Genomic DNA, 72089 nt, shown 5'->3' on the forward strand with positions numbered 1-72089 from the left:
TAACATTTAGGTGTATAATTGAACGTAGCACGGTAATGGCAGACTTGTAGCAAGAATGTTCGTGATATTGAAAATCAATAATGTTCTGAAATGATTAGATAAGGAATTTTCCAGGGAAATTGTGCGTGCGCGTTTGGTTGGAACACCTTGTGACGTTGAAAGATGTGTCATTCGTGCTCGCCAGTTGTGCGTGCGTGCGGGCGTAAATCACAGAAGTATAGATCGGCGTAAATTAGGAAACAGCTTTTAAAATCAAATTGACAGGAAACAGCTTGGAATTTTAGTAAATCACGAATAAGTAATGTCAATCTTGGTTTTATGTAGTTTAGGCGTGTATTTCCTTTGTAATAGCAGATAATTAGAATCACTATCTTGGAACAGAAGTTATTGGGAACGATTGAATGCAGAAAGTTCACATATTGTATAGATTATAAATTAACGCAAGAAATCGGAAAGATACAGTCGTATTGATTGTCGAACCAGCGCTCCGCAGAGATTGTCCTTGGCGCAGTGGAGAATTCTGCAACAACAACCACATTACATTTATAGACCGGGGCGAGATGAAATCACTTTTTATGACCATTAACTCATACAAATTCGTGCGATAAGTAGTTGAAGAAATAATAATGGATACTTAACTCCTGAAGCTTAGCCGATCCTCGGCGAATTTGCGTGCAGACAAATCCGTATTGGACCAATCTTCACGCTTCGTAGTTTCTTTATATGGCTACAACTTTTGTTTATACATTTCGGAGAAACTGGCCAATCTATGACGTATGGAGTTAAAATGGTTTATTAACCGGAATACGCTTGATTTCAATAAGCTAGATTTGAGAACAGAACCGAAGCACTTCGGAAGTGGCGGCCATTGTCATCGATATTTGACTTCCAAGCAATGTAAGTAAACTTAAGAAAATGCACGCAGTTGTTCAAAATTACGATATTGCTGAAAATAGCAGCTGTTTTTCTGTGAATTGCTTTCACCGTGCAAAGCGTAACTCAGTTGCAAGTACCTAATTGCTTGCTGAACTTAAAGTTACGATGCTTCTTGGAACATAACAATATCTTATGAGAAGGTCAGCAAGTGTGTTTTCAAAACCTTTCCCAACACGTGGAAGAACGATTAGATATCACGAACTTTAAGTCATTTAATTATTAACCTCCTAGATAAATTAAACAAAAAGGGAGTCGTTTGCACCTGTCGCGGTCGAGTGGCAGCGAGAGAGCGTGAATATGCGTGGAATGTAATCGGTTTTCACTGTCTGTTGCTGTTGCTTTGAAGGTTAAAAACTTTTCACGGGCCTGCACGACTCCTGCTATTCCTCAGTGACAAATTCCTCTAAGAAAGCCACTGGCGAGATTAAAAAAGAATCGAAAGTGCATTCTTGTCCAAGATCTACACAATTGGCAGCAATTACACTCTCAGCCGATGGCTGTGTGAATATAAATATTTAAGAAGAGTTAACCCTTGAAATACAAACACATTTCAAAAAGACAGAGTCCTTCTGATACACGAACTCTTTTTCGTGCTATCCACTTAAAGGCGTAAATAAGTGGTTTATTAAATGAGAAGCCTTATGCCTCCTAGTAACGAATTCGTCACGCTCCACGTTTAATAAAAAAACGCTCAGTTTCGAATACGCTAAAGAATAGAGGATACCTAAATAGAGCCTATGTTCTGGCCGCATTTGCGGTTCAGAGGGAACGAATTGAAGGTCTTGCGGATTTTAGCAAAATCGCTGTTAAGTGCTTGTCATTGTTCACTTGACATGAAGAGGTTTGGAGATTAAGACTTTGGAACAAGTTGATAGCATGACAAATTGGAAATACTAAAATCGCTACATGAAATGCGGGGACTAACGTAAGTACCACAGCAAAGTCAACAGAAAAGGAATAAGTCACTTCGTCAATTAGCTTGAGTCACGGAGAAATCTAGAATGATGGTAACCATTCAACTCCGAAGAATAATGACGACATACCTCGGGCGTTAAAAAAAAACAAATAAGAAATAGAATCCTCCGTCTACCAAATTTTCGGTTGCATAATTCATCAAATTTTGACGCTGCGATTCAAATCTTTCTCTACCTGCACGAGCCAAATTTCCTGAGTCAAGTTTCGCTTCACAGCCGCTCAATATATATTTGTATTAAAACGCAATGATCTTTGTTTACCGGCTTTTCTCCCGCTTGCATCTGATAACAAATCTCCGAAGTTCTCTGTCACGGAACGATATACCACAGAAGGCATTTCATGGACCGCAAGTTTTTCGACTGATTACAATTGAAGATATGTAGCGGTGACTTTCACAAGTTTTTTTTGTCAGATAAGTGTAGTTTTTCGTCCGCTGAAGTAATCTACTGATCGATTCCATCGCCAATGTTTACATAAGATAGTTGAATTAATTAATGGAATTAAATCATTCAGCCATTAACTTTAACTGTTAACACGATTGTCGTTTTTCATCAATACGTTAACAACTGAAACAATTCGCAGTATTAGGTTTGTGCTTGAAATAGGTATTTTAAAGTTTACTCCAAAGATAAGTGTAAACTGTAACAAGTTTGGTTACCGTTTATGCGCGGCCTAGCACTTCAAGCCTGAATACACTCACCCAGTCCCTCATCTTCTGTATGCTCTGTACGGTCACCTGTTCAAGTACAGGATACCAAGAATTTGGATTTGTAAAATAGTACACCGCCCGAGGGGTTGTCCTCTTTAAGCTGTCTTTCCTGCATTTCCAAAGTTTCTTGGGTAATCTAACACCGTGGGGGTTTCGATACCGTTAAGCATTTCAACTGACGTAGCAGTCTCAGATGCCTTGTTACCCTTCCGGCCACTAAGGATTTTTGGTAAATTGGCAACTTCGCTTCTGATATACTTTTCATTGCCGCGCAATAACTCAAGAGTGTCGCTGAACAGCCCGACCACCTGCTGAATGCTAGATAGCCTGTTCGCCTGGTGCTTTTCGTGGACCGAGAAGATCATTTTTTTCCACAAATACGGACCGCGTATAGAACCAATCAGATTACAGGATTCGTTACCGTGTCCTCTAAAAAAAAAAAATAAGTATAAAAGGTGATCAAAATCGAAACATTCGGGAATTCGAAGTGGTGGTAAATTTCAAAAAGGCGTTCTTCTTCATCGGCCTACCACAGAAACCTGTCAGAGGTTGTCATCAGTATTTCACTTCAATCAATGTAAGTAAAGCTTAAGTAGTGTACGAAATTGTTAAAAATTAAGGTAACGTTTTTCAAGTGAATAGAGATTTTGCGTGATGATTGTCACCCTGTATGTCTTGTGGAACTTCTGCCACATCATTCATCGTTATGAGGTGAATCCGGAAAACTTGAACATGTGAACTTGACTAACTAGCAATTCTAAGATGCTTCTTGCAACATAACACCGTTTGACATATGACGACGAGAATGTATTCAAAACATTTCAAAAAGTTATCAACATGGGGAGAAACGAGAGGATATCGCGTTCACTTTGTCATTTATTGGCCTTGTTTAGTTATGTGAAGGTGCCATGATATGAACACGCAGACAGGCAAATATATTTCAAACCTCGGGTATAGATCATTTTCAGCATTTTCAGCATTTACCCGTAGATGCGCTTGATTTTGGCCGGTCGGTCTAGTTCAGTAGAGAGGAGGCTCTTTTCGGGGGAATGGCCTCACTAAGATAGGCTTAAAGGTATAAAAGGCAAGTTATATCTAATACTAGGATATCTTGTGAGGAGTAACGTGCACCAATTGTCCGTGAAAGCTTCCACAAACAGCCGAAAAAACAATAAGCAGTGGTTATTTACCCATTAACGACAGACTTCCCTGGAATTTAGGCAGGATTAATGGAAATCGAATTTTATAAAATTCAAACCAAGGATGGGGTTCTTTCAAGTATGTTTGCAAACCGCTATTTAATGCGTCTTTTGATAAAAAAGGGTTTTAAAGTGTTAGAACGGGATATAAGAGGTAGTTTGGAGAAGAAAATGACATTTGTTTTTTCACATGCATTACGAAAGACCACTAGTCCAATACTTCCAATTAAACAACAGCTCGTCTGCCTTGTTCAATGTTTATCGATCTTTAAACTCTGTGGCTCTCATTTCCTAAAAGAAATAAGAATGACGGACTTCCTACGGGGACACTGTATTAGGCCCGTTCCGAATGTGCTCGTAAAAATGCTAGAAAGTTGCTCACTTGAATGCCAAAAAGTTGTTTAAAAATTGCCAAAAATGAAAAAAGTTACTCGATATAAAATAAGCCATCTACTCCGTTCATGGACAGTAATTTAACAGAGACAGCCATTTTTGTGCGTCGATTATCCGTTCTAATATTAGACAATATGCCTGCGAGACTTTCAAGAAATTTGCATGCTAAGAAATTGCTCAGAAAGGCAAAAATTGAACGAGGTTGCCAGGAACGCAAAGAGTTGCTCCAAACACCAAACGTTGCTCATAAGTTGCCAAGCACAATCGGGACAAGGCTTCGCTGTATCGTTCGAATATAGTGATTGCTCTTACATGAAGGAACGCAGGTAACCTCAACTAAAATAATCGCATCCCACGGAGAATATCTTCTTTGCCTTTATGGGAGGTGCAAAGGAAATACTTTGTAAGGAGGAGTTCTTTTAGTTGGACTTTGTTTCCTCAGGCTTGTTATTATATCATTCAACTTCCTGAATAATTGATTAAAACTCAAAATTGATTCAAGGGTCCTGATTCAGGCTAAAATCAACAATTATAAATATTCAAGTTCTTTGTGGACCGAGTAGTTTTTCAAATGCAATACAGGAAGTTTTTTGTTACTTACTTAACTGGTGATGGAGGGCAAATTTGTGTAGGCACGGAGGGGAGAGGTTAAACTCTTTGACATACTCTGGAACTTTCGCGCTATATTAGTCCATGACAAAAGCTGAAGTTGTTGTTTGTAAATAAAGGCGGTTTCTATCCATCTATTTCCGTTCATGGAAAGTAATTTAACGGAGACAGTTGCTAAGAAATTGTTCAGAAAGGCAAAAAATGCACAAGGTTGCTAGGACCGCAAAGAGTTGTTCCAAACACCAAACGCTGCTCATAAGTTGCCGAACACAGTCGGGATAGGGCTTCGCTATATCGTTCGAATATAGTGATTGCTATCACATGCAGGTGACCTCAACTAGAATAATTGCATCCCACGGAGAATATCTTCTTTTCCTTTATGGGAGGTGCAAAGAAAATACTTTGTAAGGAGGAGTTCTTTTGGTTGGACTTTGCTTCCTCGGGCTTGTTATTACATAATTCAACTTTCTGAATAATTGATTAAAACTCAAAATTGATTCAAGGGTCCTGATTCAGGCTAAAATCAAGAACTAACATAACTCTAAATGTTCTAGTTTTTTGTGGACTGAGTAGTTTTTCAGATGCAATACAGGAAGTTTTTCCTAACAATAGCTAATTACTTACCCGGTGACGTAGAGCAAATTTGTGTAGGCAAGAAGGAAAGGGGTTAAACTCTTCGACATACCCTGACACTTTCGCGCTATATCAGTCCATGACAAAAGCTGAAGTAAAAAATCAATGACTAATTTACAATTCAAAACTTAACGCACTTTCCCACTAATCACTCAATTAACAAAGCGTAATTACACGTCTGTATATTTTCAATCTAGTTCGCGTCTTTATGAAAAGCTAATTATTTCGTGCTTTTGTTTCTCTGACCAAAATAACGCTCTTACTGCGACTCACTAAACATTCAAATTTGAAAAAAACCCATGCGCTACTGTCATACGAGCTTGCATAATTTCCCGCTAGGTTTGACCCAAGTCAGTCTTGTCTGCTCTCTAGGCTTCCTCTACAGTGCTTTGTTCCTTTCTCGGTAAGATGAAAGGTTTACGGTCAATCCGCCACCACAACAAACTCACTGCATCAAATTTACATCAAACGAAGTATAAGATATTGTAGCAAACAAAAGGCAGATGAGCATATTTACTCCTCTTTATATTCAAAATAATAAAAAAAAACTGGTGTACGTCGGCAATTTACCTTGTGGCTTTGACTCAGTGTGTTTGAATAATTTTATAATTCTTAAACAAGGCCATAATTTCACAATTCTTGAACAAGGCCACTATTAGTATCCACTGAGCTTTGACTCAGTGTGTTTGAACAATCTCACAATTTTCAAACAAGGCCATTATAAGTAGCCGTTAAGAATTAATTATCACAATGGCCACGGACATATATTAACGCAACTTCATGATTTAGTAGACGGGGAATTTAATAAAGTGGTAATAATTATGATAATTATGATAATGAATTTTTAATGAATGGCACAGCTTAACCTTACAAATTATATCAGGAATGATGAATTACACTTTCCCGGCTATGTATAAAACACTAAATGCTGGTTGTATTACACATGTATTAAACTAAAGTTTTCTTAGCGAGAAAGCCTAAGAAAACATATGTATCCTATTAAAATGGGACAACGATTTTAAGCAATATAAGAAACATTACGAAGAAAAAAAAAACCTATTTTTCTGCTTGTGTAAAATGTAAAATGCTCAGTTGTAATTGATCCAGACATGTGCATGCAAATTTTTCATAGGTCTTTCAGTAACGTGGCAAAATGTAAGATGTCATGTAATAATTGATGCAGACATGTGTATAGAAATTTACATAGATCTTCTATTAATACGGCAAAATGAAAGGTGATCAATTTTAAATTGATCTAGACATGTGCATGGAAATTTCCAAAGATCTTCTATTAACATGGTAAAATGTAAGATAAGATAAGTGCATAGAACTTTCCATAGATCTGCTAATAACTTGGTAACATGTAACATGATTATTTACTGCTTTTAGTTCAGACATCTCTCTATATTTGCAAAATTATCAGCAAAATCGTTGTTGATATTTTATTTTCTCTATGCATTTCTCAAAAGACAATTCCTGCATGTCTATGCTATAATAGTTATCTATATATTTGTGATTTGAGGAACTTACAGTTGATGGTCTGTGTTTTGACTTAATTCATGTTCTCCTTCTTATCTTAGAGTGCAGCTTTACTTAACTGGAGATGACAAGGCACGGGTATAACAAGATCTCGCAAGACGACGAAAAGGCTCCGCAGAAGGTTGGCTTTGTTTCTTATGTTCTCTACCAGTGGATGAGCAGTGTCTTCAAAACAGGCAAACAACGAGCGTTGGAGCAAAGTGATTTTTTACCTCTTTCAAAAGAAAATCGTACGTCATTCGTAACCGAAAATCTTCAGGAGAACTGGAGCAAGGAAGAGAGAAAATGCCATGAAACTCCACGAGGACGACCAAAGCTTTGGAAAAGCGTCACACGAACAATCTCCTTTAGGGAAGTTATGATCCTCATTTGCATGGGTATTTTTCGCTCATTCTTCCGTATTCCCTCTCCTTTGCTCCTTGGATATCTAATTTCATCGCTGATGTCTACGGAGCCACAGCAGAAAATGTTTCTCTATGGTTGTGCGCTGGCTCTGAGTATCAGCTCTTTGATGCAGAAAGTTTCATCTCAAACGCTTATGTACAGGTGTGAATTAATGGGAATAACCCTGAGTAGTGCTCTGAATGGTCTTATTTATCATAAGGTAGGTACCTTACTTCTATAAAATGTAGAGGATGTAATAATTCAGTCGTCAGGCGAGGGTCTGAATAGGATAATTGTTTTCGTAAAAACGCACACAACTGATCATTAGCCCTTACTACTAACAAGCTTTTCTTTGGTTTGACAACGACCGATAGAAAAAAGCAAATTCCATTACAAAAATAAATATAACACGATGGACAACTTCGTACTTGTGAAAGAAAGTCGACGTTCTTAAAGTTCACAAAGCTTTGCGCAGTCTGAAGTAGCCAAAACTGAGACGTTATCACGTGGAAATTAATCTGTTTACATAGGGGAGGCGAGCAAAGAAAGAGATCAGTGGCTACTCAGATCGATTTGAGTTAGGATGTTATGTAAAATGTGCCTTCTTGTTTTCTCGCGGACGTGTAAAAAGATTTAGGACAATGGAATACCTTCAATGCGTGTTTTAAATTTTTACGCCCTGCTTCACATAATTGACCATATTTGTCGGAATTAAGCTGTGAACTCGGAGCTACTGTGTAAGCTCACAACATGACTGCGTTTGCCGATCAGAAGGCTAAAAATTCAATAACCGTGCTCACGTTTTATTAAAAAGAAATTATTCCTCTTTTCCAGACACTTTTACTCAGCAAAGACACATTATTACAGTACACAACAGGTAAAGTGATTGACCTGGTTTCAAACGATGTTCAGCGTTTGGAAGGAGAGACAATCAAGTGGATCTTTTTTGGTTTCTTTACATTAATTGAGCTCCTCATTCTTCCGTTTTTGATGGTGTATTACATTGGCTGGCAGTCTCTTATGGGAGTACTCTTTTTGTATCTTCTCCTTCCATATTTCGTCTTACTGTCCAAAGGGGGCGCAGTTCTGCGATTGCAAACAGCAGCGGTCTCTGACCAACGCATCTCTCTGATGAATCAGGTTGTCTCAGGGATACGTGCTATTAAAATGTATGCGTGGGAAGATGAATACCGCCAACAAATCAAGAAACCACGAAGGTATGTAAAGATATTATGAAACTAATTGCTCGATACAGAACTCAAGTTTCATGCAGGCTGTTTAAGACGCCCATTGATGAAATAATGTTGTTTTCGTTCTTACTCGATTCCAATTGTACTTCTGGCCAAATGAAAGCAAGCCTATTTCTTATTTAACAGCCCACCATTTCCATATTTTGTGCCCACTATTTCCATATTTCGTGCGAAATGAGTTATCATGCATGATAGTAGTTTTTTCTGAATGGTACAAACTTCATATATTGAACCAATAAGATCGCCTGGAACACCAAGACCACTAAGTATGTATGTCATCGACTAAATCGTTGTCAAAATATCCCAATTTTACTTGTCCTTTTTTCCAGAGATGAAATTGCCATTATTCGAAAGATGTGTGTTCTACGCGCAGGTGTTTTGGCCCTAAGATTCACTTCTGTTATCATTGCAACACTGTTGTCAGTCATTACCCTTGTGCTGACTGAAGAAACTCTGACACCATTCAACGTTTTTGTGTTGGTTTCATTTAACAACATGCTCGCGATAGGTATCGGCACTTTCCTCGGGTTTGCCTTGTTAGAGGGATACGAAGCTTACGCCTCGCTTGGCAGAATTGAGGAATTTCTCCTTTTGAAAAATTTGCAAATCAGTTCAAGTGATCGTTCAAGCCGAAAAGAAACAGATAATGAAGCGAGGAACTCATCTGAGATAAAGAGGAGTTCAGTAAATTGCCAGGAAAATATTGGAGGTTCTTCCACCTTGAATGAATCACAAGATCAAACGATATTGCGTGTAAGAAGTTTGGCGTACAAGCAAATGGAGCGACAAGACTCCTACATTCTTCAAGATATCGAGTTTTGCACACCTGCAAGTAGTTTAACAGTCATTACCGGGCCAGTTGGTAGTGGGAAATCTACTCTTCTATCTGTGATCGCTAGTGAAGTTCCATGCACACACGGAGAAGTATCCTGCCGAGGATCTTTAGCGTATGTTCCGCAGACAGCTTGGGTATTCTCTGGAACCATACGAGCCAATATTTTGTTTGGTTTGTCATACGATGATTCAAAATACACCAGAGTAATTGAGGCCTGCGCTCTGACTGACGACTTCCAGCAGTTTCCTGATACTGATCACACGCTTGTCGGCCAACGGGGTGTTGTTTTGAGCGGAGGTCAGCGGGCTAGGGTTAGTTTAGCACGCGCAGTGTACGCTAATGCAGATGTGTATCTTTTGGATGACCCTCTGAGCGCCGTGGACTTCAAAGTTGGACGACACATATTTGAAAAGTGTATCAAAGAACTATTAAGCGATAAAACTCGGATGATGACCTCTCATCAAGAAGACCACATGAAAGACGCTGATGAAGTGATCGTGTTGTGTAAGGGGCGTGTGCTGGAAAGAGGGAGTTTCCTGGAGCTGCAAGACAAAGGAATCCTTAATAAAACTATTGACCCGCTCTATATGAAGATTTCAAAAGACAATGCAGGTGAGAAGTTTGTCAGAGAGAACGAAAATGAAAGTGTTGGAGCTGCTGCCTGCTTGGCTGGGATGGAATCTCCGTCGAAGGAAACCAGGAGTCTTCTGATGCCACAAGAAGATCGGGAAATCGGTGCAATCTCTTCCAAGCTTTACTGGGACTATTTCAGAAGCGGAATGTCAACTTGGATGATTTTGGCGATAATCCTTTTCTCTTTAATAGCCCAAGGTAAGACTTAAAAACAGCCTCTCAAAAGGAGCTTGCCATGATTACGCAAATTTCATTTTAGAGTCCAAAGTAATCCAAGACTGGATTGCATTTGCAGCATGCTTTACTTAGAGGGCGTAAATTATCCCTCGAAAATCTTAACATTCCCATCTAGTATTGACCTACCGGCAAGGATAAAAAATGTTGAATTTGTTCCGATTTGAAATACATTGGATGCAAAAATAGTTTCTTCGTCTTTCCTAACGAGTATCAGTGTGTGTGTATCTAAAGTACATCAAGTCAGCAATTAAAATCTTCGTTCCGTTTTATACGAAAGACAATCAACACATAAAAAGTTTTTGCCTGCTTTCTCTTTCCACCCAGGGATGTTGGTTGCTCCCGATGTGTGGCTCTCGTTCTTGACAAAGCAACTCCCTCAAGATCAGAAAGATCAATCAAACTTAGTTATCTATGGATGTCTTGCTGTTGTATCCCTCATGTTTATATTGACGAGAACATATGTATTACTCTCCTGCTTCTTGCGATGCTCTGAGCGTCTTCATGACAAGATGGTCGTTGGCACTTTACAAGCTCCTGTTTTATTCTTTGATTCGAATTCCGTGGGAAGAATCCTTAATCGATTTTCGAAAGATATCGGCTGGTTGGACGAGCAGTTACCAAGGAAATTTCAACTAGCGATCGACTCAACCTTAAATGTGCTTGCATCACTAATTGTCCCAGCTGTTATGAATCCTTGGCTTATTTTCATACTTATACCGTTGATTTCGGTTGCAATATACCTGTCCACGTATTATTTGAAGACATCCAGGGAACTTAAGAGGTTAGCGTCCATAAGTCGTAGTCCAGTATTCTCTCACATTTCGGAGACCCTTGATGGACTGGAGACGATTCGGACCAGAGAGCGACAAAGTGATTTTGTGGATCAGTTTTACAGGTGGGTTTGCCTCGTCTTAATTAATTTTAGACAACTTGCATCTTGGCTTAGTACAATGGATTCTCAGACATTAACTACTTGATTTATAGAGATAAAAGAAAGACGTCATATCGTCATTTCCATAAATAGTTACTGCAAGGTAATAGTATTTCCCTCAGAACAAAACGGGCACCTGACATCCTCGGCTCGATTTCCGCCGATCTCTCGTGTCCGGTCTTCGCTCCTCCCCGAGAAGAGACGAGAAGCTGATAAAGAGCCTACCGTCATCTCAGATAGACGTTGTTTCTGATCCCCTATATGTTCAAATGATCAGAAAGCAATGAATAACCCACTAATTTTGTCCTGTTCACTTGCTTTCTTAAAGACATCATGATGTTCTGAATCAAGCAAACATCTTGGTAATGGCCGGTGGGAAATGGATCAGTGTGCGATTTGAAATTCTTGCATCCTTATTTGTTGGTGCAGTGGCTTTCTCAGCTGTTATTATGTCTCAAGATGCCGGTGAGTTTGTATTACAAAAAGAAGCCAGTCCCTAATTCGATTGAGTGACCGAAGGCGCAAGAAAACCCAAATACTTACAGAGTCTTATCAGATTGAAGGTGATCAGTGGAAGGTGTAGTATATTACATTCGCTCAGAAATGAGGGAAATCAAGGATTAATATTGTGCGTAATTTTAAGTACTAGTGGTCAATCGAGTCGTTAAGTGGAGTAAATACTTTGTTACATCCATTTTTGAAATCACTGGTGATCCTTGCAATCTGATTGACTCTTATCGGTGTAATTTCCTCGCACCCATTTTTTGCTCTAATCGCATCTTTTTCCCAACAAACAGGCCTCCCTCATGCCAACTTTATGCAGTAGTCCGCATAAATGAATCTTCTCAGGAAACCCCCTGTATTGCCTTGTTTAACTTTCCATGGCAAGGGCGTGGCAAGGCTATTTTTTGACTATTTAGTGTGGAAAATCAGTTAAAATCTTCTTTGGTTAATCTTTAGTTTCAATTTTTCATCTAATTAGCTTTTGCTGGACTTGCCTTGGCTTACGTTGTTCAAAGACTTGCGCGGTCTCATTACGCCATCCGAACAACCTCAGAGGTCGAGAATCTAATGACGTCAGTTGAACGAGTTATTACATATACCAAGCTTGAATGTGAGCCAGGATACATGATCGAACGACGACCCCTGGAAAACTGGCCAAATGAAGGAAATATCATATTCAAAGAAGTATCCTTGAGATATTATCCGGGAGGACCACAAGTGTTGAAGAATATCAAACTCAATATCAAAGGAGGAACAAAGATCGGTGTCGCTGGCCGTACTGGTGCTGGAAAGTCATCTTTTGTGGCAGCTCTAATGCGCATGCCTGAATCGTGTGATGAAATAGTCATTGATGGAATTCCAGTGAAGGAAATCAACCTCCAGGAAACTCGACGATGTATATCCGTCCTTGGTCAAAGTCCAGTACTGTTTAATGGATCACTGAGGAAAAATCTGGATCTTGTTGAGCAGTTTACAGATGCAGATTTATGGCAAGTTCTAGAAGATGTGCAACTGAAAGAATCAGTGAAAAGTCTTCACGGGCAACTTGATCACGAACTGTTGGAAAATGGTGCAAATATCAGTGTTGGAGAACGACAGTTGATTTGTTTGGCTCGTGTGCTGTTGCAACGAAACAAGATCATCGTCTTGGATGAGCCTACTGCAAATGTAGATCCAGAAACAGAAAAAACAATCTTGGGCGTAGTGCGTGAAAAACTGAGAGACTCTACGGTCATCACTATAGCTCATCGATTGAACACCATCAAAGACTGTGATAAAATTTTACTTTTCAAACGTGGAACGGTAGCAGAGTTCGACAAATTTGACACTTTGGTGAACACAGAAGAAAGTGAGTTGCGTGAAATGGCGCGAATTGCAAGTTCCAAAACAACGTAACTTCAAATAGCCTGTTAACTATTTCTCAGCCACTTTCTGTTATTCCTTTATTAGCTATCTTATGTAAGCACGTTTTGTTCACAATATACTGAACTTTACCAGCTGGTTTTTATATTTTAATTATTTGTGGCTCGTGCTACTTTACCATAAAGAAGTGTTCCTCACTGTTTGTCACGTTGATTCGTATCAGAAAGATCGCTGTTTCAGTATACTTGTCGACCAGTATCAAGAGAGCTATAGTAGCAGCTGGAATATTCCTTTAGAACTTTTTTTTATCCTCATTGAAGTATTTTCTGTATCGTAATTTAAGGGCATAATAATAATGTAGGGCTTTCTGTAGTTTACGATAACGATCTCGACCTCGAATTTCCTCAGAATAAACTACTTTGAGGATCAAGCACAGTTGACTGAATCTCATTTTTGAAAGCAGATTACGGCCAAAAAGTAAGTTCTTGGGAATATTGGAGCCTGTGTTGCACAGGTTTACAGGATTCGCTGCTACTTATCTCCAGGGACGACATGCTAGGGATAGAAAAATGATATAAATATAATACAATCACGAAATGCCAAAGATGATGTTCGTTGTACTTGTTAGTGAGCCATGTGTAGGAATGCAAAAAATACAGCAAGCAATTTTATAGATGCTTTTCGTATAAGGTGGTGAACGCTTCATTGGGTAGGAATAGTCCAAGAACAAGGAAAATTTCACAAGCATAAGTTAAACGTTAGAATCCAGCCCTTATTTCTACTCTTCTACCGGCTGAAGCGAGTGTAAGAGGGCATAGTACTGTGATGTTAACCAAATCCATATTCTAAACGCACGAAATCTTTAACAAGTCAAGAGGTGAACTATGGTGTCGTAAGACCACCATAACAAAAAACCCAATGTCTCAACAATTTTCTTGTATATCCGTATTTTATTTTTATTTTATTTTTTTTGTTTTCTTTTTTATGTTTTTATGCCTTTGGTTTTTGTTAAAAACAATTTAAAATGGAATTAAAAAAGGTCAAAGCAAAATTGTTCATGTCCTATCGTTGCCATAGGGGAAAAAATAGCTAAAACGAAAAAGAATTGGTTATGGCCTAACATTGCCATAGCGAAAAAAATAATCTTCTTGGCCTAGCTTTGCCACAGGCCAGAGAGCCTTTCGGGTAAAATCGTGCTCCTATTTAAAATGGCGACTGCTCGTATTAGAAACAACGATTAGCAGACGAGGAGAAGACAAGGAGTTAAATGACGCGTTAGGTCGTTATGTGAAGCAAAACCTTCGTCGAATTGAACTTTTAGACTTTGTTTCAAGGGATTTGAGTGAATATGCGTGGAGTTTAAGGACGCCAGACAGAAGACTGGAGTACTCTGGAATCAAATACACAGACCAAACCGTTCAGGTGGACGAGGTTGAAGAGGCATTAAAGAAAGAATTGGAAGGGCCGGGAAAATTTCTTGGCCACCGAGCGTTGCACAAAAAACTTAGACAGGTCCACGAGCTTAACGTTCCGCGGGATCTTGTATATGCCGTAATCTACAATGTAGATCCAGATGCTCTCGCCGAAAGGGTTCCCCAATTTAAGAAGAAGGCCAAAGACAATTTCACATCACGCGGTCAAGCCAAGGTAACATGGGTGAGTTTCACTGTTTATATCATCACCAGCATGCAATGCCTGCAGTATTGTTGCAGATATATGCAGGCGCATGTTTTCATGCAGTGTGATTTGTGTAAGTTGCCATCTTGTTGCCATGTTTGGGTAAACCCACTGTCTTTTTTGGGGGACTTCTTTTGCCATGGTTACTGAAAGGTAGATTACTTCATACCATAAATGACCAAATAAATGAGTCAACCATTTTATATTTAAGTGGGGGCGTAAGCTGCAAGCTGTTTTGGTGCCAAAAACAACAACAACATAACAAGAAAAAAATTTCTCCACCCGCCAAAAAGAGAATTAAAATTATAACTTGCAGAAGGAAGCATGCAAAAAAAAAAAGCCAATAATCATGCTTAACTGAAATTTCCTCCCCTCCCGCCCCCCCCCTCCCCACTCTCCGATGTGAAGCAATGATGTCGACCGCAGCCTTTTCTAGATACCTCTTCACCACCCATGTTGAGCCATTGAATCCTCTGTCATTGGAAGTCGCTTTGAACGCCTTACGAAATCCACCAATTCCAAATGGCTCGGGTTCAATAGAAAAATCCACGGTTGTTGGTCTTCCGGTGCGCGCCATTACCGACATGTCAACATTGAAGATCTCAACGGAGGTTGTGGTATCGGTAATGAGCTTTCCCAATTTTAGCATGTCAACAACCGACAGGCTCTGCGGGACAAACTTGCATGGAATTTGAAATGACGCTCTTTGAGGTATGTTCCCCTGCAAGTGCATCGCAGAACATCGTTTCCGACATACCGTAGTGCTTCATGCATGCTTTCTTGATGTTCCTAACAGAGATTTCGTTGATTTCGTCGAAGTCTTCGAACGAGACTGCCTCCATTTACAACTTCATTTTCTCGGCCTGAAGGTAGCTATATTAACAAGGTGCTTTTAAAAGAATTGGTCCATGATTAGCGTGCGTGTATCGAGTTATGGATGCACGTGGGAAGTTTAGAGAGCACGAGAGAACTTCTCGAGACGAACTCTCAAAATAAGCACTTTTCTGCGCTTTTTAGGTTCACTCACGACACATGATTTTGATACAATTCATTTAGGTACGCGCGAAATAAGCGGTAGGGATTATCGCGACTTTTTTTGTCACTACCTTAAAAAAACAATAACAAAAACAACAACAACAACCATTTAGAGCGGCTGGCAAGCCGTTATCAGTGTCTATTTTGGGGAAACCGAAAAAATTGGCCTCCCTCGGATTTTTAACAGCTCCCTTTTTCTGGCCATTGTTTTCGGTTAGGTTTCCTTAAAAAAATTCTCCTAGTCGAAGTCTGTTCTGTGGATCTAAAATCACGCGCGTCATCTAAAGCTTTTTCACGCATATGGTAGTGTGGAGAATCAGCAAATGGGAAACTATCCCTCGTCTTGTCACATAAAGTAAAGATGAAATCAGGCACAAACTTAAGTCGCTTTTCCTCTATCTTTTTCTGTAATCGTCAGCAACTTGAGTTGCACAATTATATTAGACATGCGCATTCAACGTCTATTCTACCACACGGAAAATATAAATGCAATTTAGAGGAAAACAGCTCTGATCAACCGGCGGCTTTAATTTTCGCGTTCTGTTCTACAATCGAGTAAATTAATTAAATTCAGTTACAATTGGTTAAAATTTTCAAGAGACTTCAAGAGAGTCGCTACATCCTGACATCTTTTCCCTTCAAAACCCATCGGGCAAACGCAATGGGGACCTGTGTACATGTACGTAAAGGAAAACATTTAGTACTAATGCTACAAATAACCTCATAATTCCATTGAACAAATATGGGTTCTTCGAATCGTTTCAATCAGAGATGGCTTCAAATGATAAGGTATCTATAAATATAAACTTAGAAAGTGATGACCATGTTATTTTCAGAGCAGCCAGCGCTGCAGAAGGTAGATATGTTATTCCGAGATTTGTTTTGTAGTAGCCAAAGATGATGTTCGATTATAAAGGTGAGAACTTATTCCTTAAAAGGTATTTGAAAAAACACATATGGCCCTGTCTGAAAGAGAGAATAGAGATCGGGGTAACAACATGACAACAAATTCCCGTGCTTTCAATGACCTCACACGCCTGACGATTGATATTGATTTGTTTCAGAATCCATTCGGTGTCCTCTATTTTGATTTACGAAACCAGAAAGAAGAATTGAAGTCGGGCTCTACGAAACTTGAATTGAAATACATTTTATCTACTACACCTAATGCAGAGTACAACATGTTTGCCTTGATCCTGCATGAGGAAGAAATCAGTGTAGATGTGATGTCAGGAAAGTTTGTTCTGAGGACTGTTGTTTTTTTAAATTGAATATGCTTGATTCCTGATTGTTTTGAAATGATGTAACATATATTATCGTATTAACTACGGATATCAAAAAGATACAGAAAGCAATGTCAACTGGTGTTGGTGTGGATATCAAGATAAGCAAATCACACATAGTATTCACGTCATTTTGTGAAAATATGTGGCACTCTGTTTGGCCGTCTTATGACTCTGGCTCCAGATTATCGTCTAGCGTTGGCGCTAAAGTTCTTTCTGGTTTGGCAACAGTTGATAATGGAACTATCAAGTTTCAGGAAAAGGTCTAGATGAGCAGAGAATTAATTATACAAGACGCTGACGATGCTATTAACCCAGTTACAAAAAACCCCCAAGGCTTCAGGCTTTATTTTCACTACTGCTTAAGCAGTGTTCACTGATTATCTGAATAATAAGTTAACTCCGAAAAGTATATATCACTCAGTTAACAAAATTAAATATAATAACAAGTTTGCTGTGAAGTTTTTTGACATTAGAACACAGGATTATACAGATCATGTTATTGTGTCTAATGATGGCGATTTTGGATGAGATTCATTTCATGAAGTTTTGACCATTACCATCAAACGTATGCATGCTGGACGTTACATGATTACTTGTAATGACGCTCTGAAAACAGATAAATCAAGCGCCTTAAACTTACTTGGTGAGTCTGTTAAGTCAGATCATTATATATGGGAATATTTAATCGAAATTCAGACAAAGACAAACACATAAACTCAGAATCTGACGTTGACACTCTTCTCGATAACAAGGATTATAAATCAGATGTGTATACGAAATTAGACATTGACACTCTTTTCGATAAAGAAACCTCATAAAACAGACGTCTACATGAAATCAAATGTTAGTACTCTTAGATATATGAAAATCGTATCTTTTTTTCAGGCTTTATTTTCACTACTGCTTAAGCAGTGTTCATTACTGCGAAGATCTCTCTCATATTCACTTCTTTATCCGCATTTCACATCTACGATTTTCATATATTCTGCTTTCAAAAACGATATTCAGTAATACCACAACTATAGTTGATTAAAAGGTCGAGATCGTAATCGTAAACTACAGAAAGATCTATATCACTCTTTTCCATTAACTACGAAACTACGATGAGGAAAATATTTCATTAAGCACGTGAAAATTACCAAGGGAAACTCTATCTGCGACAACAGCTGCCTTCATACTGATCGACATTGATACTGATACTTAATCAGCGATCCATTTGATGCAAATTTAACAGTCAAGAAGAAGTTCTTAAGATAGAATACCCGATACGAGCCACAAATAATTGAAATATAAAAACCAGCTAAAGGGTATTCCCCGTAAGAAGTAAAAGTGTGCTTATTGAAGAAAGCTAGGAAAGGAATAACAGATAAAAACTGAAAAATAGTTGACCGGCAATTTGAGGTTACGTTGTTTTGGAACTTGCATAAGATAAAGATTCTAGAATCCCTTGTTAACTTTTTATTTGACCGTCTTCAGCCGCTTTTTGCGCATTTATTGTTGACATTGTCTTTAAATGACGAACTCTATTAGTCTGTTCCACACAACTTTTTTTTCTTACGCGGGTCAAAAAACGGGCAAACACGAGCGGCACTCGATTGACCATTTAGTACACAGGATTCATTTCAATATGCCGACGGACGCTGTCGGATGTATATATCTATATATCTATATTAAAGTTCGGATATAACGCGTGCTGTCATTGGTTAAAAGAGCGTGCTCTATGAGAGTATGGAACATAGAACTGAGCTAAAGCTGTCACGCCATCTGCCAAATTGTACTATGTGCGACCTTTTCCGGGACTTCTTTTTAGCTTTTCTATCGTCAATTGAAAGTGAAATTTCGGAACAAGCGAGAGAAGGTTTGCAAAAATGCCAGGCGCAGTAATTTACGTTACTGTAACGTGAGCTGAGACAACAATCCTCAAAGATAAAACAAAATGGACAGTCCGAATTTTAAAGGTTTTGACGCTCAGTTAGATTGCAAGTTTACGTACGGTGATAAAAATCAAATACAGCTAACACTTGTATAGTATATAAAGTTTCGAGTTCAAAAACAAAATAGAAAAAAAAACAGGAATGATGAAAAATATAACCTGGCATAACTGTTAAAATTCATTCTAATCATGACGGTGTCAAAGAGACTGCGATCATGCTGAGGTCTATCGCGGCTAGCTTATGATGGCGATCTTCGGTCATCGCAGTGGAGCAAGCCTCAGGAACTAAATCGACAACCCTTCGAGTGGAAAAATAAGAGCTTGCTCTGATAACCTTTCCGATGCGTTGAGTGGAAGGCCACATCAGTCACTGCAGCCGAGTTTTACGGCGCTGTCATTCCGAGCGATCTTCATGTCCTAGTGAATTCGGCTGTCGTTCATTCATAAAACACTCGCCTTGAACAGTTTGTTTTTTACTTGTCAGGTGAAATAACTTGCGTATTTTTGTGAGCCACGATTGGGCCGAGTTTCACTGAACATTTCACTTTCAGATTCTGTATTAGAAACTAAAAAAACTTCAGGAACAAGTGTTAAATTCGACATGCCGAACTATTTTAATTTGCAAACTATTGCGGAATATGAACTTTGATGGTTTTTGAACTTTGATGGTTTGACATTTTTGACAGCTTTAGTCTTGTACAGCCAATCAGACTATTTGAACCATTCTAAAAGGGATTCTGATTGGCTTATTGTAGCGTGCTTTATGAGAGTATAGAGCATGCTGACGACACTGTTGTTCGCTTTGGAAATAAAGTTTGTTTCGAAAATTGAAAGTAATTCTTAGGGAATTTAACGGATTCTTTATTATAAAACAAATAGAGAAGCCTTGACTGTGCTCTGTTCTGTTGTAAAGCACTTAGGAAGCGGCTAGAGCACTCAAGAAGTAGGGAGAAACACTCCACTACGTCTCGTGTTTCCCCCTACACTTCTTTCGTGCTCTAGCCGCTACCTGCGTGTTTTACAACAGAACAGAGCACAATCAAGGCTTCTCTATCTGTTAAATATATATCTTATTAGACGTTTTGGTGTGTAGTATCACTAAGTATTTTAACGCGTAGTGAAGTATTTTGATGAGCCCGTAGGGCGAGTCAAAATGCAAACAAAGATTTATTTATTATCAAACTGCTTTTTTTCTTCTGAGTCTTTCTGCTCATTTCTTATAAGGTGGGAAAAGCAAAGCAGATAGGGAAGCGTAGCGCGCGCAGCCGACCTGTTTAAGAGGTCTTTTTTACATTGTAAAATAACTAAATTTACAATATCGGAGGATATTTGTACTCTATTCGCGCGTTTTTACTCTTCTTTGAGCATTCGGCTAATAAAAAAAGGTTTTCTAATAGTTAAAAAACTGACATTCATGTAAAGGAAGCTGATTGGTGTTGCTTTAGTTACTAAGATATGCTGGGATGTAGAGAAAGCTAGTTTTACATGATACTAAGATATCTCGTGAGAAGTAACATACATCAATTGTCTATCAGTGAAAGCTTCCGAAACTTCCGAAATAACAATTATTAGTAGTTACTCACCCATCAACAAGAGACAGACTTCACTGGAATTTAGGCAGGATTTATGGAAATCGAATTTTACAAAATTCAGATCACAAATAAGTTTTAGGTATGTTTGCGTTTTCAAAGAAGTTTGCAAACCTCTGTTTCACTTTTACTTTGCTAAAAGCTGTTTTGTGAACATTATTACGGGATGTGGGTTAATATCTAGAGCTTCCTTAAAAGAAGACCATTTCTCCATTTCTCAAGAAGCTAGAATCGCTTTCGGCTACACCTCGAGCAACTCTTACGCATCTTTCGTGCCCTCCAAACTTCCTGCGTGCTTCATATCTCGATGAACGCACAGCTGACGTATGAACCAACTGTTTTATAACATTTTCAACCCGATGGAAATTTTTTTTCTCAAGGGATTTGTGATGAGCGTGGACAATAGGAATATGAAGCACGCTCGCGCTATTGAATTTGATTAGACAAATTTACTAGCTATGTTATAATCGTAACTTATTACGACGAAAACGGAGTATTCCTTGAAATTGACATATTCATTTTTAACATCGAGACATTTTTAAAGGAGATTATTGAACACGTTCTGTAAAACTCCAAATTAATTGAATATTTTTCAAGCTTGGAAATCTGTTCATATTGAAAGTCATTATTCAATTGATATAACTTCTTCCGGGGTTGATGTACCGCTCGGATAAAGTGCACGTACGTGATGGCGATTAACGCAACACCAATCACATTTCTTTGCTCGATAATTAGGTCTCTAAGTATTGCGAACAAACATGACGGAGAAAATCTTAAAATGTATGTTTTTTAGTTGTTCGGCTGGAAATATCTATACTTTTGCTACTTAGTGGACTAAAGGCTTATCTTTCCAAATGGAGGGTCTTAACATGTTTTTGCTCCAAGCAAAATTTACCATGTACTCGCATGTAATGGAAGATATAAATACAATAGGAGATCATTCTTCCTCATCAACTTACCATAGAAATTTCTCAGAGGTTGGCCTCGATACTTGACTCCAATCAATGTAAGTAAAACTTAGGCAAACGTACGAAATTGTTCAAAATCAAGGTATTGATGTGAATGGCAACGCTTTTCAAGTGAATAGAGATTTGTGGAACTTCTGCCACATCATTCACCGTCATGAGGTGAATCCAGAAAACTTGAACATGTGAACTTGACTAACTAGCTAATCTAAGTTGCTTCTTGCAACATAACACCGTTTGACATATCACGACGAGAATGTGTTCAAAACATTTCAAAAAGTTCTCAACATGGGTAGAAACGAGAGGATATCGCGTTCATTTTGTTATTTATTGGCCTTATTCAGTTATGTAATGGCGCCATGATATGAACACGCAGACAGGCAATTAAATATCAAACCTTGGGTATAGATCATTTTCAGCATTTGCCCGTAAATGCGCTCGATTTTCGCCTGTAGGTCTAGTTCAGTAGAGAGAAGACTCTTTTCGTGGTAATGGTCTCACTAAGATAGGCTTAAAGGTATGAAAGGCAAGTTCTATCTAATACTAGGATATCTCGTGAGAAGTAACGTACACCAATTGTCCGTGAAAGCTCCCACAAACAAACAAAAAACAATAAGCAGAGGTTATTCACCTATTAACGACAGACTTCACTGGAATTTGGGCAAGATTAGTAGAAATCGAATGCTATAAAATTCACACCACGGATGGGGTTGTTAAGTATGTTTGCAAACCGTTTTTAATATCTCTTTGGTTAAAAAAGGTTTTATGAACGGATAACGGGATGTGGGAGGTAATTTGGAGCTTCCTTGAAACAAGACCATTTTCCCTTATCGTTGGCGTAATTTTAGCTGATTAGGAGGAAGCTAAATACATGGAAAATGATATATCAGTTTTGAACTCGTTCTGTTAAACTCAGATTTAATTAAATAGTCCTGTTTCAGGCTAAAAATCGACAACCAATGCTAGCTTAAATGTGCTAGTTTTCGTGGACCGAGTTCTTTTTTTCATATGCATTACGACACTCTCAAAAAAGACCGCCCCCTCAATAGTTTCAGGAAAACGTCAGCTCGTACGCCTTGTTCAATATTTATTAAGCTTGAAAATCTGTGGCTCCCATTTCCTGAAAGATATAAGATCGAATAGTGAACTTCTTCCGGGGACGTTGTATTAGGCCTGTCCCGATAGCGCTCGTCAAGAAAATGCTGGAAAGTTGCTCACTTGAAAGCAAAAAAGTGGTCAAAAAAATTCAAACATTTGCTCGATATTTCCTTATAAACGTTAATTCGAAGCTTTATTTTTCTTAGGAGACAAACTTTATCAGTTTGTCTCACGATAGAGTCACTTTGGATGTTGATCGCGACGTTTCAACTGCAATACTGCTAGTCTTCATCAGGCGATGATATCGATTGTTTACGAGTCGCTATTAGTAGCACGTTGGTTCGCTGCTATTGGTGCATTTCGATCCTTATTATTATTCCTGTTGTTGGATGGGTTTCCCTCTTAGGTCCTCGTTGGTCGGCTGTTATGTTGTGTGAACTTCCCGAAGCTTGGATACCCAAGATCAAACACAGTCATCGGTAATGGCTTAAATTACAATTTTAATTGTAACGATAAGTTTGGGTTAAAAAGCCTATTTATTACTTCAAAAGAAACCGAGCAGTTACATGTTCAAAAGACCGAAGAAATAACTGACTACATCCCGAATGCACATATCGTTATATAATCATTAGGGGCTCATTGTGATAAATTGGACGTGCCTATATTCGCCGCTTCTAAAGAGCCAGGTGATTTATGCCGGCTTACTTTTAACAGTATTTCATCACAATAATCTGCTTCGGTAAAGGGGTAACCACTTACTTACTTACCAGGTGACGGAGGGCAAATTTGTATAGGCACAGAAGAGGGGGGGGAGGGGGTTAAACTCTCTGATATACTCAAGCACATTCGCGCTACATCAGTCCAAGATAAAAGCTGAAGTAGAACTTCAATAACTAATTCACAATTCAAAACTTCACACACTTTCACACTTAACGCTCGATTATAAAAATATAATTACTCGTCTGTATATTTTCAATCTAGTCTTTATAAAAACTAGATTTTTCGTGCTTTTGTCGCTCGAACCAAAATAACGCTCCCACAGTAACTTAATTAACAAGCAAGATTTTAAACACCCTCGCGCTACTGTCATACGAGCTGGCATAAGTTCCCTCTGGATTCGGCCCTAGTCAGTCTTATCCGTTTCTAGGCTTCCTTTGCAGTGCTTTGTTCCTTTCTGGGTAAAATGAAAGGCTTACGGTCAATCCGCCACCACGGCAAACTAACTGCATGAAATTTACATCAAATAAAAGTAGTATATTGTATAACTGTGCGACTTTTTATGCCGCGACTAAAACTCATGGCAAATTTTGCATAACAAAAGGTAACTAAACAGGGTTACAACGTGAAAACGCAGCTATCTTTCATGCATAATGGTTCATTATTATTTATACCACTCAGTAAAAGAAAAAAAATTAATAACACTAAATTTTAGTCACGCGCGTTATCGTTGTGGGGATAAATGAGCCAAGCGCTTGGTGTCTTTGTACAAAATTTGTGCAACATGCCCTGACATCCGTTCCGTGTTTTAGGATTTGGGGTCATTTTCCGCCGTTCCGTGTTTTAGGATTTGGGGTCATTTTCCGCCGTTCCGTGCTTTAGGATTTGGGGTCATTTTCCGCCGTTCCGTGCTTTAGGATTTGGGGTCATTTTCCGCCGTTCCGTGCTCTAGGATTTGGGGTCATTTTCCGCCGTTCCGTGCTTCAGGATTTGGGGTCATTTTCCGCCGTTCCGTGCTTTAGTATTTGGGGTCATTTTCCGCCGTTCCGTGCTTTAGGATTTGGAGTCATTTTCCGCCATTCCGCCATTCCACCGTTCCGGCTTTTAGGGTCGCCCCAACCAAAGCTTTGGAAAAGCGTCATAAGAACAATCTCTTTTAGGGAAGTAATGATCCTTATTTGAATGGGTATTTTTCGCTCATTCCTCCGTATTCCTCAACCTCTGCTCCTTGGATATCTAATTTCATCGCTGATGTCTACTGAGTCACGGCAGAAAATGTTTCTCTATGGCTGTGCGCTGGTTCTTGGTTTCAGCGCTTTGATGGAGAAACTGTCATCTCAAACGCTTATGTACAGATGTGAATTATTGGGAATAACCCTGAGTAGTGCTTTGAATGGTCTAGTTTATAAGGTAGATACATTTGCTTCTGTGAATTATAGAGGACGTGATAATTCAGTCGAGAAGCCAAGGTCTGAATAGAATCATTGTTTACGTAAAAACGCACACATAACTGAGGATTAGCCCTTACTACGAGCCAGCTTTTGTTTGGTTTGACAACGACCGAAAGAAAAAGGCAAATTCCATTCCAAAAATAAACATAACACGATGAACAACTTCATGCTAGTGAGTAGAAGTCGACATTCAGTCTGAAGTAGCCAAAACTGAAACGTTTCCACGTATATATTAAACTTTTTACATAAAGGAGGCGAGCGAAGAAAGAGATCAGTGGCTGCTAAGATCGATTTGAGCGAGGCTGTTTTGTAAAATGTGCCGTCTTGTTCTCTCACGGACGTGTAAAAAGATTTAGGGCAATTAGATATCTTCAGTGGGTGTTTTGAATTTGTCCCCACAGAGACTTTTCTCAGAGCTACTCAGAAAGGTCAGTGTCCCGAATCAGGTGGGTTTTCGGGGGGATATGGGAGTCGCATTTTCTATTAACAATGGTGACAGGAAAGAGTAGAGGCCGATCGGTCTGTAATCGTGCGAGTGATTAACAAAATCGGAAGACCGCGAGGCGGGAATCCGATTTGTTAATCACGAGTATGACTTCAAACGGAATTAGACGACACGAAGTCCTGTCACCAATCAATCAAAACTATGACAAAGTTTGAGAAAGAAACTACATATCGGTTATACGTTAACAACAGTTAACTCGGCGAAATGCAAGACAACAACGCGTGCACGCAACGCGTTTTGTCCACTTACACAGGTATCACGTGTTGCATGTCCCTTGAACTGTCCTATTACACTGTCCAATTACAAGTATGACGCGTACACTGTCCTATTAGTGCTCAAATCGGGCTGGTGATAACCAATTACGTTGGACAATTTTGTTATAGTTTTAATTAGTTCTAATATTTCTTCAGTTGTAAGCTCTGAGGCGAATCGACCTTTTTACGCCATTGTTGCACGTCTCGCTCGCATAATTGACCGTATGTGTCGGAATGAAGCTGTAAACTCGGAGCTACTATATAAGCTCACAACATGACTGCGTTTTGCCAATCAGAAGGCTAGAAATTCAATAATCGTGCTCCAGTTTTTACTAAAAAGAAATTGTTCCTCTTTTCCAGACACTTTTACTCAGCAAAGACGGATTGTTCCAGTACACGACAGGTAAAGTGGTTGACCTGGTTTCAAACGATGTTCAGCGATTGGAAGGAGAGACTATCAAGTGGATCTTTTTTGGTTTCTTTACATTAACTGAGCTCCTCTTTATCTCGTTTTTAATGGTGTATTTCATTGGCTGGCAGTCTCTCATGGGAGTACTATTTTGTATCTTCTCCTTCCGTATTTCGTCTTATTATCCAAAGGGGGTACTATTCTGCACTTGCGTACGGCAGCGGTCTCTGACCAACGCTCCCTCTAATGAATCGGGTTGTTTTAGGGATACGCACCATCAAAATGCATGCGTGGGAAGATGAATACCAGCAACAAATCAAGAAACCACGAAGGTATGTAAAGATATTATGAAACTGAGAGTTCTGTGTTAAACCCAAGTTTCATGCAGGCTTTTTATTGCGCCCTTAAATGAAGTAATGTTACTCTTGTACTTACTCGATTCCAATTTTACTTTTGGCCAAATGCAATCAAGCCTATTTCTTATTTAACAGCCCACTGTTTCCATATTTCGTGCGAAATGAGTTATTATGCATGATCTTAATTACTTTAGATGACTAACATTCCATATATATATTGAACCAATAAGATCGCCTAGAAAACCAAGACCATTAAGTACATATGTCATAGACCAAACCGTTGTCGAAATATCCCATTTTTACTTCCCTTTTTTTCTAGAGATAAAATTACCATCATTCGAAAGATGTGCGCACTTCGCGCGGGTGTTTTGGCCCTAAGATTCACTTCAATCAACATTGCAACACTGTTCTCAGTCATAACCCTTTTGCTGACTGAAGAGACTCTGACACCATTCAACGTTTTTGTGTTGATTTCATTCAACAACATGCTCTGCACTTACCTTGGGTTTGCCTTGTTAGAGGGATACGAAGCTTATGCCTCGCTTGCTAGAATTCAAGAATTTCTCCTTTTGAAGAATTTCCGAGTCACTTCAAGCGATCGTTCAAGCCAAAAAGAAACTTTGTTTGATCAAAACCCATTTGTGATGAAGGGGAGTTCAGAAGATTCCCAGTGGCGCACAAGCAAATGGATCAACAAGACTCCTACATTCTTCAAGATATCGAGTTTTGCACACCTACAAGTAGTTTAACAGTCATTACCGGGCCAGTTGGTAGTGGGAAATCCACTCTTCTTTTTGTGAAATTCTATGCACACACGGAGAAGTATCCTGCCGAGGAACTTAAACGTATGTTCCGCAGGCGGCTTGGGTATTCTCTGGAACCATACGAGCCAACATTTAGTTTGGTTTGTCATATGATGATTCAAAATACACCAGAGTAATTGAGGCCTGCGCTCTGACTGACGACATCCAGAAGTTTCCTAATACTGATCAAACACTTGTCGGCCAACGCGGTGTTGTTTTAAGTGGAGGCCAGCGGACAAGGATTAGCCTAGCACGCGCAGTGTACGGTTATGCAGATGTGTATCTTTTGGATGATACTCTGAGCGCCGTGGACTTCAGAGATGGACAACATATATTTGAAAAGTGTATCAAACAACTATTACGCAATAAAACCCGGATGATGACCTCTCATCAAGAAGACCACATGAAACACGCTGATGAAGTGATTGTGTTGTGTAAGGGGCGTGTGCTGGAAGGAGGAAGTTTTCTTGAGTTGTAAGACAAAGGAATCCTTAGTAACACTATTGACCCGCTCTACAGAAGATTTCAAAACACAATACAGATGAGAAGTTTGTAAGAGAGGAAGAAAATGGAAGTGTTGGAGCTGCTCCCTGCTTCGCTGGGATGGAATCTCCGTCGAAAGAAACCAGGAGTCTTCTGATGCCAAAAGAAGATTGGGAAATCGGAGTAATTTCTTCCAAGCTTTACTGGAGTTATTTAAGAAGCGGAATGTCTTCTTGAATGATTTTGGCAATAATCCTTTTCTCCGTAACAGCCCAAGATAAGCCTTAAAAACGGCCTCTCAGAAAGAGTTTGCCATGATAGCACAAATATCATTTTAGAGTCAAAAGTAATCCAAGACTACATTGCATTTGCAGCCTGCTTTACTTCTCTCTGTAATTAGAGGGCTTAAATGGGGTTAATTGTTAGCCGTAAAACGGCCAGAAAATGCTGTTAGGCGAAAAACTTGACAAATTTGAGCCTCTAGAGGTAAAAATCTTTCCTTTTCCCAATGTGTCATTTTGTGTCATGTTGCCGTAATATTCTAACTATTGGCCGTAGAGGTCCCTATCCCATGGAGACCCTCTGATTATTAGAGAAAAATAAAATAAAATTGTTTCTTCATCTTTCCTATCGAGTGTCAGTGTGCGTGTGTCTCAAAGGTACATCAAGTAAGCAATCAAAATCTTCGTTCCTTTTGATACGATTGAGAATCAGCACATGGAAACTTTTTGCCTTTACTTACTTTGCTTTCCCTTTCCACCCAGGGATGTTGGTTGCTCCCGACGTGTGGCTCTCGTTCATGACAAAGCAACTCCCTCAAGATCAGAAAGATCAATCAAACTTAGTTATCTATGGATGTCTTGCTGTTGTATCTCTCCTGTTCATATTGACAAGAACATATGTATTACTCTCCTGCTTTTTGCGATGCTCTAAGCGTCTTCATGACAAGATGGTCGTTGCTACCTTACAAGCTCCTTTTTTATTCTTTGATTAAAATTCCGTGGGAAGAATCCTTAATCGATTTTCCAAAGATATCGGTCAGTTGGACGAGCAGTTACCGAGGACGTTTCAACTAGCGATCGACTCAACCTTAAATGTGCTTGCATCACTAATTGTCACGGCTGTTATTAATCCTTGGCTTATTTTCATACTTATACCATTGATTGTGGTTGTTATATACCTGTCCACGTATTATTTTAAGACATCCCAGGAACTTAAGAGGTTAGCGTCCATAAGTCGTAGTCCAGTGTTCCTCACATTTCGGAGACCCTTGATGGACTGGAAACGATTCGAACCAGAGGGTGACAAAGTGATTTTGTGGATCAGTTTTACAGGTGGGTTTGCCTCGTCTTAATTTTATCCGACTTGCATCTTGACTTAGTTCAATGGATTTTCAGAAATGAACTACTTAATTTGTAGAAATAAAAGAAAGACGTCATATCGTCATTTCCATAAATAGTTACTGCAAAGTAATGTATTTCCCTCAGAACAAAACGGGTACCCGACATCTTAGGCTCGACTACCGCCGATCTCTTGTGTCTGATTCTCGCTCCTTCGAAAAAGAGACGAGAAGCTGGTAAAGAGCCTACCGTCAACTCAAACAGAAGTTTTTTCCAAATGCCCTGTAAGTTCAAATTATCAAAAAGCAGTGAATAATCCACTAATTTTGTCCTATTCTCTTGCTTTCTTAAAGACACCATGATGTTCTGAATCAAGCAAACATCTTGGTAATGGCCGGTGGGAAATGGATCAGTGTGCGATTTGAAATTCTTGCATCACTATTTGTTAGTGCAGTGGCTTTTTCAGCCGGTGAGTATGTATTAAAAAAAAAAAACAATCCCTAATTCGATTTAGTGATCATCAGAATTAAGGTGATCAGTTAAAGGTATAGTATAATGCACTCTTTAGAACTGAGGAAAATCAGGGATTAATATTGTGCATAATCCTAAGTACTAGTGGTCAATCGAGTCGCAAAGTGGAGTAAGTACTTGTTACATCCATTTTTTAAATCATTGGTGATCTTTGCAATTTGATTGGCTCTCATCGGTGCGATTTTATCGCACCTTTTTGTGCTCCACATCGCATCTTTTCCCCAACAAACAGGTCTTCATCATGCCAGTTGCATGCAATTGCAATAGTCCGCACAAATGAATCTTCTCAGGTAAACCCCCTGTATTGCCTTGTTTTACTTTCCACCGCAAGGGCGTAACAGGATTACTTTCTTGACTGTTCAGTGTCAAAAATCAGTTAAAATCTTATTTGCTTGATTCATTGTTTCAATTTTTCGTCTAATTAGCTTTTGCTGGACTTGCCTTCGCTTACGTTGTCAAAAGACTTGGGCGGTGTCATTACGCCATCCGAACAACCTCAGAGGTTGAGAATCTAATGACGTCAGTTGAACGAGTTTTTACTTATACCAAGCTTGAGTGTGAGCCTGGATATATGATAGAACGACGATCCCCGGAAAACTGGCCAAATAAAAGAAATATCATATTCAAAGAAGTATAATTGAGACACTATCCGGGAGGACCACAAGTGTTGAAGAATATCAAACTCAATATCAAAGGAGGAACAAAGATCGGTGTTGCTGGCCGGACAGGTGCTGGAAAGTCATTTTTTGTGGCAGCTCTAATGCCCATGCCTGAATCGTGTGGTGAAGTAATCATTGATGGTATTCCAATAAAGGCAATAAACCTCCAGGAAACTCGACGATGTATATTTGTTCTTGGCCAAAGTCCAGTACTGTTCAGTGGATCACTGAGGAAAAATCTCGATCTTGACCTAAGCAGTTTACCGATGCAAATTTATGGCAAGTTCTAGAAGATGTGCAACTTAAAGAATCAGTGAAAAGTCTTCACGGGCAACTTGATCATGAACTGTTGGAAAATGGTGCAAATATCAGTGTTGGAGAACGACAGTTGATTTGTTTGGCTCGTGTGCTGTTGCAACGAAACAAGATCATCGCCTTGGATGAGCCCACTGCAAATGTAGATCCAGAAAGAGAGAAAACAATCTTGGGCGTAGTGCGTGAAAAACTGAGAGACTCTACGGTCATGACTGCAGCTCATCGATTGAACACCATCAAAGACTGTGATAAAATTTTACTTTTGAAACATGGAACGGTAGCAGAGTTCGAGAAATTTGACACTTTGGTGAACACAGAGGAATATGAGTTGGGTGAAATGGCGCGAATTGTAAGTTCCAAAACAACGTAACTTCAAATCTTCTGTAATTCCTTTGTTAGCTATCTTTTGTAAGCACACTTTGTTCACTATATACCGAACTTTATTTATTACGGGGAAGACTCTCAGCTGGTTTTTATATTTTAATTAAATGATAATACCCACGGTTACAAAAAAACACCAAGAAACTGATTTCGCTATTTATCTTAATAATAAATTAACTCCGATGAGTATATATTATTCAATCAATAAAATAAAAACTAACCAATTTGCTGTGAAGCTTTTCAACACTGGAACACAGGATTGTACAGATCGTGTTATTGTGTCTAATGATGGCGATTTTGGATGGGATTCATTTCATGAAGTTTTGACCGTTAAACATAGCATGATGGAACTTGATCCCCTATAATGACGGTCTGAAAACAGATAAATCAAGTGCTTCAACCTTACTTTATGGGTCTGTTAAGTCAGATTGAATATTGAAAAACAAATGGATTGACATTGGCATTTCGTTTATAGTATATTTCAACGTTGATGAATCGGTAAGAATTGGAATTTCGCCAACAGTTAACATAATTCTATTGGATGGTCTTGATTATTCGACCACAACAATATTGAAATTTGTTTAATGTAACGTCATTGTAGATGGGAATATTTAATGAAAATTGAGACAGACACATATACTCAAAATCTGACGTGGACACTCTTCCCGATCGACAAAAAAGTTTATAATACAGATGTGTATACGAAATCAGACATTCACACTCTCTTCGTTGAGAAACCTCATAAAACAGACTTATACATGAAATCAAATGTTGATACTCTTAGATGACAAATCTGACAAAACAAACTGAGAAGTGAAAATAAGCCCTAAAAAAAGTCAGGCCGTACGAGATTTGAACCTATGACCTCTGTGATACCAATTAGGAGCTGGTCATTACGTTGGTTCCAAAGAAACCCGTGAAGTGATGAATAGATGACTGTGAATATATTAAAATCGTATCTTTTTTTCAGGCCTTATTTTCACTACTTTCTGCTTACCGCGCAAATCGGTTTTATATTTAATTCTTTATCCGCAGTTCACATATAAAATTTTCATATGTTCACAGACAAGACTTTACTATAAAGGAAAAATGGCTCATAATAATACACAACAGATGGAATTTTATGATAATACATCAGTAAATCACAGCATCAATGTGAAACAGTCTAATGACATTCATTTTATTTGTGACTCAAACGATAGAAGGAAACTCAAAATAATCATCTCTGGTTTGTATATGTTGACAATTTTCGATGGATACAAATCGACTCAAAACTCACATATACAATTGAATATTGATAAGCCGTTTCACCAATTGCATTTATAACATAGGCCTTTTTATCGTCACACTCTGACTACGATCAAGTGACACCATAAGAACGAGAAAAAAGAAGAGTTGCTCACTTTGATTTCAAAAGAAATTTTCAAGTTATTATGCCTTCCTACGCCTGCTTTGGCCAACGACGAGGAATATTTGGGGAAATTTGCATTGGAAGGAGTTTTCGCTTTTTTATACTTCTACACATAACATGGTCCACTTACAGTTAGAACGAACATTAACTTTGTCATGTGGTGATTAGATTAAAATTATAGAATTCTCTATCCTCCTGGCATGTCCTCCCTGGAAATAAATAGCAGCGAATCTTGTGGACTTGTGCAACACAAGCTCCACTATTACCGAGAACTTACTTTTCGGCTGTGATCTGCTTTCAAAAGCGATATTCAGTCACACCACAACTATAGTTGATTCAAAGGTCGAAGTCGAGATCGTAATCATAAAGGACAGAAAGATCTATATCATTCTTTCCCATTAACTACGATGAGGTAAATATCTCATTAAGCGCGAGAAAAGTATTAAGGGAAACTCCATCTGCTACAACAGCCGCTTTCCGTGCTGATCAACATTGATACTGATACTTAATCATAAGAAATATTCCGTTTTCCTCGTTATCAGTTATGATTAAGTCAACGGGGAAATGGTCTTCCCTAAGGAAGCTCCAAATAACAACCCACATCCTGTAATAACGGTCAAAAAACAGTTTTTAGCTAAGTACAAGTTAAAAAGCGGTTTGCAAACTTCTTTGAAAACGCAAATATACTTAAAACCTCATTTGTGATCTGAATTTTGTAAAATTTGATCTCCATAAATCCTGCCTAAATTCCAGTGAAGTCTGTCTGTTATTGATGGGTGAGTAACTACTAATAATTGTTATTTCGGAAGTTTCGGAAACTTTTACGGATAGACAATTGATGTATATTACTTCTCACGAGATATCTTAGTATCAGATAAAACTAGCTTTCTCTACCTTCCAGCATATCTTAGTAACTAAAGCAACACCGATTACCTTTCTTTACATGACTATCAGTTTTACGACTATTAGAGTACCTCATTTTATCATCCAGCTGCTCGAAAAAGGGTACAAATAACGCGCAAACTTTCTCCGGGTTTGATTAACTGCTCGGATAAAGTGCACTTACGTGATGGCTCTCACGTGAGCGAATGCAGGTGACCTCAACTATAGAGTAATCGTATCCCATGGAGACTAATCTTTCCAAATGGAGGGTCTTAACATGTTTTTGCTCCAAGCAAAACTTGCCATTTACTCGCCTGTAATGGAAGATATATATAATAGGACATCAAAATTGGAACATTCAGGAATTTGAAGAGGTGGTGAATTTCACAAAGGCATTCTTCCCCATCAGCTTACCACAGAAACTCGCCGGAGATTGATGTCAACCAATGTAAGTGAAGCTTAGGTAAATGCACGCAATTGTTCAAAATCAAGGTATTGACGTGAATGGCAACGTTTTTCAAGTGAATAGAGATTTTGCGTGATGATTGTCACCCTGTATGTCTTGTGCAATTTCTGCCACAACATTCACCGTCATGAGGTGAATCCGGAAAACTCGAACATGTGAACTTGACTGACTAGCTACTCTAAGATGCTTCTTGCAATATAACAACACGGTTTGACATATGACCACGAGAATGTGTTCAAAACATTTCAAAAAGTTCTCAAAATGGCGAGAAATGAGAGGATATCGCATTCACTGTGACATTTTATTGGCTTTGTTTGGTTATGTGAAGGTGCCATGATATGAACGCGCAGACGGGAAAATAAATTTCAAACCTCGGGTATAGATCATTTTCAGCATTTTCCCGTAAATGTGCTCGATTTTGGTCTAGTTCAGTAGAGAGGAGACTTTTCGGGGGAATGGTCTCACTAAGATAGGCTTAAAGGCATAAAAGGAAAGTTCTATCTAATACTAGGATATCTATCAAGCTTCCACAAACAGCCGAAAAAACAATAAGCGGAAGTTGTTCACCATTAACAACAGACTTCCTTGGATTTGAGGCAGGATTAATGGCAATCGAATTTTATAAAATTCACACCATGGATGGGGTTCTTACGTATGTTTGCAAAGCGCTATTTAATATGTCTTTTGATAAAAAAGGGTTTTAAGCGTTATAAGAGGATGTGGGAGGTAGTTTGGAGAAAACAATGACATATTAGTTTTGAACATCGAGATTTTTTAAAAACCATTTCAGAACACGTTCTGTAAAACTCAAAATTAATTAAATTAAAATCAACAACCAGTATTATTGTGTACATGTTCGAGTTTTGGTGGACCGAGTTGTTTTCACTTGCATTACGAAAGAACACTAGCCCAACAGTTCCAATTGAATGACAGCTCGTCTGCCTTGTTCTTAATATTTATCAAGCTTGAAAATCTGTGGCTCCCAAAAAGAAATAAGAATAGTGGACTTCCTCCGAGGACACTGTACTAGGCCTGTCCCGAATGTGCTCTTTATTTTTCGTTATTCGCAATAATAAATTTAGCTGTAAAGAGTTGTTTGTAGATAAAGGCGGCTTCTATCCATCTATTTCCGTTCATGGAAAGTAATTTAACGGAGACAGTTGCTAAGAAATTGTTCAGAAAGGCAAAAAATGCATAAGGTTGCTAGGACCGCAAAGAGTTGTTCCAAACACCAAACGTTGCTCATAAGTTGCCGAACACAGTCGGGACAGGGCTTCGCTATATCGTTCAAATATAGTGATTGCTATCACATGAAGGAACGCAGGTGACCTCAACTAGAATAATCGCATCCCACGGAGAATATCTTCTTTTCCTTTATGGGAAGTGCAAAGAAAATACTTTGTAAGGAGGAGATTTTTTGGTTGGACTTTGCTTCCTCAGGCTTGTTATTATATAATTCAACTTTCTGAATAATTGATTAAAACTCAAAATTGAATCAAGGGTCCTGATCAGGCTAAAATCAACAACTAACATAACTCTAAATGTTCTAGTTTTTGTGGACTGAGTAGTTTTTCAGATGCAATACAGGAAGTTTTTCCTAACAATACTTACTTACCCGGTGACGTAGAGCAAATTTGTGTGGGCAAGAAGGAAAGGGGTTAAACTCTTCGACATACCCTGACACTTTCGCGCTATATCAGTCCATGACAAAAGCTGAAGTAAAAAATCAACGACTAATTCACAATTCAAAACTTCACACACTTTCCTACTAATCACTCAATTAACAAAGCGTAATTACACGTCTGTATATTTTCAATCTAGTTCGCGTCTTTATGAAAAGCTAAGTATTTCGTGCCTTTGTTTCTCTGACCAAAATAACACTCCTAATGCGACTCGCTTAACATTCAAATTTGAAAAAAAACCACGCGCTACTGTCATACGAGCTTGCATAATTTCCCGCTAGGTTTGACTTAAGTCAGTCTTGTCTGCTCTCTAGGCTTCCTCTACAGTGCTTTGTTCCTTTCTCGGTAAGATGAAAGGTTTACGGTCAATCCGCCACCACAACAAACTCACTGCATCAAATTTACATCAAACGAAGTATAAGATATTGTAGCAAACAAAAGGCAGATGAGCATATTTACTCCTCTTTATATTCAAAATAATAAAAAAAAAACTGGTGTACGTCGGCAATTTACCATGTGGCTTTGACTCAGTGTGTTTGAATAATTTCATAATTCTTAAACAAGGCCATAATTTCACAATTCTTGAACAAGGCCACTATTAGTATCCATTGAGCTTTGACTCAGTGTGTTTGAACAATCTCACAATTCTTAAACAAGGCCATTATGAGTAGCCGTTAAGAATTAATTACCACAATGGCCACGGACATATATTAACGCAACTTCATGATTTATTAGACGTGTAATTAAAAGTGGTAATAATTATGATAATTATGACAATGGATTTTTAATGAATGGCACAGCTTAACCTTACAAAATATATCAGCAATGATGAATTACACTTTCCCGGCTATGTATATAACACTAAATGCTGGTTGTATTACACATGTATTACACATGTATTAAACTAAAGTTTTCTTAGCGAGAAAGCCTAAGAAAACATATGTATCCTATTAAAATGGGACAACGATTTTAAGCAATATAAGAAATATTACGAAGAAAAAAAAACCTATTTTTCTGCTTGTGTAAAATGTAAAATGCCCAGTTATAATTGATCCAGACATGTGCATGCAAATTTTTCATAGGTCTTTCAGTAACGTGGCAAAATGTAAGACGTCATGTTATAATTGATGCAGAAATGTGTATAGAAATTTGCATAGATCTTCTATTAATACGGCGAAATGAAAGATGATCAATTTTAAATTGATCCAGATATGTGCATGGAAATTTCCAAAGATCTTCTATTAACATGGTAAAATGTAAGATGTTCAGTTATAATAGAAGTGCATAGAACTTTCCATAGATCTGCTAATAACTTGGTAACATGTAACATGATTATTTACTGCTTTTAGTTCAGACATCTCTCTATATTTGCAAAATTATCAGCAAAATCGCTGTTGATATTTTATTTTCTCTATGCATTTCTCAAAAGACAATTCCTGCATGTCTATGCTATAATAGTTATCTATATATTTGTGATTTGAGGAACTTACAGTTGATGGTCTGTGTTTTGACTTAATTCATGTTCTCCTTCTTATCTTAGAGTGCAGCTTTACTTAACTGGAGATGACAAGGCACGGGTATAACAAGATCTCGCAAGACGACGAAAAGGCTCCGCAGAAGGTTGGCTTTGTTTCTTATGTTCTCTACCAGTGGATGAGCAGTGTCTTCAAAACAGGCAAACAACGAGCGTTGGAGCAAAGTGATTTTTTACCTCTTTCAAAAGAAAATCGTACGTCATTCGTAACCGAAAATCTTCAGGAGAACTGGAGCAAGGAAGAGAGAAAATGCCATGAAACTCCGCGAGGACGACCAAAGCTTTGGAAAAGCGTCACACGAACAATCTCCTTTAGGGAAGTTATGATCCTCATTTGCATGGGTATTTTCCGCTCATTCTTCCGTATTCCCTCTCCTTTGCTCCTTGGATATCTAATTTCATCACTGATGTCTACGGAGCCACAGCAGAAAATGTTTCTCTATGGTTGTGCGCTGGCTCTGAGTATCAGCTCTTTGATGCAGAAAGTTTCATCTCAAACGCTTATGTACAGGTGTGAATTAATGGGAATAACCCTGAGTAGTGCTCTGAATGGTCTTGTTTATCATAAGGTAGGTACCTTACTTCTATAAAATGTAGAGGATGTAATAATTCAGTCGTCAGGCGAGGGTCTGAATAGGATAATTGTTTTCGTAAAAACGCACACAACTGATCATTAGCCCTTACTACTAACAAGCTTTTCTTTGGTTTGACAACGACCGATAGAAAAAAGCAAATTCCATTCCAAAAATAAATATAACACGATGGACAACTTCGTACTTGTGAAAGAAAGTCGACGTTCTTAAAGTTCACAAAGCTTTGCGCAGTCTGAAGTAGCCAAAACTGAGACGTTATCACGTGGAAATTAATCTGTTTACATAGGGGAGGCGAGCAAAGAAAGAGATCAGTGGCTACTCAGATCGATTTGAGCTAGGCTGTTATGTAAAATGTGCCTTCTTGTTTTCTCGCGGACGTGTAAAAAGATTTAGGACAATGGAATACCTTCAATGCGTGTTTTAAATTTTTACGCCCTGCTTCACATAATTGACCATATTTGTCGGAATTAAGCTGTGAACTCGGAGCTACTGTGTAAGCTCACAACATGACTGCGTTTGCCGATCAGAAGGCTAAAAATTCAATAACCGTGCTCACGTTTTATTAAAAAGAAATTATTCCTCTTTTCCAGACACTTTTACTCAGCAAAGACACATTATTACAGTACACAACAGGTAAAGTGATTGACCTGGTTTCAAACGATGTTCAGCGTTTGGAAGGAGAGACAATCAAGTGGATCTTTTTGGTTTCTTTACATTAATTGAGCTCCTCATTCTTCCGTTTTTGATGGTGTATTACATTGGCTGGCAGTCTCTTATGGGAGTACTCTTTTTGTATCTTCTCCTTCCATATTTCGTCTTACTGTCCAAAGGGGGCGCAGTTCTGCGATTGCAAACAGCAGCGGTCTCTGACCAACGCATCTCTCTGATGAATCAGGTTGTCTCAGGGATACGTGCTATTAAAATGCATGCGTGGGAAGATGAATACCGCCAACAAATCAAGAAACCACGAAGGTATGTAAAGATATTATGAAACTAATTGCTCGATACAGAACTCAAGTTTCATGCAGGCTGTTTAAGACGCCCATTGATGAAACAATGTTGTTTTCGTTCTTACTCGATTCCAATTGTACTTCTGGCCAAATGAAAGCAAGCCTATTTCTTATTTAACAGCCCACCATTTCCATATTTTGTGCCCACTATTTCCATATTTCGTGCGAAATGAGTTATTATGCATGATAGTAGTTTTTTCTGAATGGTACAAACTTCATATATTGAACCAATAAGATCGCCTAGAACACCAAGACCACTAAGTATGTATGTCATCGACTAAATCGTTGTCAAAATATCCCAATTTTACTTGTCCTTTTTTCCAGAGATGAAATTGCCATTATTCGAAAGATGTGTGTTCTACGCGCAGGTGTTTTGGCCCTAAGATTCACTTCTGTTATCATTGCAACACTGTTGTCAGTCATTACCCTTGTGCTGACTGAAGAAACTCTGACACCATTCAACGTTTTTGTGTTGGTTTCATTTAACAACATGCTCGCGATAGGTATCGGCACTTTCCTCGGGTTTGCCTTGTTAGAGGGATACGAAGCTTACGCCTCGCTTGGCAGAATTGAGGAATTTCTCCTTTTGAAAAATTTGCAAATCAGTTCAAGTGATCGTTCAAGCCGAAAAGAAACAGATAATGAAGCGAGGAACTCATCTGAGATAAAGAGGAGTTCAGTAAATTGCCAGGAAAATATTGGAGGTTCTTCCACCTTGAATGAATCACAAGATCGAACGATATTGCGTGTAAGAAGTTTGGCGTACAAGCAAATGGAGCGACAAGACTCCTACATTCTTCAAGATATCGAGTTTTGCACACCTGCAAGTAGTTTAACAGTCATTACCGGGCCAGTTGGTAGTGGGAAATCTACTCTTCTATCTGTGATCGCTAGTGAAGTTCCATGCACACACGGAGAAGTATCCTGCCGAGGATCTTTAGCGTATGTTCCGCAGACAGCTTGGGTATTCTCTGGAACCATACGAGCCAACATTTTGTTTGGTTTGTCATACGATGATTCAAAATACACCAGAGTAATTGAGGCCTGCGCTCTGACTGACGACTTCCAGCAGTTTCCTGATACTGATCACACGCTTGTCGGCCAACGGGGTGTTGTTTTGAGCGGAGGTCAGCGGGCTAGGGTTAGTTTAGCACGCGCAGTGTACGCTAATGCAGATGTGTATCTTTTGGATGACCCTCTGAGCGCCGTGGACTTCAAAGTTGGACGACACATATTTGAAAAGTGTATCAAAGAACTATTAAGCGATAAAACTCGGATGATGACCTCTCATCAAGAAGACCACATGAAAGACGCTGATGAAGTGATCGTGTTGTGTAAGGGGCGTGTGCTGGAAAGAGGGAGTTTCCTGGAGCTGCAAGACAAAGGAATCCTTAATAAAACTATTGACCCGCTCTATATGAAGATTTCAAAAGACAATGCAGGTGAGAAGTTTGTCAGAGAGAACGAAAATGAAAGTGTTGGAGCTGCTGCCTGCTTGGCTGGGATGGAATCTCCGTCGAAGGAAACCAGGAGTCTTCTGATGCCACAAGAAGATCGGGAAATCGGTACAATCTCTTCCAAGCTTTACTGGGACTATTTCAGAAGCGGAATGTCAACTTGGATGATTTTGGCGATAATCCTTTTTACTTTAATAGCCCAAGGTAAGACTTAAAAACAGCCTCTCAAAAGGAGCTTGCCATGATTACGCAAATTTCATTTTAGAGTCCAAAGTAATCCAAGACTGGATTGCATTTGCAGCATGCTTTACTTAGAGGGCGTAAATTATCCCTCGAAAATCTTCCCATCTAGTATTGACCTACCGGCAAGGATAAAAAATGTTGAATTTGTTCCGATTTGAAATACATTGGATGCAAAAATAGTTTCTTCGTCTTTCCTAACGAGTATCAGTGTGTGTGTATCTAAAGTACATCAAGTCAGCAATTAAAATCTTCGTTCCGTTTTATACGAAAGACAATCAACACATAAAAAGTTTTTGCCTGCTTTCTCTTTCCACCCAGGGATGTTGGTTGCTCCCGATGTGTGGCTCTCGTTCTTGACAAAGCAACTCCCTCAAGATCAGAAAGATCAATCAAACTTAGTTATCTATGGATGTCTTGCTGTTGTATCCCTCATGTTTATATTGACGAGAACATATGTATTACTCTCCTGCTTCTTGCGATGCTCTGAGCGTCTTCATGACAAGATGGTCGTTGGCACTTTACAAGCTCCTGTTTTATTCTTTGATTCGAATTCCGTGGGAAGAATCCTTAATCGATTTTCGAAAGATATCGGCTGGTTGGACGAGCAGTTACCAAGGAAATTTCAACTAGCGATCGACTCAACCTTAAATGTGCTTGCATCACTAATTGTCCCAGCTGTTATGAATCCTTGGCTTATTTTCATACTTATACCGTTGATTTCGGTTGCAATATACCTGTCCACGTATTATTTGAAGACATCCAGGGAACTTAAGAGGTTAGCGTCCATAAGTCGTAGTCCAGTATTCTCTCACATTTCGGAGACCCTTGATGGACTGGAGACGATTCGGACCAGAGAGCGACAAAGTGATTTTGTGGATCAGTTTTACAGGTGGGTTTGCCTCGTCTTAATTAATTTTAGACAACTTGCATCTTGCCTTAGTACAATGGATTCTCAGACATTAACTACTTGATTTATAGAGATAAAAGAAAGACGTCATATCGTCATTACCATAAATAGTTACTGCAAGGTAATAGTATTTCCCTCAGAACAAAACGGGCACCTGACATCCTCGGCTCGATTTCCGCCGATCTCTCGTGTCCGGTCTTCGCTCCTCCCCGAGAAGAGAAGAGAAGCTGATAAAGAGCCTACCGTCATCTCAGATAGACGTTGTTTCTGATCCCCTATATGTTCAAATGATCAGAAAGCAATGAATAACCCACTAATTTTGTCCTGTTCACTTGCTTTCTTAAAGACATCATGATGTTCTGAATCAAGCAAACATCTTGGTAATGGCCGGTGGGAAATGGATCAGTGTGCGATTTGAAATTCTTGCATCCTTATTTGTTGGTGCAGTGGCTTTCTCAGCTGTTATTATGTCTCAAGATGCCGGTGAGTTTGTATTACAAAAAGAAGCCAGTCCCTAATTCGATTGAGTGACCGAAGGCGCAAGAAAACCCAAATACTTACAGAGTCTTATCAGATTGAAGGTGATCAGTGGAAGGTGTAGTATATTACATTCGCTCAGAAATGAGGGAAATCAAGGATTAATATTGTGCGTAATTTTAAGTACTAGTGGTCAATCGAGTCGTTAAGTGGAGTAAATACTTTGTTACATCCATTTTTGAAATCACTGGTGATCCTTGCAATCTGATTGACTCTTATCGGTGTAATTTCCTCGCACCCATTTTTTGCTCTAATCGCATCTTTTTCCCAACAAACAGGCCTCCCTCATGCCAACTTTATGCAGTAGTCCACATAAATGAATCTTCTCAGGAAAACCCCCTGTATTGCCTTGTTTACCTTTCCATGGCAAGGGCGTGGCAAGGCTATTTTTTGACTATTTAGTGTGGAAAATCAGTTAAAATCTTCTTTGGTTAATCTTTAGTTTCAATTTTTCGTCTAATTAGCTTTTGCTGGACTTGCCTTGGCTTACGTTGTTCAAAGACTTGCGCGGTCTCATTACGCCATCCGAACAACCTCAGAGGTCGAGAATCTAATGACGTCAGTTGAACGAGTTATTACATATACCAAGCTTGAATGTGAGCCAGGATACATGATCGAACGACGACCCCTGGAAAACTGGCCAAATGAAGGAAATATCATATTCAAAGAAGTATCCTTGAGATATTATCCGGGAGGACCACAAGTGTTGAAGAATATCAAACTCAATATCAAAGGAGGAACAAAGATCGGTGTCGCTGGCCGTACTGGTGCTGGAAAGTCATCTTTTGTGGCAGCTCTAATGCGCATGCCTGAATCGTGTGATGAAATAGTCATTGATGGAATTCCAGTGAAGGAAATCAACCTCCAGGAAACTCGACGATGTATATCCGTCCTTGGTCAAAGTCCAGTACTGTTTAATGGATCACTGAGGAAAAATCTGGATCTTGTTGAGCAGTTTACAGATGCAGATTTATGGCAAGTTCTAGAAGATGTGCAACTGAAAGAATCAGTGAAAAGTCTTCACGGGCAACTTGATCACGAACTGTTGGAAAATGGTGCAAATATCAGTGTTGGAGAACGGCAGTTGATTTGTTTGGCTCGTGTGCTGTTGCAACGAAACAAGATCATCGTCTTGGATGAGCCTACTGCAAATGTAGATCCAGAAACAGAAAAAACAATCTTGGGCGTAGTGCGTGAAAAACTGAGAGACTCTACGGTCATCACTATAGCTCATCGATTGAACACCATCAAAGACTGTGATAAAATTTTACTTTTCAAACGTGGAACGGTAGCAGAGTTCGACAAATTTGACACTTTGGTGAACACAGAAGAAAGTGAGTTGCGTGAAATGGCGCGAATTGCAAGTTCCAAAACAACGTAACTTCAAATAGCCTGTTAACTATTTCTCAGCCACTTTCTGTAATTCCTTTATTAGCTATCTTATGTAAGCACGTTTTGTTCACAGTATACTGAACTTTACCAGCTGGTTTTTATATTTTAATTATTTGTGGCTCGTGCTACTTTACCATAAAGAAGTGTTCCTCACTGTTTGTCACGTTGATTCGTATCAGAAAGATCGCTGTTTCAGTATACTTGTCGACCAGTATCAAGAGAGCTATAGTAGCAGCTGGAATATTCCTTTAGAACTTTTTTTTATCCTCATTGAAGTATTTTCTGTATCGTAATTTAAGGGCATAATAATAATGTAGGGCTTTCTGTAGTTTACGATAACGATCTCGACCTCGAATTTCCTCAGAATAAACTACTTTGAGGATCAAGCACAGTTGACTGAATCTCATTTTTGAAAGCAGATTACGGCCAAAAAGTAAGTTCTTGGGAATATTGGAGCCTGTGTTGCACAGGTTTACAGGATTCGCTGCTACTTATCTCCAGGGACGACATGCTAGGGATAGAGAAATGATATAAATATAATACAATCACGAAATGGCAAAGATGATGTTCGTTGTACTTGTTAGTGAGCCATGTGTAGGAATGCAAAAAATACAGCAAGCAATTTTATAGATGTTTTTCGTATAAGGTGGTGAACGCTTCATTGGGTAGGAATAGTCCAAGAACAAGGAAAATTTCACAAGCATAAGTTAAACGTTAGAACCCAGCCCTTATTTCTACTCTTCTACCGGCTGAAGCGAGTGTAAGAGGGCATAGTACTGTGATGTTAACCAAATCCATATTCTAAACGCACGAAATCTTTAACAAGTCAAGAGGTGAACTATGGTGTCGTAAGACCACCATAACAAAAAACCCAATGTCTCAACAATTTTCTTGTATATCCGTATTTTATTTTTATTTTATTTTTTTTGTTTTCTTTTTTATGTTTTTATGCCTTTGGTTTTTGTTAAAAACAATTTAAAATGGAATTAAAAAAGGTCAAAGCAAAATTGTTCATGTCCTATCGTTGCCATAGGGGAAAAAATAGCTAAAACGAAAAAAAATTGGTTATGGCCTAACATTGCCATAGCGAAAAAAATAATCTTCTTGGCCTAGCTTTGCCACAGGCCAGAGAGCCTTTCGGGTAAAATCGTGCTCCTATTTAAAATGGCGACTGCTCGTATTAGAAACAACGATTAGCAGACGAGGAGAAGACAAGGAGTTAAATGACGCGTTAGGTCGTTATGTGAAGCAAAACCTTCGTCGAATTGAACTTTTAGACTTTGTTTCAAGGGATTTGAGTGAATATGCGTGGAGTTTAAGGACGCCAGACAGAAGACTGGAGTACTCTGGAATCAAATACACAGACCAAACCGTTCAGGTGGACGAGGTTGAAGAGGCATTAAAGAAAGAATTGGAAGGGCCGGGAAAATTTCTTGGCCACCGAGCGTTGCACAAAAAACTTAGACAGGTCCACGAGCTTAACGTTCCGCGGGATCTTGTATATGCCGTAATCTACAATGTAGATCCAGATGCTCTCGCCGAAAGGGCTCCCCAATTTAAGAAGAAGGCCAAAGACAATTTCACATCACGCGGTCAAGCCAAGGTAACATGGGTGAGTTTCACTGTTTATATCATCACCAGCATGCAATGCCTGCAGTATTGTTGCAGATATATGCAGGCGCATGTTTTCATGCAGTGTGATTTGTGTAAGTTGCCATCTTGTTGCCATGTTTGGGTAAACCCACTGTCTTTTTTGGGGGACTTCTTTTGCCATGGTTACTGAAAGGTAGATTACTTCATACCATAAATGACCAAATAAATGAGTCAACCATTTTATATTTAAGTGGGGGCGTAAGCTGCAAGCTGTTTTGGTGCCAAAAACAACAACAACATAACAAGAAAAAAATTTCTCCACCCGCCAAAAAAAGAATTAAAATTATAACTTGCAGAAGGAAGCATGCAAAAAAAAAAAGCCAATAATCATGCTTAACTGAAATTTCCTCCCCTCCCGCCCTTAAAAAAAAAACAATAACAAAAACAACAACAACAACCATTTAGAGCGGCTGGCAAGCCGTTATCAGTGTCTATTTTGGGGAAACCGAAAAAATTGGCCTCCCTCAGATTTTTAACAGCTCCCTTTTTCTGGCCATTGTTTTCGGTTAGGTTTCCTTAAAAAAATTCTCCTAGTCGAAGTCTGTTCTGTGGATCTAAAATCATGCGCGTCATCTAAAGCTTTTTCACGCATATGGTAGTGTGGAGAATCAGCAAATGGGAAACTATCCCTCGTCTTGTCACATAAAGTAAAGATGAAATCAGGCACAAACTTAAGTCGCTTTTCCTCTATCTTTTTCTGTAATCGTCAGCAACTTGAGTTGCACAATTATATTAGACATGCGCATTCAACGTCTATTCTACCACACGGAAAATATAAATGCAATTTAGAGGAAAACAGCTCTGATCAACCGGCGGCTTTAATTTTCGCGTTCTGTTCTACAATCGAGTAAATTAATTAAATTCAGTTACAATTGGTTAAAATTTTCAAGAGACTTCAAGAGAGTCGCTACATCCTGCCATCTTTTCCCTTCAAAACCCATCGGGCAAACGCAATGGGGACCTGTGTACATGTACGTAAAGGAAAACATTTAGTACTAATGCTACAAATAACCTCATAATTCCATTGAACAAATATGGGTTCTTCGAATCGTTTCAATCAGAGATGGCTTCAAATGATAAGGTATCTATAAATATAAACTTAGAAAGTGATGACCATGTTATTTTCAGAGCAGCCAGCGCTGCAGAAGGTAGATATGTTATTCCGAGATTTGTTTTGTAGTAGCCAAAGATGATGTTCGATTGTAAAGGTGAGAACTTATTCCTTAAAAGGTATTTGAAAAAAAACATATGGCCCTGTCTGAAAGAGAGAATAGAGATCGGGGTAACAACATGACAACAAATTCCCGTGCTTTCAATGACCTCACACGCCTGACGATTGATATTGATTTGTTTCAGAATCCATTCGGTGTCCTCTATTTTGATTTACGAAACCAGAAAGAAGAATTGAAGTCTGGCTCTACGAAACTTGAATTGAAATACATTTTATCTACTACACCTAATGCAGAGTACAACATGTTTGCCTTGATCCTGCATGAGGAAGAAATCAATGTAGATGTGATGTCAGGAAAGTTTGTTCTGAGGACTGTTGTTTTTTTAAATTGAATATGCTTGATTCCTGATTGTTTTGAAATGATGTAACATTTATTATCGTATTAACTACGGAGATCAAAAAGATACAGAAAGCAATGTCAACTGGTGTTGGTGTGGATATCAAGATAAGCAAATCGCACATAGTATTCACGTCATTTTGTGAAAATATGTGGCACTCTGTTTGGCCGTCTTATGACTCTGGCTCCAGATTATCGTCTAGCGTTGGCGCTAAAGTTCTTTCTGGTTTGGCAACAGTTGATAATGGAACTATCAAGTTTCAGGAAAAGGTCTAGATGAGCAGAGAATTAATTATACAAGACGCTGACGATGCTATTAACCCAGTTACAAAAAACCCCCAAGAAACTGATTTCACTGATTATCTGAATAATAAGTTAACTCCGAAAAGTATATATCACTCAGTTAACAAAATTAAATATAATAACAAGTTTGCTGTGAAGTTTTTTGACATTAGAACACAGGATTATACAGATCATGTTATTGTGTCTAATGATGGCGATTTTGGATGAGATTCATTTCATGAAGTTTTGACCATTACCATTAAACGTATGCATGCTGGACGTTACATGATCACTTGTAATGACGCTCTGAAAACAGATAAATCAAGCGCCTTAAACTTACTTGGTGAGTCCGTTAAGTCAGATCATTATATATGGGAATATTTAATCGAAATTCAGACAAAGACAAACACATAAACTCAGAATCTGACGTTGACACTCTTCTCGATAACAAGGATTATAAATCAGATGTATATACGAAATTAGACATTGACACTCTTTTCGATAAAGAAACCTCATAAAACAGACGTCTACATGAAATCAAATGTTAGTACTCTTAGATGACAAATGTGACAAAACAAACACAGAAGTGAAAATAAGGCCTGAAAAAATTCAGGCCTGTACGGGATTTGAACCCATGACCTCTGCGATACCAACCGGGAGCTGGTCATTACGTTGGTTCCAAAGAAACCCGTGAAGTGATGAGTAGATGACTGTGAATATGAAAATCGTATCTTTTTTTCAGGCTTTATTTTCACTACTGCTAAAGCAGGGGTCATTACTGCGAAGATCGCTCTCATATTCACTTCTTTATCCGCATTTCACATCTACGATTTTCATATATTCACAGACAAGACTATAATTATTATAAAGGAAAAATGGCTCATAATAATACACAACAGATGGAATCTTATTACAATACATCAATAAATCACAGCATCAATGTGAAACAGTCTAATGACGTTCATTTCGTTTGTGGCTCAAACAATAGAAACAAACTCAAAATAATCAACACTGGTTTGTATATGATGACAATTTTCAATGAATACAAATCGACTCAAAACTCGCATATACAACAGAATATAAATAAATCGTTTAACCAATTGCATTTACAATATAGGCCTTTTTATCGTCACACTCTGACTACAATCAAATGACACCATAAGAGAGAGAAAAATGAAGAGTTGGTCACTTTGATTTCAAAAGAAATTTCAAAGTTATTATGCCCTTCTACGCCTGCCTTGGCCGAAGATGAGGAATATTTGGGGAAATTTGCGTTGGAAGGAGTTTTCGCATTTATATACTTCTACGCATGACATGGTCCACTATCAGGTAGAACGAACTTTATCTTTGTCATGTAGAGATTACAATTACAGTTATATAATTCTCTATCCTCCTGGCATGTCGCCTCTGGAGATAAATAGCAGCGAATCCTGTGGACCTGTGCAACACATGCACCATGTATTCCCAAGAACTTACTTTTCGGCCACAATCTGCTTTCAAAAACGATATTCAGTAATACCACAACTATAGTTGATTAAAAGGTCGAGATCGTAATCGTAAACTACAGAAAGATCTATATCACTCTTTTCCATTAACTACGAAACTACGATGAGGAAAATATTTCATTAAGCACGTGAAAATTACCAAGGGAAACTCTATCTGCGACAACAGCTACCTTCATACTGATCGACATTGATACTGATACTTAATCAGCGATCCATTTGATGCAAATTTAACAGTCAAGAAGAAGTTCTTAAGATAGAATACCCGATACGAGCCACAAATAATTGAAATATAAAAACCAGCTAAAGGGTATTCCCCGTAAGAAGTAAAAGTGTGCTTATTGAAGAAAGCTAGGAAAGGAATAACAGATAAAAACTGAAAAATAGTTGACCGGCAATTTGAGGTTACGTTGTTTTGGAACTTGCATAAGATAAAGATTCTAGAATCCCTTGTTAACTTTTTATTTGACCGTCTTCAGCCGCTTTTTGCGCATTTATTGTTGACATTGTCTTTAAATGACGAACTCTATTAGTCTGTTCCACACAACTTTTTTTTCTTACGCGGGTCAAAAAACGGGCAAACACGAGCGGCACTCAATTGACCATTTAGTACACAGGATTCATTTCAATATGCCGACGGACGCTGTCGGATGTATATATCTATATATCTATATTAAGGTTCGGATATAACGCGTGCTGTCATTGGTTAAAGGAGCGTGCTCTATGAGAGTATGGAACATAGAACTGAGCTAAAGCTGTCACGCCATCTGCCAAATTGTACTATGTGCGACCTTTTCCGGGACTTCTTTTTAGCTTTTCTATCGTCAATTGAAAGTGAAATTTCGGAACAAGCGAGAGAAGGTTTGCAAAAATGCCAGGCGCAGTAATTTACGTTACTGTAACGTGAGCTGAGACAACAATCCTCAAAGATAAAACAAAATGGACAGTCCGAATTTTAAAGGTTTTGACGCTCAGTTAGATTGCAAGTTTACGTACGGTGATAAAAATCAAATACAGCTAACACTTGTATAGTATATAAAGTTTCGAGTTCAAAAACAAAATAGAAAAAAAACAGGAATGATGAAAAATATAACCTGGCATAACTGTTAAAATTCATTCTAATCATGACGGTGTCAGAGAGACTGCGATCATGCTGAGGTCTATCGCGGCTAGCTTATGATGGCGATCTTCGGTCATCGCAGTGGAGCAAGCCTCAGGAACTAAATCGACAACCCTTCGAGTGGAAAAATAAGAGCTTGCTCTGATAACCTTTCCGATGCGTTGAGTGGAAGGCCACATCAGTCACTGCAGCCGAGTTTTACGGCGCTGTCATTCCGAGCGATCTTCATGTCCTAGTGAATTCGGCTGTCGTTCATTCATAAAACACTCGCCTTGAACAGTTTGTTTTTTACTTGTCAGGTGAAATAACTTGCGTGTTTTTGTGAGCCACGATTGGACCGAGTTTCACTGAACATTTCACTTTCAGATTCTGTATTAGAAACTAAAAAAACTTCAGGAACAAGTGTTAAATTCGACATGCCGAACTATTTTAATTTGCAAACTATTGCGGAATATGAACTTTGATGGTTTTTGAACTTTGATGGTTTGACATTTTTGACAGCTTTAGTCTTGTACAGCCAATCAGACTATTTGAACCATTCTAAAAGGGATTCTGATTGGCTTATTGTAGCGTGCTTTATGAGAGTATAGAGCATGCTGACGACACTGTTGTTCGCTTTGGAAATAAAGTTTGTTTCGAAAATTGAAAGTAATTCTTAGGGAATTTAACGGATTCTTTATTATAAAACAAATAGAGAAGCCTTGACTGTGCTCTGTTCTGTTGTAAAGCACTTAGGAAGCGGCTAGAGCACTCAAGAAGTAGGGAGAAACACTCCACTACGTCTCGTGTTTCCCCCTACACTTCTTTCGTGCTCTAGCCGCTACCTGCGTGTTTTACAACAGAACAGAGCACAATCAAGGCTTCTCTATCTGTTAAATATATATCTTATTAGACGTTTTGGTGTGTAGTATCACTAAGTATTTTAACGCGTAGTGAAGTATTTTGATGAGCCCGTAGGGCGAGTCAAAATGCAAACAAAGATTTATTTATTATCAAACTGCTTTTTTTCTTCTGAGTCTTTCTGCTCATTTCTTATAAGGTGGGAAAAGCAAAGCAGATAGGGAAGCGTAGCGCGCGCAGCCGACCTGTTTAAGAGGTCTTTTTTACATTGTAAAATAACTAAATTTACAATATCGGAGGATATTTGTACTCTATTCGCGCGTTTTTACTCTTCTTTGAGCATTCGGCTAATAAAAAAAGGTTTTCTAATAGTTAAAAAACTGACATTCATGTAAAGGAAGCTGATTGGTGTTGCTTTAGTTACTAAGATATGCTGGGATGTAGAGAAAGCTAGTTTTACATGATACTAAGATATCTCGTGAGAAGTAACATACATCAATTGTCTATCAGTGAAAGCTTCCGAAACTTCCGAAATAACAATTATTAGTAGTTACTCACCCATCAACAAGAGACAGACTTCACTGGAATTTAGGCAGGATTTATGGAAATCGAATTTTACAAAATTCAGATCACAAATAAGTTTTAGGTATGTTTGCGTTTTCAAAGAAGTTTGCAAACCTCTGTTTCACTTTTACTTTGCTAAAAGCTGTTTTGTGAACATTATTACGGGATGTGGGTTAATATCTAGAGCTTCCTTAAAAGAAGACCATTTCTCCATTTCTCAAGAAGCTAGAATCGCTTTCGGCTACACCTCGAGCAACTCTTACGCATCTTTCGTGCCCTCCAAACTTCCTGCGTGCTTCATATCTCGATGAACGCACAGCTGACGTATGAACCAATTGTTTTATAACATTTTCAACCCAATGGAAATTTTTTTTCTCAAGGGATTTGTGATGAGCGTGGACAATAGGAATATGAAGCACGCTCGCGCTATTGAATTTGATTAGACAAATTTACTAGCTATGTTATAATCGTAACTTATTACGACGAAAACGGAATATTCCTTGAAATTGACATATTCATTTTTAACATCGAGACATTTTTAAAGGAGATTATTGAACACGTTCTGTAAAACTCCAAATTAATTGAATATTTTTCAAGCTTGGAAATCTGTTCATATTGAAAGTCATTATTCAATTGATATAACTTCTTCCGGGGTTGATGTACCGCTCGGATAAAGTGCACGTACGTGATGGCGATTAACGCAACACCAATCACATTTCTTTGCTCGATAATTAGGTCTCTAAGTATTGCGAACAAACATGACGGAGAAAATCTTAAAATGTATGTTTTTTAGTTGTTCGGCTGGAAATATCTATACTTTTGCTACTTAGTGGACTAAAGGCTTATCTTTCCAAATGGAGGGTCTTAACATGTTTTTGCTCCAAGCAAAATTTACCATGTACTCGCATGTAATGGAAGATATAAATACAATAGGAGATCATTCTTCCTCATCAACTTACCATAGAAATTTCTCAGAGGTTGGCCTCGATACTTGACTCCAATCAATGTAAGTAAAACTTAGGCAAACGTACGAAATTGTTCAAAATCAAGGTATTGATGTGAATGGCAACGCTTTTCAAGTGAATAGAGATTTGTGGAACTTCTGCCACATCATTCACCGTCATGAGGTGAATCCAGAAAACTTGAACATGTGAACTTGACTAACTAGCTAATCTAAGTTGCTTCTTGCAACATAACACCGTTTGACATATGACGACGAGAATGTGTTCAAAACATTTCAAAAAGTTCTCAACATGGGTAGAAACGAGAGGATATCGCGTTCATTTTGTTATTTATTGGCCTTATTCAGTTATGTAATGGCGCCATGATATGAACACGCAGACAGGCAATTAAATATCAAACCTTGGGTATAGATCATTTTCAGCATTTGCCCGTAAATGCGCTCGATTTTCGCCTGTAGGCCTAGTTCAGTAGAGAGAAGACTCTTTTCGTGGTAATGGTCTCACTAAGATAGGCTTAAAGGTATGAAAGGCAAGTTCTATCTAATACTAGGATATCTCGTGAGAAGTAACGTACACCAATTGTCCGTGAAAGCTCCCACAAACAACCAAAAAACAATAAGCAGAGGTTATTCACCTATTAACGACAGACTTCACTGGAATTTGGGCAAGATTAGTAGAAATCGAATGCTATAAAATTCACACCACGGATGGGGTTGTTAAGTATGTTTGCAAACCGTTTTTAATATCTCTTTGGTTAAAAAAGGTTTTATGAACGGATAACGGGATGTGGGAGGTAATTTGGAGCTTCCTTGAAACAAGACCATTTTCCCTTATCGTTGATGTAATTTTAGCTGATTAGGAGGAAGCTAAATACATGGAAAATGATATATCAGTTTTGAACTCGTTCTGTAAAACTCAGATTTAATTAAATAGTCCTGTTTCAGGCTAAAAATCGACAACCAATGCTAGCTTAAATGTGCTAGTTTTCGTGGACCGAGTTCTTTTTTTCATATGCATTACGACACTCTCAAAAAAGACCGCCCCCTCAATAGTTTCAGGAAAACGTCAGCTCGTACGCCTTGTTCAATATTTATTAAGCTTGAAAATCTGTGGCTCCCATTTCCTGAGAGATATAAGATCGAATAATGAACTTCTTCCGGGGATGTTGTATTAGGCCTGTCCCGATAGCGCTCGTCAAGAAAATGCTGGAAAGTTGCTCACTTGAAAGCAAAAAAGTGGTTAAAAAAATTCAAACATTTGCTCGATATTTCCTTATAAACGTTAATTCGAAGCTTTATTTTTCTTAGGAGACAAACTTTATCAGTTTGTCTCACGATAGAGTCACTTTGGATGTTGATCGCGACGTTTCAACTGCAATACTGCTAGTCTTCATCAGGCGATGATATCGATTGTTTACGAGTCGCTATTAGTAGCACGTTGGTTCGCTGCTATTGGTGCATTTCGATCCTTATTATTATTCCTGTTGTTGGATGGGTTTCCTTTTTAGGTCCTCGTTGGTCGGCTGTTATGTTGTGTGAACTTCCCGAAGCTTGGATACCCAAGATCAAACACAGTCATCGGTAATGGCTTAAATGACAATTTTAATTGTAACGATAAGTTTGGGTTAAAAAGCTTATTTATTACTTCAAAAGAAAACGAGCAGTTACATGTTCAAAAGACCGAAGAAATAATTGACTACATCCCGAATGCGCATATCGTTATATAATCATTAGTGGCGAGCTCATTGTGATAAATTGGACGTGCCTATGTTCGCCGCTTCTAAAGAGCCAGGTGATTTATGCCGGCTTACTTTTAACAGTATTTCGTCACAATAATCTGCTTCGGTAAAGGGGTAACCACTTACTTACTTACCAGGTGACGGAGGGCAAATTTGTATAGGCACAGAAGAGGGGGGAGGGGGTTAAACTCTCTGATATACTCAAGCACATTCGCGCTACATCAGTCCAAGATAAAAGCTGAAGTAGAACTTCAATAACTAATTCACAATTCAAAACTTCACACACTTTCACACTTAACGCTCGATTATAAAAATATAATTACTCGTCTGTATATTTTCAATCTAGTCTTTATAAAAACTAGATTTTTCGTGCTTTTGTCGCTCGAACCAAAATAACGCTCCCACAGTAACTTAATTAACAAGCAAGATTTTAAACACCCTCGCGCTACTGTCATACGAGCTGGCATAAGTTCCCTCTGGATTCGGCCCTAGTCAGTCTTATCCGTTTCTAGGCTTCCTTTTCAGTGCTTTGTTCCTTTCTGGGTAAAATGGCAAACTAACTGCATGAAATTTACATCAAATAAAAGTAGTATATTGTATAAGATGTAGTAGTATAATGCGACATTTAAAGCGGAAGGAATACAGCGAAGTTTACAGAAATGGACTTGGCGTCCTTTCTTTGTTACTGTTTGGCTGCAATTAAGATAGAAAAATTAACTGGTTTCCTTTGGCTGAGAAACGGAAGAAAATCAATATCCCCAGAAAAATAGGGACATTTGACAAAAGCACAAAAGGTTTTCATCCTTTAAGGATTTGACATTTTTTTTGTAAAAGGTTAAAGTGATTTTAGCCTAAGATATCACTATTTTATTCAGTTTGAGTTTACAGAGCGTGTTAAAAAATCATCTTTATCGCGATTCTCAAAACTTCTATGTCATAATAAAAGAGGGTAAATCTTAAAGTGCTTTTTCAAATTGTATTTCCCACTGATCAGTTGAGATTACGGCAACGATTACATGGAATAGTTTTCTATTTAAGAGTATGACAAAAAGTTTGCCACTAGTAAATTTTTAAGTACAGATTTTCTAAATTAAGAAATCTGGAAAAGTCAAACTTTGCCGTGGTATAATTGATAAGGTAAAAGCGAAAAAATGTTTATCTCAGCTTACTTCAAAACATTTTTATCGCTTTCTTTCAACCTGCTGCTTAACATTAAAAAAACCAGCATGGTAGCGTCTACTTTTCTGGTTCTCGGTGGTGAACGACACTCAGTCTAATGTTACGATAACTTGTACAAACAGCAGCACATATCTCTCAAATGATCAACTAAGCCATGGAAAAGTCGATGGATTTTTTTAGAGAAGAAAACTTGTCAGCAGTATTTACGATCTCAATATGATAGTGCCACACCAGAAAGATCCATGGAAATTTTCATGTAATACTCACCGCTCTCGCGCACACGAAACAATATCAATCATTATTGAACAAATTAAACGGGTACATAGAAATTTCCATGCATAATACCCATTCACGCATAAAAAATCTTTTAAAACGCTCTTGGCCGAAACAGTTCCATGGAATTTTCCATGTACATCTAATGCCCATTCACGTAAACAAAACAGTATCAAACATTCCTAATCAAAACGGTTACCTGGAAATATGTCCCACGGTCGTGACAAGACGAAAAAAATCTCTCCTTATTTCTTTACCAAACTAAAAACTTACCATCTCTCTAATTTATATCTACAAACATTACGCTATAGACGTTGCTGATCCTAGCAGTATGCAGGACGCGTGTCATATGAACTTCGTAATAGAACTCGCTCACCGTGGAGTCTCTGTGGCCCAGTGGTAGAGCATCGGAGCGCGGAATCCGAAGGTCTTAAGAAAGACATCTTCTTTAATTTTTGGACATGTTTATAACTACTGAGATAACAAAATGTAACATACCTGTATTCAATCGTTTTGGTCTAAACATACTTAAAATGGACTCAAAATGTTCATTAAGTCAAGATTAATCCAGACGTATCAAGAAATTTCCATAGATCCACAAATGTCTAGTAATGTGCATGGTTTGATGTAAGATGCTTGATCATGTTTGATCCAGACAAGGGCGTGGAAATTTGCGTAGATCTTCCAGTAACATGGCAAAATGTAAGATGTTCGGTTATAATTAATCCAGACGTGTGCATGGAAATTTCCAGAGATCTTCCATTAACATGGTAAAATATAAGATGTTCAGCTACAGTTAGTCAGACATATGCAAATAAATTCCCATAGGTTCCAGTAACTTGGCAACATGTGAGATTTTCAGTTATAATCGATCCAGACGTGTATTGAAATTTCCATAGATCTTCTATTAACAATTAACATGGTAAAATGTAAGATGTTCAGTTATAATCGATCCAGACATGTGTATTGAAATTTCCATAGATCTTCTATTAACATGGCAAAATATAAGACGTTCAGTTATAATCGATCCAGACATGTGCATGGAATTTTCCATAGATCTGCTAGTAACTTGGTAAAATGTGACATGATAATTTACCGCTTTTGGTTTAGATATCTTTATGGAAATTCTGCAGACATATTTGTAAAATTCTCTGCAAAATCGTTGTCAAATGTTTATATTTTGTTTAGCATATCTAAAGCATGTATATATTTCTCTATATATTTCTTAAAAATGAATTCCTACCTATATTGAAAAAGTTGCTGGAATCAGTTCAACTGTGGAGCGGTTTTTATTGACTATTAAACTTTCTTTTCTTCCATATTGTTAAGTGTTCTGGTCAAGAATATATAGTGTAGAGTACATGTTACCCAACATACAATGAAGTGGCAAAGAAGCATCTCTCAGATTGTGGTTTTTAACCAAATTTTCTTTACTTCAGAAAATCTGCACTAGCTTAAAAAAATTATGCACTTTAACTGCAAGTATAATCATCTCGTGGTAACTTTCACAAAACCCTTTTTCACCTTTGTATTTGTGATTCAAGGAACTTACAGTTGACGGTCTGTGTTCTGGCTTAATTCATGTTGTCCTTCCTATGTTGGAGTGCAGTGTTAGCTTTTTTTAACAGGAGATGACAAGGCACGGGTATGACAAGATCCCACAAGAGGACGAAAAGGCTCTGCAAAAATTTGGCTTTCTTTCTTATGTTCTCTTCCAATGGATGAGCAGTGTCTTCAAGACAGGCAAACATCGAGCGTTGGAGCAAAGTGATTTTTTACCGTTCTTCATTCGTAACCGAAAATCTTCAGGAGAACCGGAGGAAGGAAGAGAGAAAATGCCATGAAACTCCGCGAGAACAACCAAAGCTTTGGAAAAGCGTCATAAGAACAATCTCTTTTAGGGAGGTAATGATCCTTATTTGAATGGGTATTTTTCGCTCATTCCTCCGTATTCCTCAACCTCTGCTCCTTGGATATCTAATTTCATCGCTGATGTCTACTGAGTCACGGCAGAAAATGTTTCTCTATGGCTGTGCGCTGGTTCTTGGTTTCAGCGCTTTGATGGAGAAACTGTCATCTCAAACGCTTATGTACAGATGTGAATTATTGGGAATAACCCTGAGTAGTGCTTTGAATGGTCTAGTTTATAAGGTAGATACATTTGCTTCTGTGAATTATAGAGGACGTGATAATTCAGTCGAGAAGCCAAGGTCTGAATAGAATCATTGTTTACGTAAAAACGCACACACAACTGAGGATTAGCCCTTACTACGAGCCAGCTTTTGTTTGGTTTGACAACGACCGAAAGAAAAAGGCAAATTCCATTCCAAAAATAAACATAACACGATGAACAACTTCATGCTGGTAAGTAGAAGTCGACATTCAGTCTGAAGTAGCCAAAACTGAAACGTTTCCACGTATATATTAAACTTTTTACATAAAGGAGGCGAGCGAAGAAAGAGATCAGTGGCTGCTAAGATCGGTTTGAGCGAGGCTGTTTTGTAAAATGTGCCGTCTTGTTCTCTCACGGACGTGTAAAAAGATTTAGGGCAATTAGATATCTTCAGTGGGTGTTTTGAATTTGTCCCCACAGAGACTTTTCTCAGAGCTACTCAGAAAGGTCAGTGTCCCGAATCAGGTGGGTTTTCGGGGGGATATGGGAGTCGCATTTTCTATTAACAATGGTGACAGGAAAGAGTAGAGGCCGATCGGTCTATAATCGTGCGAGTGATTAACAAAATCGGAAGACCGCGAGGCGGGAATCCGATTTGTTAATCACGAGTATGATTTCAAACGGAATTAGACGACACGAAGTCCTGTCACCAATCAATCAAAACTATGACAAAGTTTGAGAAAGAAACTACATATCGGTTATACGTTAACAACAGTTAACTCGGCGACATGCAAGACAACAACGCGTGCACGCAACGCGTTTTGTCCACTTACACAGGCATCACTTGTTGCATCTCCCTTGAACTGTCCTATTACACTGTCCAATTACAAGCATGACGCGTACACTGTCCTATTAGTGCTCAAATCGGGCTGGTGATAACCAATTACGTTGGACAATTTTGTTATAGTCTTAATTAGTTCTAATATTTCTTCAGTTGTAAGCTCTGAGGCGAATCGACCTTTTTACGCCATTGTTGCACGTCTCGCTCGCATGATTGACCGTATGTGTCGGAATGAAGCTGTAAACTCGGAGCTACTATATAAGCTCACAACATGACTGCGTTTTGCCAATCAGAAGGCTAGAAATTCAATAATCGTGCTCCAGTTTTTACTAAAAAGAAATTGTTCCTCTTTTCCAGACACTTTTACTCAGCAAAGACGGATTGTTCCAGTACACGACAGGTAAAGTGGTTGACCTGGTTTCAAACGATGTTCAGCGATTGGAAGGAGAGACTATCAAGTGGATCTTTTTTGGTTTCTTTACATTAACTGAGCTCCTCTTTATCTCGTTTTTAATGGTGTATTTCATTGGCTGGCAGTCTCTCATGGGAGTACTTTTTTGTATCTTCTCCTTCCGTATTTCGTCTTATTATCCAAAGGGGGTACTATTCTGCACTTGCGTACGGCAGCGGTCTCTGACCAACGCTCCCTCTAATGAATCGGGTTGTTTTAGGGATACGCACCATCAAAATGCATGCGTGGGAAGATGAATACCAGCAGCAAATCAAGAAACCACGAAGGTGTGTAAAGATATTATGAAACTGATAGTTCTGTGTTAAACCTAAGTTTCATGCAGGCTATTTAATGCGCTCTTAAATGAAGTAATGTTATTCTTGTTCTTACTCGATTCCAATTTTACTTTTGGCCAAATGCAATCAAGCCTATTTCTTATTTAACAGCCCACTGTTTCCATATTTCGTGCGAAATGAGTTATTATGCATGATCTTAATTACTTTAGATGACTAACATTCCATATATATATTGAACCAATAAGATCGCCTCGAAAACCAAGACCATTAAGTACATATGTCATAGACCAAACCGTTGTCGAAATATCCCATTTTTACTTCCCTTTTTTTCTAGAGATAAAATTACCATCATTCGAAAGATGTGCGCACTTCGCGCGGGTGTTTTGGCCCTAAGATTCACTTCAATCACCATTGCAACACTGTTCTCGGTCATAACCCTTTTGTTGACTGAAGAGACTCTGACACCATTCAACGTTTTTGTGTTGATTTCATTCAACAACATGCTCTGCACTTACCTTGGGTTTGCCTTGTTAGAGGGATACGAAGCTTATGCATCGCTTGCTAGACTTCAAGAATTTCTCCTTTTGAAGAATTTGCGAGTCACTTCAAGCGATCGTTCAAGCCAAAAAGAAACTTTGTTTGATCAAAACCCATTTGTGATGAAGGGGAGTTCAGTAGATTCCCAGTGGCGCACAAGCAAATGGATCAACAAGACTCCTACATTCTTCAAGATATCGAGTTTTGCACACCTACAAGTAGTTTAACAGTCATTACCGGGCCAGTTGGTAGTGGGAAATCCACTCTTCTTTTTGTGATCGCTGGTGAAATTCTATGCACACACGGAGAAGTATCCTGCCGAGAAACTTAAACGTATGTTCCGCAGACGGCTTGGGTATTCTCTGGAACCATACGAGCCAACATTTTGTTTGGTTTGTCATATGATGATTCAAAATACACCAGAGTAATTGAGGCCTGCGCTCTGACTGACGACATCCAGAAGTTTCCTAATACTGATCAAACACTTGTCGGCCAACGCGGTGTTGTTTTAAGTGGAGGCCAGCGGACAAGGATTAGCCTAGCACGCGCAGTGTACGGTTATGCAGATGTGTATCTTTTGGATGATACTCTGAGCGCCGTGGACTTCAGAGTTGGACAACATATATTTGAAAAGTGTATCAAACAACTATTACGCAATAAAACTCGGATGATGACCTCTCATCAAGAAGACCACATGAAAGACGCTGATGAAGTGATTGTGTTGTGTAAGGGGCGTGTGCTGGAAGGAGGAAGTTTTCTTGAGTTGCAAGACAAAGGAATCCTTAGTAACACTATTGACCCGCTCTACAAGAAGATTTCAAAACACAATACAAATGAGAAGTTTGTAAGAGAGGAAGAAAATGGAAGTGTTGGAGCTGCTCCTTGCTTCGCTGGGATGGAATTTCCGTCGAAATAAACCAGGAGTCTTCTGATGCCAAAAGAAGATTGGGAAATCGGAGTAATTTCTTCCAAGCTTTACTGGAGTTATTTAAGAAGCGGAATGTCTTCTTGAATGATTTTGGCAATAATCCTTTTCTCCGTAACAGCCCAAGATAAGCCTTAAAAACGGCCTCTCAGAAAGAGTTTGCCATGATAGCACAAATATCATTTTAGAGTCAAAAGTAATCCAAGACTACATTGCATTTGCAGCCTTCTTTACTTCTCTCTGTAATAAGAGGGCTTAAATGGGGTTAATTGTTAGCCGTAAAACGGCCAGAAAATGCTGTTAGGCGAAAAACTTGACAAATTTGAGCCTTTAGAGGTAAAAATCTTTCCTTTTTCCAATGTGTCATTTTGTGTCATGTTGCCGTAATATTCTAACTATTGGCCGTAGAGGTCCCTATCCCATGGAGACCCTCTGATTATTAGAGAAAAATATTTCTGATCTCTAAATGAAACAGCTGTACAAGCGGGCAGAGGGTGAAAATTTCAACATTCCCATCTAATATTGACCTACCAACAAGGATAAAAAAATATTGAATTTGTTCCGATTTGAAATAAATTGGATGCAAAAATTGTTTCTTCATCTTTCCTATCGAGTGTCAGTGTGCGTGTGTCTCAAAGGTACATCAAGTAAGCAATCAAAATCTTCGTTCCTTTTGATACGATTGAGAATCAGCACATGGAAACTTTTTGCCTTTACTTACTTTGCTTTCCCTTTCCACCCAGGGATGTTGGTTGCTCCCGGCGTGTGGCTCTCGTTCATGACAAAGCAACTCCCTCAAGATCAGAAAGATCAATCAAACTTAGTTATCTATGGATGTCTTGCTGTTGTATCCCTCCTGTTCATATTGACAAGAACATATGTATTACTCTCCTGCTTTTTGCGATGCTCTAAGCGTCTTCATGACAAGATGGTCGTTGCTACCTTATAAGCTCCTTTTTTATTCTTTGATTAAAATTCCGTGGGAAGAATCCTTAATCGATTTTCCAAAGATATTGGTCAGTTGGACGAGCAGTTACCGAGGACGTTTCAACTAGCGATCGACTCAACCTTAAATGTGCTTGCACCACTAATTGTCACGGCTGTTATTAATCCTTGGCTTATTTTCATACTTATACCATTGATTGTGGTTGCTATACACCTGTCCACGTATTATTTTAAGACATCCCAGGAACTTAAGAGGTTAGCGTCCATAAGTCGTAGTCCAGTGTTCTCTCACATTTCGGAGACCCTTGATGGACTGGAAACGATTCGAACCAGAGGGTGACAAAGTGATTTTGTGGATCAGTTTTACAGGTGGGTTTGCCTCGTCTTAATTTTATCCGACTTGCATCTTGATTTAGTTCAATGGATTTTCAGAAATGAACTACTTAATTTGTAGAAATAAAAGAAAGACGTCATATCGTCATTTCCATAAATAGTTACTGCAAAGTAATGTATTTCCCTCAGAACAAAACGGGTACCCGACATCTTAGGCTCGACTACCGCCGATCTCTTGTGTCTGATTCTCGCTCCTTCCAAAAAGAGACGAGAAGCTGGTAAAGAGCCTACCGTCAACTCAAACAGAAGTTTTTTCCAAATGCCCTGCAAGTTCAAATTATCAAAAAGCAGTGAATAATCCAGTAATTTTGTCCTATTCTCTTGCTTTCTTAAAGACACCATGATGTTCTGAATCAAGCAAACATCTTGGTAATGGCCGGTGGGAAATGGATCAGTGTGCGATTTGAAATTCTTGCATCACTATTTGTTAGTGCAGTGGCTTTTTCAGCTGTTATTATGTCTCAAGAAGCCGGTGAGTATGTATTAAAAAAAAAAACAATCCCTAATTCGATTTAGTGATCATCAGAATTAAGGTGATCAGTTAAAGGCATAGTATAATGCACTCTTTAGAACTGAGGAAAATCAGGGATTAATATTGTGCATAATCCTAAGTACTAGTGGTCAATCGAGTCGCAAAGTGGAGTAAGTACTTGTTACATCCATTTTTTAAATCATTGGTGATCTTTGCAATTTGATTGGCTCTTATCGGTGCGATTTTATCGCACCTTTTTGGGCTCCACATCGCATCTTTTCCCCAACAAACAGGTCTTCATCATGCCAGTTGCATGCAATTGCAATAGTCCGCACAAATGAATCTTCTCAGGTAAAACCCCTGTATTGCCTTGTTTTACTTCCCACCGCAAGGGCGTAACAGGATTACTTTCTTGACTGTTCAGTGTCAAAAATCAGTTAAAATCTTATTTGCTTGATTCATTGTTTCAATTTTTCGTCTAATTAGCTTTTGCTGGACTTGCCTTCGCTTACGTTGTCAAAAGACTTGGGCTGTGTCATTACGCCATCCGAACAACCTCAGAGGTTGAGGATCTAATGACGTCAGTTGAACGAGTTTTTACTTATACCAAGCTTGAGTGTGAGCATGGATATATGATAAAACGACGATCCCCGGAAAACTGGCCAAATAAAAGAAATATCATATTCAAAGAAGTATAATTGAGACACTATCCGGGAGGACCGCAAGTGTTGAAGAATATCAAACTCAATATCAAAGGAGTAGCAAAGATCGGTGTTGCTGGCCGGACAGGTGCTGGAAAGTCATTTTTTGTGGCAGCTCTAATGCCCATGCCTGAATCGTGTGGTGAAGTAATCATTGATGGTATTCCAATAAAGGCAATAAACCTCCAGGAAACTCGACGATGTATATTTGTTCTTGGCCAAAGTCCAGTACTGTTCAGTGGATCACTGAGGAAAAATCTCGATCTTGACCTAAGCAGTTTACCGATGCAAATTTATGGCAAGTTCTAGAAGATGTGCAACTTAAAGAATCAGTGAAAAGTCTTCACGGGCAACTTGATCATGAACTGTTGGAAAATGGTGCAAATATCAGTGTTGGAGAACGACAGTTGATTTGTTTGGCTCGTGTGCTGTTGCAACGAAACAAGATCATCGCCTTGGATGAGCCCACTGCAAATGTAGATCCAGAAAGAGAGAAAACAATCTTGGGCGTAGTGCGTGAAAAACTGAGAGACTCTACGGTCATGACTGCAGCTCATCGATTGAACACCATCAAAGACTGTGATAAAATTTTACTTTTGAAACATGGAACGGTAGCAGAGTTCGAGAAATTTGACACTTTGGTGAACACAGAGGAATATGAGTTGGGTGAAATGGCGCGAATTGTAAGTTCCAAAACAACGTAACTTCAAATCTTCTGTAATTCCTTTGTTAGCTATCTTTTGTAAGCACACTTTGTTCACTATATACCGAACTTTATTTATTACGGGGAAGACTCTCAGCTGGTTTTTATATTTTAATTAAATGATAATACCCACGGTTACAAAAAAACACCAAGAAACTGATTTCGCTATTTATCTTAATAATAAATTAACTCCGATGAGTATATATTATTCAATCAATAAAATAAAAACTAACCAATTTGCTGTGAAGCTTTTCAACACTGGAACACAGGATTGTACAGATCGTGTTATTGTGTCTAATGATGGCGATTTTGGATGGGATTCATTTCATGAAGTTTTGACCGTTAAACATAGCATGATGGAACTTGATCCCCTATAATGACGGTCTGAAAACAGATAAATCAAGTGCTTCAACCTTACTTTATGGGTCTGTTAAGTCAGATTGAATATTGAAAAACAAATGGATTGACATTGGCATTTCGTTTATAGTATATTTCAACGTTGATGAATCGGTAAGAATTGGAATTTCGCCAACAGTTAACATAATTCTATTGGATGGTCTTGATTATTCGACCACAACAATATTGAAATTTGTTTAATGTAACGTCATTGTAGATGGGAATATTTAATGAAAATTGAGACAGACACATATACTCAAAATCTGACGTGGACACTCTTCCCGATCGACAAAAAAGTTTATAATACAGATGTGTATACGAAATCAGACATTCACACTCTCTTCGTTGAGAAACCTCATAAAACAGACTTATACATGAAATCAAATGTTGATACTCTTAGATGACAAATCTGACAAAAAAAACTGAGAAGTGAAAATAAGCCCTAAAAAAAAGTCAGGCCGTACGAGATTTGAACCTATGACCTCTGTGATACCAATTAGGAGCTGGTCATTACGTTGGTTCCAAAGAAACCCGTGAAGTGATGAATAGATGACTGTGAATATATTAAAATCGTATCTTTTTTTCAGGCCTTATTTTCACTACTTTCTGCTTACCGCGCAAATCGGTTTTATATTTAATTCTTTATCCGCAGTTCACATATAAAATTTTCATATGTTCACAGACAAGACTTTACTATAAAGGAAAAATGGCTCATAATAATACACAACAGATGGAATTTTATGATAATACATCAGTAAATCACAGCATCAATGTGAAACAGTCTAATGACATTCATTTTATTTGTGACTCAAACGATAGAAGGAAACTCAAAATAATCATCTCTGGTTTGTATATGTTGACAATTTTCGATGGATACAAATCGACTCAAAACTCACATATACAATTGAATATTGATAAGCCGTTTCACCAATTGCATTTATAACATAGGCCTTTTTATCGTCACACTCTGACTACGATCAAGTGACACCATAAGAACGAGAAAAAAGAAGAGTTGCTCACTTTGATTTCAAAAGAAATTTTCAAGTTATTATGCCTTCCTACGCCTGCTTTGGCCAACGACGAGGAATATTTGGGGAAATTTGCATTGGAAGGAGTTTTCGCTTTTTTATACTTCTACACATAACATGGTCCACTTACAGTTAGAACGAACATTAACTTTGTCATGTGGTGATTAGATTAAAATTATAGAATTCTCTATCCTCCTGGCATGTCCTCCCTGGAAATAAATAGCAGCGAATCTTGTGGACTTGTGCAACACAAGCTCCACTATTACCGAGAACTTACTTTTCGGCTGTGATCTGCTTTCAAAAGCGATATTCAGTCACACCACAACTATAGTTGATTCAAAGGTCGAAGTCGAGATCGTAATCATAAAGGACAGAAAGATCTATATCATTCTTTCCCATTAACTACGATGAGGTAAATATCTCATTAAGCGCGAGAAAAGTATTAAGGGAAACTCCATCTGCTACAACAGCCGCTTTCCGTGCTGATCAACATTGATACTGATACTTAATCATAAGAAATATTCCGTTTTCCTCGTTATCAGTTATGATTAAGTCAACGGGGAAATGGTCTTCCCTAAGGAAGCTCCAAAAAACAACCCACATCCTGTAATAACGGTCAAAAAACAGTTTTTAGCTAAGTACAAGTTAAAAAGCGGTTTGCAAACTTCTTTGAAAACGCAAATATACTTAAAACCTCATTTGTGATCTGAATTTTGTAAAATTTGATCTCCATAAATCCTGCCTAAATTCCAGTGAAGTCTGTCTGTTATTGATGGGTGAGTAACTACTAATAATTGTTATTTCGGAAGTTTCGGAAACTGATGTATATTACTTCTCACGAGATATCTTAGTAACAGATAAAACTAGCTTTCTCTACCTTCCAGCATATCTTAGTAACTAAAGCAACACCGATTACCTTTCTTTACATGACTATCAGTTTTACGACTATTAGAGTACCTCATTTTATCATCCAGCTGCTCGAAAAAGGGTACAAATAACGCGCAAACTTTCTCCGGGTTTGATTAACTGCTCGGATAAAGTGCACTTACGTGATGGCTCTCACGTGAGCGAATGCAGGTGACCTCCACTATAGAGTAATCGTATCTCATGGAGACTAATCTTTCCAAATGGAGGGTCTTAACATGTTTTTGCTCCAAGCAAAACTTGCCATTTACTCGCCTGTAATGGAAGATATATATAATAGGACATCAAAATTGGAACATTCAGGAATTTGAAGAGGTGGTGAATTTCACAAAGGCATTCTTCCCCATCAGCTTACCACAGAAACTCGCCGGAGATTGATGTCAATCAATGTAAGTGAAGCTTAGGTAAATGCACGCAATTGTTCAAAATCAAGGTATTGACGTGAATGGCAACGTTTTTCAAGTGAATAGAGATTTTGCGTGATGATTGTCACCCTGTATGTCTTGTGCAACTTCTGCCACAACATTCACCGTCATGAGGTGAATCCGGAAAACTCGAACATGTGAACTTGACTGACTAGCTACTCTAAGATGCTTCTTGCAATATAACAACACGGTTTGACATATGACCACGAGAATGTGTTCAAAACATTTAAAAAAGTTCTCAAAATGGCGAGAAATGAGAGGATATCGCATTCACTGTGACATTTTATTGGCTTTGTTTGGTTATGTGAAGGTGCCATGATATGAACGCGCAGACGGGAAAATAAATTTCAAACCTCGGGTATAGATCATTTTCAGCATTTTCCCGTAAATGTGCTCGATTTTGGTCTAGTTCAGTAGAGAGGAGACTTTTCGGGGGAATGGTCTCACTAAGATAGGCTTAAAGGCATAAAAGGAAAGTTCTATCTAATACTAGGATATCTATCAATTGTCCGTGAAAGCTTCCACAAACAGCCGAAAAAACAATAAGCGGAAGTTGTTCACCATTAACAACAGACTTCCTTGGATTTGAGGCAGGATTAATGGCAATCGAATTTTATAAAATTCACACCATGGATGGGGTTCTTACGTATGTTTGCAAAGCGCTATTTAATATGTCTTTTGATAAAAAAGGGTTTTAAGCGTTATAAGAGGATGTGGGAGGTAGTTTGGAGAAAACAATGACATATTAGTTTTGAACATCGAGATTTTTTTAAAAACCATTTCAGAACACGTTCTGTAAAACTCAAAATTAATTAAATTAAAATCAACAACCAGTATTATTGTGTACATGTTCGAGTTTTGGTGGACCGAGTTGTTTTTTCACTTGCATTACGAAAGAACACTAGCCCAACAGTTCCAATTGAATGACAGCTCGTCTGCCTTGTTCTTAATATTTATCAAGCTTGAAAATCTGTGGCTCCCAAAAAGAAATAAGAATAGTGGACTTCCTCCGAGGACACTGTACTAGGCCTGTCCCGAATGTGCTCTTTATTTTTCGTTATTCGCAATAATAAATTTAGCTGTAAAGAGTTGTTTGTAGATAAAGGCGGCTTCTATCCATCTATTTCCGTTCATGGAAAGTAATTTAACGGAGACAGTTGCTAAGAAATTGTTCAGAAAGGCAAAAAATGCATAAGGTTGCTAGGACCGCAAAGAGTTGTTCCAAACACCAAACGTTGCTCATAAGTTGCCGAACACAGTCGGGACAGGGCTTCGCTATATCGTTCAAATATAGTGATTGCTATCACATGAAGGAACGCAGGTGACCTCAACTAGAATAATCGCATCCCACGGAGAATATCTTCTTTTCCTTTATGGGAAGTGCAAAGAAAATACTTTGTAAGGAGGAGATTTTTTGGTTGGACTTTGCTTCCTCAGGCTTGTTATTATATAATTCAACTTTCTGAATAATTGATTAAAACTCAAAATTGAATCAAGGGTCCTGATCAGGCTAAAATCAACAACTAACATAACTCTAAATGTTCTAGTTTTTTGTGGACTGAGTAGTTTTTCAGATGCAATACAGGAAGTTTTTCCTAACAATACTTACTTACCCGGTGACGTAGAGCAAATTTGTGTGGGCAAGAAGGAAAGGGGTTAAACTCTTCGACATACCCTGACACTTTCGCGCTATATCAGTCCATGACAAAAGCTGAAGTAAAAAATCAACGACTAATTCACAATTCAAAACTTCACACACTTTCCTACTAATCACTCAATTAACAAAGCGTAAAATTACACGTCTGTATATTTTCAATCTAGTTCGCGTCTTTATGAAAAGCTAAGTATTTCGTGCCTTTGTTTCTCTGACCAAAATAACACTCCTAATGCGACTCGCTTAACATTCAAATTTGAAAAAAAACCACGCGCTACTGTCATACGAGCTTGCATAATTTCCCGCTAGGTTTGACTTAAGTCAGTCTTGTCTGCTCTCTAGGCTTCCTCTACAGTGCTTTGTTCCTTTCTCGGTAAGATGAAAGGTTTACGGTCAATCCGCCACCACAACAAACTCACTGCATCAAATTTACATCAAACGAAGTATAAGATATTGTAGCAAACAAAAGGCAGATGAGCATATTTACTCCTCTTTATATTCAAAATAATAAAAAAAAAACTGGTGTACGTCGGCAATTTACCATGTGGCTTTGACTCAGTGTGTTTGAATAATTTCATAATTCTTAAACAAGGCCATAATTTCACAATTCTTGAACAAGGCCACTATTAGTATCCATTGAGCTTTGACTCAGTGTGTTTGAACAATCTCACAATTCTTAAACAAGGCCATTATGAGTAGCCGTTAAGAATTAATTACCACAATGGCCACGGACATATATTAACGCAACTTCATGATTTATTAGACGTGTAATTAAAAGTGGTAATAATTATGATAATTATGATAATGGATTTTTAATGAATGGCACAGCTTAACCTTACAAAATATATCAGCAATGATGAATTACACTTTCCCGGCTATGTATATAACACTAAATGCTGGTTGTATTACACATGTATTACACATGTATTAAACTAAAGTTTTCTTAGCGAGAAAGCCTAAGAAAACATATGTATCCTATTAAAATGGGACAACGATTTTAAGCAATATAAGAAATATTACGAAGAAAAAAAAACCTATTTTTCTGCTTGTGTAAAATGTAAAATGCCCAGTTATAATTGATCCAGACATGTGCATGCAAATTTTTCATAGGTCTTTCAGTAACGTGGCAAAATGTAAGACGTCATGTTATAATTGATGCAGAAATGTGTATAGAAATTTGCATAGATCTTCTATTAATACGGCGAAATGAAAGATGATCAATTTTAAATTGATCCAGATATGTGCATGGAAATTTCCAAAGATCTTCTATTAACATGGTAAAATGTAAGATGTTCAGTTATAATAGAAGTGCATAGAACTTTCCATAGATCTGCTAATAACTTGGTAACATGTAACATGATTATTTACTGCTTTTAGTTCAGACATCTCTCTATATTTGCAAAATTATCAGCAAAATCGCTGTTGATATTTTATTTTCTCTATGCATTTCTCAAAAGACAATTCCTGCATGTCTATGCTATAATAGTTATCTATATATTTGTGATTTGAGGAACTTACAGTTGATGGTCTGTGTTTTGACTTAATTCATGTTCTCCTTCTTATCTTAGAGTGCAGCTTTACTTAACTGGAGATGACAAGGCACGGGTATAACAAGATCTCGCAAGACGACGAAAAGGCTCCGCAGAAGGTTGGCTTTGTTTCTTATGTTCTCTACCAGTGGATGAGCAGTGTCTTCAAAACAGGCAAACAACGAGCGTTGGAGCAAAGTGATTTTTTACCTCTTTCAAAAGAAAATCGTACGTCATTCGTAACCGAAAATCTTCAGGAGAACTGGAGCAAGGAAGAGAGAAAATGCCATGAAACTCCGCGAGGACGACCAAAGCTTTGGAAAAGCGTCACACGAACAATCTCCTTTAGGGAAGTTATGATCCTCATTTGCATGGGTATTTTCCGCTCATTCTTCCGTATTCCCTCTCCTTTGCTCCTTGGATATCTAATTTCATCACTGATGTCTACGGAGCCACAGCAGAAAATGTTTCTCTATGGTTGTGCGCTGGCTCTGAGTATCAGCTCTTTGATGCAGAAAGTTTCATCTCAAACGCTTATGTACAGGTGTGAATTAATGGGAATAACCCTGAGTAGTGCTCTGAATGGTCTTGTTTATCATAAGGTAGGTACCTTACTTCTATAAAATGTACTGAGGATGTAATAATTCAGTCGTCAGGCGAGGGTCTGAATAGGATAATTGTTTTCGTAAAAACGCACACAACTGATCATTAGCCCTTACTACTAACAAGCTTTTCTTTGGTTTGACAACGACCGATAGAAAAAAGCAAATTCCATTCCAAAAATAAATATAACACGATGGACAACTTCGTACTTGTGAAAGAAAGTCGACGTTCTTAAAGTTCACAAAGCTTTGCGCAGTCTGAAGTAGCCAAAACTGAGACGTTATCACGTGGAAATTAATCTGTTTACATAGGGGAGGCGAGCAAAGAAAGAGATCAGTGGCTACTCAGATCGATTTGAGCTAGGCTGTTATGTAAAATGTGCCTTCTTGTTTTCTCGCGGACGTGTAAAAAGATTTAGGACAATGGAATACCTTCAATGCGTGTTTTAAATTTTTACGCCCTGCTTCACATAATTGACCATATTTGTCGGAATTAAGCTGTGAACTCGGAGCTACTGTGTAAGCTCACAACATGACTGCGTTTGCCGATCAGAAGGCTAAAAATTCAATAACCGTGCTCACGTTTTATTAAAAAGAAATTATTCCTCTTTTCCAGACACTTTTACTCAGCAAAGACACATTATTACAGTACACAACAGGTAAAGTGATTGACCTGGTTTCAAACGATGTTCAGCGTTTGGAAGGAGAGACAATCAAGTGGATCTTTTTTGGTTTCTTTACATTAATTGAGCTCCTCATTCTTCCGTTTTTGATGGTGTATTACATTGGCTGGCAGTCTCTTATGGGAGTACTCTTTTTGTATCTTCTCCTTCCATATTTCGTCTTACTGTCCAAAGGGGGCGCAGTTCTGCGATTGCAAACAGCAGTGGTCTCTGACCAACGCATCTCTCTGATGAATCAGGTTGTCTCAGGGATACGTGCTATTAAAATGTATGCGTGGGAAGATGAATACCGCCAACAAATCAAGAAACCACGAAGGTATGTAAAGATATTATGAAACTAATTGCTCGATACAGAACTCAAGTTTCATGCAGGCTGTTTAAGACGCCCATTGATGAAACAATGTTGTTTTCGTTCTTACTCGATTCCAATTGTACTTCTGGCCAAATGAAAGCAAGCCTATTTCTTATTTAACAGCCCACCATTTCCATATTTTGTGCCCACTATTTCCATATTTCGTGCGAAATGAGTTATCATGCATGATAGTAGTTTTTTCTGAATGGTACAAACTTCATATATTGAACCAATAAGATCGCCTAGAACACTAAGACCACTAAGTATGTATGTCATCGACTAAATCGTTGTCAAAATATCCCAATTTTACTTGTCCTTTTTTCCAGAGATGAAATTGCCATTATTCGAAAGATGTGTGTTCTACGCGCAGGTGTTTTGGCCCTAAGATTCACTTCTGTTATCATTGCAACACTGTTGTCAGTCATTACCCTTGTGCTGACTGAAGAAACTCTGACACCATTCAACGTTTTTGTGTTGGTTTCATTTAACAACATGCTCGCGATAGGTATCGGCACTTTCCTCGGGTTTGCCTTGTTAGAGGGATACGAAGCTTACGCCTCGCTTGGCAGAATTGAGGAATTTCTCCTTTTGAAAAATTTGCAAATCAGTTCAAGTGATCGTTCAAGCCGAAAAGAAACAGATAATGAAGCGAGGAACTCATCTGAGATAAAGAGGAGTTCAGTAAATTGCCAGGAAAATATTGGAGGTTCTTCCACCTTGAATGAATCACAAGATCAAACGATATTGCGTGTAAGAAGTTTGGCGTACAAGCAAATGGAGCGACAAGACTCCTACATTCTTCAAGATATCGAGTTTTGCACACCTGCAAGTAGTTTAACAGTCATTACCGGGCCAGTTGGTAGTGGGAAATCTACTCTTCTATCTGTGATCGCTAGTGAAGTTCCATGCACACACGGAGAAGTATCCTGCCGAGGATCTTTAGCGTATGTTCCGCAGACAGCTTGGGTATTCTCTGGAACCATACGAGCCAACATTTTGTTTGGTTTGTCATACGATGATTCGAAATACACCAGAGTAATTGAGGCCTGCGCTCTGACTGACGACTTCCAGCAGTTTCCTGATACTGATCACACGCTTGTCGGCCAACGGGGTGTTGTTTTGAGCGGAGGTCAGCGGGCTAGGGTTAGTTTAGCACGCGCAGTGTACGCTAATGCAGATGTGTATCTTTTGGATGACCCTCTGAGCGCCGTGGACTTCAAAGTTGGACGACACATATTTGAAAAGTGTATCAAAGAACTATTAAGCGATAAAACTCGGATGATGACCTCTCATCAAGAAGACCACATGAAAGACGCTGATGAAGTGATCGTGTTGTGTAAGGGGCGTGTGCTGGAAAGAGGGAGTTTCCTGGAGCTGCAAGACAAAGGAATCCTTAATAAAACTATTG

At 38.5% G+C, this 72089-nt stretch overlaps 3 protein-coding genes and 1 long non-coding RNA gene across 4 annotated transcripts in view; all 4 read left to right on the forward strand.

Moving 5' to 3' along the window:
• Positions 1 to 7057: 7057 nt before the first annotated feature.
• LOC131796389 (ATP-binding cassette sub-family C member 4) lies at positions 7058 to 13185 on the forward strand. The gene is made up of 6 exons (XM_066162304.1): positions 7058 to 7597; positions 8212 to 8594; positions 8957 to 10293; positions 10657 to 11227; positions 11592 to 11728; positions 12246 to 13185. Exons 1-6 carry the CDS (start codon positions 7058 to 7060, stop codon positions 13160 to 13162), a joined length of 3885 nt encoding a protein of 1294 aa, XP_066018401.1. The 3' UTR covers positions 13163 to 13185.
• Positions 13186 to 36534: 23349 nt separating this feature from the next.
• Positions 36535 to 38176, forward strand: LOC136278309 (uncharacterized). Its single transcript, XR_010716264.1, has 3 exons — positions 36535 to 36606; positions 36898 to 37460; positions 38075 to 38176. It is a non-coding gene; the product is annotated as an uncharacterized lncRNA (long non-coding RNA).
• Positions 38177 to 39266: 1090 nt separating this feature from the next.
• On the forward strand, positions 39267 to 43077 carry LOC131775640 (ATP-binding cassette sub-family C member 4-like). The gene is made up of 4 exons (XM_066162311.1): positions 39267 to 40155; positions 40513 to 41083; positions 41448 to 41584; positions 42103 to 43077. The coding sequence occupies exons 1-4, from the start codon at positions 39267 to 39269 to the stop codon at positions 43017 to 43019; spliced, it is 2514 nt and encodes an 837-aa protein (XP_066018408.1). The 3' UTR covers positions 43020 to 43077.
• Positions 43078 to 68720: 25643 nt separating this feature from the next.
• Positions 68721 to 72089, forward strand: part of LOC131771687 (ATP-binding cassette sub-family C member 4-like) — an 8227-nt gene continuing 4858 nt past the window's right edge. The window contains exons 1-4 of the mRNA XM_066162318.1: positions 68721 to 68792; positions 69084 to 69646; positions 70263 to 70645; positions 71008 to 72089. The exon at positions 71008 to 72089 is cut by the window's right edge and continues 255 nt beyond it. Coding sequence (XP_066018415.1) covers positions 69107 to 69646; positions 70263 to 70645; positions 71008 to 72089 — 2005 coding nt within the window. The 5' untranslated portion in view covers positions 68721 to 68792; positions 69084 to 69106. The remainder of the gene's footprint in view (positions 68793 to 69083; positions 69647 to 70262; positions 70646 to 71007) is intronic.

The sequence above is a fragment of the Pocillopora verrucosa genome, chromosome 1 (assembly GCF_036669915.1).
Source record: "Pocillopora verrucosa isolate sample1 chromosome 1, ASM3666991v2, whole genome shotgun sequence".
In the NCBI taxonomy this organism is placed as follows: Eukaryota; Metazoa; Cnidaria; class Anthozoa; order Scleractinia; family Pocilloporidae; genus Pocillopora; species Pocillopora verrucosa.

What these genes read in the sequence shown, in the direction of transcription:
- LOC131796389 (XM_066162304.1), top strand. Translation starts at nt 7,058, where the DNA reads ATGACAAGGCACGGGTATAACAAGATCTCGCAAGACGACGAAAAGGCT. An exon ending in TTTCTCTTTAATAGCCCAAG is followed by an intron (nt 10,294 to 10,656) that starts GTAAGACTTAAA and finishes CTTTCCACCCAG; the next exon opens with GGATGTTGGTTGCTCCCGAT. An exon ending in TATTATGTCTCAAGATGCCG is followed by an intron (nt 11,729 to 12,245) that starts GTGAGTTTGTAT and finishes TCATCTAATTAG; the next exon opens with CTTTTGCTGGACTTGCCTTG.
- LOC131775640 (XM_066162311.1), top strand. Translation starts at nt 39,267, where the DNA reads ATGGAGCGACAAGACTCCTACATTCTTCAAGATATCGAGTTTTGCACA. An exon ending in TTTTACTTTAATAGCCCAAG is followed by an intron (nt 40,156 to 40,512) that starts GTAAGACTTAAA and finishes CTTTCCACCCAG; the next exon opens with GGATGTTGGTTGCTCCCGAT. An exon ending in TTTGTGGATCAGTTTTACAG is followed by an intron (nt 41,084 to 41,447) that starts GTGGGTTTGCCT and finishes GCTTTCTTAAAG; the next exon opens with ACATCATGATGTTCTGAATC.